The following is a 60,948-nucleotide window of genomic DNA, read 5'->3' on the forward strand; positions in this document are numbered from 1 at the left end:
TTTCATCCTAATCACATGTTTGGTGCCATTAAGAGTATTAAGATTAACTTATCCTCGGCCTATAGGATAATCTCAAATTTGTAAAGGAAGCTATCTCAAGAGGGGCCATGGGATTAGTTAAATTAAAATTATGTTGTAATTTATAAATATTAAAATTTTAAAATATGTTTTTGAATTTTTATTAAATGAGTTTTTATTTGTAATTAGATGTAAATATTTAAAAATCAATCATAAATTACAAAAAACAAACAAATAAATTTAAAAAAGATCTAAAATTATAAAATTTCAGATTTCAAAAATTTAACAAATAAACCCTCGTTTGTCAGCCAAATAAGTACAAGAGAATAACTCGTAGCAGTAGTACTATATTCTTTTATCTATGAAAGATATCAAATCAAATGCACTGAATAGTCAAATTTAGTTGACTAAGTGGCATGCACATATAACGATTGCCACCCGAATTAAGATGACTATTTTAAAATAAATTTTGAGATGTATTTTAGTATCATGCATAAAATTTTAGATGTGAAATAATACAAAAAAATTTATTTAATATTTATTTCAGTTTCAAATATATTTAATATTTGTTAATTAACAATGGACGGTATTACATTATTTTCTTTCAAAAAATTTTATATTATATTAAGTCTTAGAACTTGATTCACTTTTTAGCCAAAAGAATTATACAGAGCAGTGATAGAATCAAGATTAAAACGTTGCGAGGTTATCGTTAATTGGAAAATAATTAAAGAACACGTTAAAATCATGTGGGTTTACCATAAATTTAAAAAAATAAAGGAAAAAAACACATTAAAACCTTTGTAGCCCTTTTGGTTAAATATCTTCTTTTTTTTTCCTAAAATTATTTCTTTAAAAATATTGGTCCAATTGAAGCACGCATACGGGATCCCATTCCCACCACTCGCATCTCATTGGATGGAATTAGACATCATGAAGATCTTTTGATAAATCTTGGCAGCTGGCACTAAACCTATCAAATAACTACCTTTAACCAATAAGGCATCAGCTTCTTCTTCCTTTCCCGCCCTTGAACGTTCTTCTTCAAACCCTCAACAAATCGTAAACCAACTCTTCAATGGCTACTACCCTCTTCTTCTCTCTCATCATCTTCTCTCTCATCTCCATTGCTCTTGCAGTCTCTCCTGGAACCCTATCAAATGCTGTGGAAACACTCTCAAACTCAGGCTACTTATCGATGGCACTGACCCTTCAAATCACTTTCAAGACACTCAATCTTGAATCAAAAACACTCACCATTTTCTCCCCATCAGATTTTGCCTTTTCTCAATCAGGCCAGCTCTCTCTTTCTCAGCTTCAATATCACATATCACCTTCAAGACTCTCCCAAGATAGCCTCAAGACTCTTGCTTTTGGCTCAAGATTACCGACATTGTTGTCCAATCACTCACTGATCGTTACTGCTTCAGATTTTAACAATGCCCATTTGTCCATTAATGGGGTTTTGATTCAAGAATCACCCATGTTTGATCAAGAAGAACTGGTTGTGTATGGTATAGATGAGTTCTTTAATTCTTCATTTGGGGTCATGATTAGCCCCCCTCCTCACTCAGCTCCTGCACCGAGTCCTGTTCCTTCTCCAATTGAACCGATTGGCTTTGATGTTGATGTTTTTGGTGAGGCATCAGATTTGTTAAATTCAAGAGGCTATACCTTAATGGCCACCTTTCTTGATATGCAATTAGCGAGGTTTACAAATCAGACAAGATTGACTATCTTTGCACCAGTTGATGCAGCAATGGAGCCATATGTGAAGAACATTACTGATTGTGTTTCGATTTTTAAGCAACATGTGGTTCTCAGGTTGCTTCGTTGGCAGGATCTGATTAGGCTCGATGGAGGGACAACGTTGCCAACTTCTTCAGAAGGATTTAAGATTACTGTGGCTTACTCTGGTGATGTGATTTTGCTTAATGGTGTCCCAGTTGTCTTTCCAGATATGTATAGCAGCAATTGGCTTGTTGTGCATGGCCTCGACAGTTTGCTCGCGGTGTCTCCATTAGACGAAAAGATAATTGGAGACTCTTTCTCAGAACTTAATGGGGATGATTATCAGAGTCAAGCTGATTATGGAAGATGAATTTGGGTGGCCATCGGAAACTTTTGGTTCACTTCTCTGCAGCATTTCTTCAACTTTGTTTTCCCTGTATTAAACTTTGGATGGATGATTTGGCGATTGTATGCTAACAGCAATGCTTCTGTTTCTAAGTTGTACTTTTAATTCATTAGCCTAGTTGAGTTTGATTCAACCAATGCTATTAATAAAAAAGATCAGCTTCAGAGCAAGTTCTCATATCTGTTTTTAGGCTAATGATTACTTTATATTTGCAACATTTATAGAGGATACTGTAGTCTGAGTTCAATTTTATTTCAGTATCTGTTAGATATAGGGCTAGTTTACCTGTTTCCTACTAGGGAAACATGTGCTGGAATAACAAGGCAGCATTCTGGGAACTCTGAACATTCATAAATTTCAAAATTTCAGTTACTTTATCCAACTATAAGGAATCTGCATTTCCTATTTTCTGTAAGCGAAAAATTTATACAGAAGATCTATCTTACAGGTCATTTAAATACACAAACTAAAAAACAAAAAAAAATGGTTGAACCTTAGCGTCCCGTCCCTTTTGGTTAGCCTCATTGTGTTTAACATCATTGTTTGAATTTGGAAGTGGAGGCTTGAGAATTTTCCACAGAGGTTTCAGCAGAAACAGATTGCTGCCTAAATGCGTAACTGGTACTAGTTTCCTCACCCTTTGAATCCCCAGAAAAACTAGCTCTTGCCAACTCTCTTAGCTTCTTCAGGTCACTCTTTGGCTCCAACTTCAGTCCCTTTGCCTGCTTCCCTTCTCTGGCTCTCTGCTGGGCTAGGGTTAGGTCTGTAGGTGTTGAACGAGCTGCTTGAGCAACATTAAGGCCTGGGGAGCCAGGACTCGACACAGGGACTACTGTTGCTGTCATGGCACTAAAAGGGTCAGCATTAGATCCTCCTGGACCTCTTCTTCCACATTCAGTTTCCGGGCTTTGAGGAAGGACTGGAGCTAGGCCTGTTAGCGGTCGCGACGAACCAGGCATGACTCTTGACCAGTGCCTCCTTGGTAGCAAAGGCAACACAAGGCCTTTAGCAACAAACTTCAATCCGAGTCTGAAAGAATTTTTCTGGGGCTGAGAGAGTCCTAAAATGCCTTTTATCATAGCATACCACTCATTAATTATCTGAGCAACAAACATGAGGAACAGGAGAGCCAGCATTAAAAAACCCAGAGTTTTTGCTTCAGTTGGATTTGAGCCATTCAATCTGATGCATAGAGCAAAGATGCCCACCTCACATAGAAGAGAAACGCTTTCCACTGTGTGGACTCCTCTTTGGATGTATGGCTTGAGAGTAAATAAACTTATGAACTGTATAAGCGTGATGGCCAAAGCAAGAAGGCTTTGGCTTAACTTATTTGATGGGTATGCCCCAGATATTATCCCTATACTGACTCTTCTCAAAAGGTCAAGAATAATATAGGAGGACCTGGCACACCCCAATAGCTTAACGGATGTGCGAATTCTCACTTCTTCATTGCTGTCATCTGAGCTGATAGCTCTCATTCTTCCAATCCCACTTCTCCCACTTTCAGTCCACTTGGTTATGGTGTTAGGATCATTATCTTCAGCAAAAACTAACAATGGAGGCCCCTTTCGATTCTCAAACAGAATCCCAAAGATTGGGAAGAAAATTGAAGGCAGCCCTTCCCTGTAAAACCATTTTCCAGTAGCAGGCCTTCCCATGAAGAAAAACCATAGTTTTACATGCCACTTTTCACTCGTAGCCACATGGGTGATTTCTTTATATTGCACAAAACTGCCTAAAAAGATTGCAATTATGACAAATAGAAGCACTGACAAAATAAGTGCTGCAGGGATGGCCAACAATAAAGCCCCAGTGATTATTCCCTCTGTGGTGCCACCTGAAAAATTGATGTAGCCTTCAGTTCATAGAATCCAAGAGGATGTTTAATCGAAATGAAATCATTGTTCTGATTTTCTTACCTCTGATTACAAACGCTGAAGACTGAGAGATGCAAGGTAGCATAAGAATTACAAAAAGGAGCTCAAACCTTGGAACTGAAAGCATCCCCTTCACTGAAGTCCCCATCCTCCACCTTAAGAAGAGTAGTGTTAGAAAATGGACTATAAGTAAGCTGCCCCCTCCCACACCAAGCCAGAACAAGTTCATCTCCAAGTCTCGCCATCTGTCAAGGGAACAATTTTAATGAGAATTTCAAACCACTACCGATAAATAACTCTTACTTGTAGTGAACGCAAAATTTGAAATTATCCAAATGCTGATTATATTAGCAGCTGATTGTAAAGTTACCCGGTATAGTTATCCAATTTTTTGACCACATTGCTAGCAGATATTGGCTCTCCTCTCTGCATGACCATTTGTACAATAATTAACATACAAAATCAATGTACTCGTTAATGCAATGCTGTCTTTAAAGTACAAAATTTATAGAATTTAGTAATACTAACCAGGAAATAAGTGAAATATTCGCTGGAATTGAGAAATTGTCCATAAGGCGCATTTTTAATGCTTACGTTGTACCGTCCATCAGGCCAGCTAAACTTCTGGTTTGTCACAGTTGGAAAAGGTAGCTCACACCGAATGCAAGATGAGCTGGTTAAATTTAAGCCAATCTGATGATAAGATCCTTCATGAGAGGATCCAATTGGCAGATATCTGAACTGTTCTGTGAGTCTCTCTTTTGCCAAATAAACATGGTTAGGCCAAACTGAAGCACTATCATTTCTCCAGGGAAGTTTTTGACGAGGTATGAGCCACCTAAGACCTTTAGTTGTCTCAGAATATTCAATAGGTTGGTTAGCTAAGAACCAGTCTGAGAGAACAAAAACTTGTAGATGTCCAACCATTCCCTGTGATGAAAATGTTCGAGATTTTTAACCAAAGTAAAATTATTGCAAAGAGAATACATAATGTGTGATCAAGAATCTAAATTTTTAAAAGTTAATTGCATGGAAATTTTTTCATTATAACCTGCAGGTTCATTGATGGATTAGAGGCAACAAAATCAGTACTCCCGGAATTGAGAGTGCCTAGTATTCCAAGGTTTGCAGAGGAAATTGATAGAATAGCAGCGGCCAGTGATGTTGCTAACATACCCGCAGTCACAAACGAGTGTAGTGCAGTTGACATTGCAGGGGTTGAATCTGAGCAACTTCAAGTCTTAAGTAGAGAATAGTATTGAAAGCATAGATACCAAATATCTATAGAAAGAAAACGTGGTGTTTGAAAGAAAATTTTTCTCCAAAGACTTGGCTTGCTGCATTAAACAAAACTCCAAAGAATTTTCAATCCAAAAGATCTACATATCTCTGATTAAATGCAAAGTAACAAGCAGCATAGAAATATCAGGAGAGTTATTCTTACAATGCTTCACTTCAAGTACGTTAGAAGCCAAATTTAGGTTTCCTGATATGTCACGGACTTTATTCTCAGGAATAGAAATTCTAACTACATGCTGAGTTAATGCCTGAACAGTCAAAGAGTATAGAGCCCTTGAAAGTTCCTTAAAACTGCATGGAGCAAAAGGTAAAATGTCACATATTTTCCATTAACGTTCTATGTACTCCTAACTTAACAACATAAGTAGCTACGACATGATTCATTGTAAATACAGGAGATCAATAGTTTAGTAATCATTTTATGCACCTGCCTTTTAAGACTCCCACCGTCCACGTCTACCATGGAAGACTCAAATCCAAAAACTGGCTTAGAGAACTCAACTATCACTTTGATGTTCGGATCTTTTGTAATGCTCGGTGAGCTGGTACTCAGCCCTACCCCAGGTTTAGTGGAATCTTAGAGGAAAATCCATCATTTAGCTCCATGGTAAGCGACAAAAAAGGAATTACAGGAACTGTTCTGAAGAGGGAAAAGTGCTGACTAGCATACCATAGAGGAATATAAGCGAGGGAACAGGTGAGACAGGGGTTCCTGTTATGCCTAAAAGAAAGCTCGCTTGTAATGCAAGTGTGATAATTTCAGTTTGTGGTATATCTTTGAGCTACAAAACGAAAAGAATTTGTATTACATTATTCATTTGACTCAGAGAAAGTGGCACCCATAATAAAAATTACGCGTGTGTATATAAATATAAAAATGTTTCAATCTAAAATTTTAAAGTACGGTAAAGTCTTAAAAAACACATAAATCCTGCGTTTTAAGCGCTTTAAATTTTAAGACTTCAAAACTTTACGGTTTTAAATCTTTTCCGGACTTTTTTCTGCATTTTAAGATCCCAAATCAAAAAACTACCATATATATATATATATATATATAAGAAAATAATAATAATTAGCGCTTACTTTAAATACAAACCGGCGATTCACCCGCCTCCTACCGTGAACAGCTATCAAGTTACCAGAATTCAATCGAAAAATATCTAGGATCTGTTCTGTTGAATTCATGATGGGAATGCTGAAGTCCAAGAAAATTTTCACGTCCTCCAATTTATTAGAGGCAAGGACAGTTCTAGAGACACCATTGAATTCCAACTCGTATGCTGGAATGGACACCCATAAATCAACCAGCACGGGTCTTCTATCTATGTCAAAGATTCAGGCAAGAGTAATAGAATTAACCAAATGAAATATGATTTAATTAGGGGTGTTGTGGTTTGGATTTCAAGGATTCGTCGTAAATTCATATATGATCCACTATTTTATATATTATAAATTTTTAATTCAATTTAATCTAATTTTTGAATTGTTAAAATTTAATCCAAATTTAATTTATGGATGGGATATAAATTTGACCCATTTCATATTCAATTCACTAGTTTACATATTCAATTCACTAGTTTACAGGTTGGTTTAAAGATTAAAGTTTTTTTAATTCTATCTAATCCACAAACTATTAAATAAAGCAAATTTAATATGAAATAATTTTACTATCGATTAAATTCAAAATTAAATAAGATTAAAATAAATTAATTGTTTAAATAAAGGTAGAATAATACATTGTTTCAAAATATAACACATCGAATAAGACAAATCTCATTTATTAAAATCAGCACATGAAAATTAACTAAAATTATAAATTTAAATCTCTACAAAAGTTAAACATCTACAAGTTTTATTTTTTTAATTAAAGAAATAATTTTTATTTTTTTGGTTGATTTGCGGATTTTTATAAATTTACAAAAGTAAATCCGTGTTTCGATCCATCGATTGCGAATTTTCAAATTCTCAATCTAATCTAATTTACCAATTCAAATATTTGATTTTTACAAATTAATTTTTTACGAATCAAATGATTTGAGCGGATCAGATTTGATTATGAACATCCTAGATTTGATAAACTGATTTTGTATTCTCAATAGGTTAAAATGGTGTCCAATGCCTTACCAAAGCGAATGACTATGATGGAACCATTTGTCCTTGTAAAAGCATTCCCTGCTATATCTGTACAAAACTTATCTGCCATTCCAATTACCACACGCCCATATATACTTCCCGAGGAAAGAATTATATCAAGGCTATATCTGATATTTGGTTCAGTGATTCGAAGTGAAGATTCCTGTACATGTGCTGGGCCATCTATGATGACCTACGAAGGAAAATAGTTATATTAAAAATAAACATCAGAATTCATGTAATCTTCATGCTACACATAAGAACTCTTTCGTAGATACAGAGCATTCTGCTGGCAACTAGCATGATTTATTTTGAAGGGAAAATATCCACAGTTCACTTATTTTTTATAACTTTTTTAAAAATACACAATTCCTTCTTTTTTTAGATGGAATCTACCTAAAGTTACATTTTGTTTCACTTTTCCACTTCCGTTTGGAATCCGTTAAGAAAACTAACGGAAACTTAAAAAAATGATCATTTTACCCCCAAAACGAAAATTACAATTTCACCCTAAAAATGCCAAAAATAATCAGATTTAATAATGAATATCATTATTGGTACATTAATGAAGTACAAAAAAATCTTAACTACTAGAGATTATAACTTAATGAATAATAAAACTCTACTTATCTTAAATTCAATTGATGATTTGCGAGATTTAACTATTTTTAATACTACTGCTATAATTTAGCATTCTAATTACAGACATATTTAAAAAAAAAAACTTGTATTTGATGGTTGTGGAATTAATTTCTTTATTGACCTATGGGAAAAATAATTAGATTTAATCTGATTATTTTTGGTAATTTTTGAGGTGAAATAATAATTTTCGTTTTGAGAGGTAAAATGGTCATTTTTTTAAGTTTCCGTAAGTTTTCTTAACGGATTCCAAACGGAAGTGGAAAAATAAAATAAAATATAACTTTAGGTGGATTCCAACAAAAAAAAAATATATATATGTATTTTTGAAAAAGTTGCAAAAAACGGGTGCACGGTGAATATTTTCCCAATTGTGAAATACTAAGTTATGAGCACAAGAACTACTCACATTACAGTTTGACGAGTTCACACATGTGAAACCACCTTTTCCAGTGCAAGCTTCACTGAATTTAATGTCAATTGTTATTTTCTCCGCATTCGTGTAATTCTGTTTGCTTAAAATTGTTGCAGTCGGTGGAAGGGTATCTTGTAGAAAAATATGAACACCAACAAGAAGTAAGAACTTAAAACATAAAATTTTAGAATCAAAATTCTAAGTCTACATATAGTTCTCTTTCCATGCCCTGAGATTAATCACCTGCTGCATTAACAGACACATTGAAGTTGTTATATGAACCCAGAGAGAGTAAACTGGTCACCCAATGGAAAAAAAATGCACTGAGGACAGGTATACTTACCAATGAACCATGAATAAGATGATGAGTTTCTTTCTCCACTGCTGGTTGTCACATTGAGAAGAAAATCATGCTGACCATTTAGTGTTAAGTTTTTCAGCACGACAACATCAGTAGGACAAGGCCTCAAAATTTGGTCATCAAGCTGCACAATTTAGTTACATATCTGAAGTCAAAGCAGTAGACCTAAACGAAGTGAATATATCTCATAGCAGCCGATCATTACGTTGACATTTGCTGACCAAGGAATTTTTAGAGGACAATAAAGAACTTGATGGCAATTGTCTCAAAAAAAATTTTAGCTCCGGATTAATAAATAAAACACTGTCCCCAAGGGCATGGTCGGATTGGTAATAGCATAAAGTTTGTAGCTGCTCACCACCCGAGTTCAAGGTGAGGAGAAAATAAAAATTATTTGGGTTCATCTTACCCCTTTACCTTTTAAAAAAAAATAAAAAAATAAAACACTTTAAGATTACCCACATTGCTAAATATTGCAAAATTGAGCATGACAAGAAAAGGGAAAAGTTGAACGATGAAGAGAACTGATACCTGATAATGAACAGAACACTCGTTGTTTTGACAAGCATCAGAACCATCGGGCCTTTTAACTGAGAACTGAAAAACAGCAGTAGAGAACCTTGACCGTGCCGGGGGAGCTCGATCAAAATGAATTAAAACTGTTGAATCAGCCGAGTTTAATGCTCCAACCATCACCATCATTGCAAGGCAACCACTTAGTTTAAGAAACTTGAACCACCCCATTGCAGGAACTTGAAAGTACTTCACATTTAAGCAGAAACCAAGAAGATGAACTTTTAATAGCTTTGCTGGGAACCACGAGAAGTGAAGCTTGAAAGGGTTTGTATCTAGTATTGCTCTTCTCCATGGCTTTTAAGTCCAGCAACTACAAAAAGAGCTAATACCAACTACCGCCACGGCTATTGTTGTTTATAGTTGTCAGTGTCATAACTGCTTATTTAAAGTAGTTCACGTCCCTCATTAACCACCACTGGCCAGCTCTAGATCCTTATTATTTATTGTGATGTTTTCTTGTCTTTAATTATTTATTTATTGTGAAGTCTTGCTGTCGCTGCATTATTGCTCAACTTCTTGCGAAATTTTCCAAACAAGATGAATCCCCAGAGATGATTTCAGATTTAGGGTTTTGGCATTAAAGACTCGCTGTCAATGCCATGAACAAAGCATCAGACACCAAAATGTGTTAATTTTTTTGCTCCGAATGTAGCGATGACAGCAAGTAATTCAGTGTATAAAATGCAAGTTGATATGCCTTTGCCAAGATTATTCAGCAACATGCGGCCCTTACTGCTTAATTTCTTAATTTGTTATTTATGACTTTAATTGCTAAATCCCCGGCAACATAATTCTTACGGTTTAGGAAAATTTATTGCTTCCCACGTACTCCAGGGAACAGTCAATTTGATGAGGATTGAGGAGAGGAGAGAAATGGGAGTCCTGTGCCCTTTTGGTACTAAGGACCATCAGCTTTGAATAAATTTTATAATACATCAAAAATATCATATAAATAATACAAAAAACAAATATACTATAACATGTGTATATCAATTTTCCAAAACTATCACGTAAATTTTAATTGTAATAAATGTAATTATACATATTATACGTGCATTAATTAATTATATTACCCCTAATGTATTCTAAAATTCTTCTCTTTTACATTACCATTCGCCCTGAATCTGTAACAAGTGACAACCATGAAATCAATTTGATTATGGGTGAAACAAGCGGTCCTCTCAAGATTCGGTCTCTTTCCCGTGTTTCTATCTTCTAATTTATTACACGGATCTCCATCTGGACATGGCGTTGGTACTCGCAAGCTCATCGGAGAAAATAAAACAAGTTAGTTAATAACCACCAATGATATTCATCAACTTAACAAAAGCTTCACGGTCAAATTTGATTAGCTTCCAGGCCATTTTATCTAAGCGCCAGAGTATGCACAACATTTACTGTAAGTTCTAACTGGCCTACGTACTTTAGCTTTACCAAAACTTTCTCCAGTGTAGCTTTTCTTGACCAGACATTTACAAAACATGCATATTGGTATTCGGTATGCAGGGTCATGGTAGTTCTCCAACCCAAAACCGGAATGCCAATGTAGAAAAGTGGTAATTCAACCCTGAAAGCAGATGAACCATTATTATGTACAGGCTTATGTCAAGATGCATGGTATTTTTAGGTAGCCGAAGGGATTAGATCTTCAATTGCTGTTGAATTAGCATCTTCCTCTTCCATCCAGTATAGTTTAGGTCCCTGAATTCCCCAATTCACAGAGAAAACATAAGTATCAACATATTCCTTAGTATTGTTTTCCAATAATTCACAGAAGTTGACCCACATAGATCAAATGAAACAATGAATACCTTTCCTTGCCGTATGATTTTTGGAGAAGTCCCAGTCATGTCAACTACAGTGGAAGGTTCAGCCACTCTTACACCACCATCAACAACAAAATCAAGGCCCTAAAAGGAGAAAAATACACTATTAAAAGCAAGAACAAGACAGATAGACCCCCAGCATTGCATATAAGTTGGTCTTGAGTTAACTATAGTAAATATCCTTGAATAGAAATCTGGTCAATTTTTTATTTGAGAAATACAAATTTCTTCTCATTAATCAAAACCATACCTCTGGTCCATAGGTATCAGCTATCACAACTGGATCTACCATCCATTCATTATCCTTTAGCCACTTCACACTGGTACAAAAATCAAAAGTTCAGTTTAGGATCATAATTATAGCAAAGATACAAAAGCAGCATCTACAGTGTGTTTAACCAGCAAAGTTGTCACTTATGGGAAAGGACTTGTCTCATCAGAATTGTTTGCATCAGTAACTAAAAGAATGAGAAGAAGGGAGGGAGAAAAATATAAGGTAAACCCGTTTTCCTGTAACTGTTTCTTTTCTTATAGCAAAAGTTGGTATTTATAAACCAAACCAACCTTGTGGAGATTAATGGAGCATCCATCTTTTGTAGTATTGCTTGGCATATGGCATCATTAGGGATACGGACACCCACATGTTTTCTCAAAGAATATTTGGCTGTCGTAGTCCCATATCTTACACACTTTTTAGGCACTTCTTTGCTGGCAGTTAAAATAAAGGTATACTGTTCCATAGACACTTTGTCAGGATAAATTCCATCTAAACAGAAGGAGACCAAGGTACCCACAAAAGCACAGTACAAACGACTTTCAATTACAATAGGATCATAAATTTGACAAAAGATGTGAAGATAAGAAACTCTGAACAGAGTTAGCCGGGAAACAAAACTGTCCTTGGCCAAAAATTCTTAAGATGATCAATTGATAATAGAAATTCATTTTTTTTATACCTTTTTCCCCCTTTAAATATCCACTATGAAGTCTCAATCCATCAACATAATGTTATGATGAAAATATCACAAACATTAGAAGCAATGCATGCGAAAAGGCATTGTATGGTGGCTCCTGCTTCAGCCTCCCTTATATTCTCCACATACAATAATGCATAGCTGTTATACAAGCTCAACAATGACATTGATGGAGACCTTAGAGTTTGTTGCTAGCCATAACAATGGGTAAAGGAGATATTCTTACAGGCCCAGGTAAGCAATGCTTAACAGCTCGAAAGATATTTGCATGTCCTTGGCCATCACCACGAGGGAAACCAGTTGTATAGGTGTCTATATCACGGAGAGACCGGCATAAGATACTTAAAGGCTGCAAAAATTAGGAGACGGCATCAAAATTGCAAAGGATAGTTAAAAAATTGAATATAAAGGGGATTAGGGCAAACAAATTTCCCTTTTTTTTTATAGGAAACAGAGAAACTTTTATAGAATCTTAGAAGGGAATAAATATTACAAAAGTGAACCAGAGGTCCACAAACTAAAACCTTCTCTACAGAGTAGAACACCAAAAGCTATACAAAACTTTGAAAAAAGAAACTCTTGAAACCTGAGACACAGGAAAATCCAAGCTAACAAAATTAACCCAAAACTTCATCCCAATCAAACAAATTTCTCACACTATGCTTTCTGCATCAACCTCCAGATAATGAAAATTGAAAAAATATCTTAACATTCATAAAGGGAGTAGAGATTAAACTAATAAGGTAACGGACGAGAAGCAATCTTCCTTACCTTAGAAGGTTCTACATTTTTTATCCTGCAATTGGAAAAAATAAGAGAGGTTCACCAAGCAAGATAGAAATGAAGTTTGTACAAGAAAAACAACATCAATTACCTACGAAGACGTTCAATCGCTGAATGGCTCTTCAAATCGCAAACTATTGCATACCTGAGAACATAGGAACAATTGACATCCTTTCAGAGTTCAGGGAAAAAAATAAAAAAGGATCACAATTGAATATTTCAATCCAGTAATGTTATTGCACAGTGAAGGGCTGATTTAATATCTTAATTCACAACATATTGAAGTCGTGAGGGATGGCAATTCATTATTTTGAACCAAAGAACACAAAAAACCTCCAATCAAGCCAACCAACATAGGGATGTAAACTTGAAGAACTACTTTCTTTTATCTCCTTTCCTCTAATACACCCACTAAGCACCGGATAATGTAATTTCTGGTAGGAACCACAATGGTGATGAATTTATAACAGAAGTTTAAATAATTTCAGGATTCGAAAAAGTCAATTTTCAGTCTTTCTGACGGTGCGCGATCCTCTTTATAAATCAACAACTAGCCTACAAGCTCATCATGATGCATGTAACTTGCTCAAAAGTCAAAATAACCCACAATCGCAGCATGCGGAAATATAAATTTACAACTATAGCTTCCCAACCTTCACCAGTGACTACCCTGATATACAAAGTACAATGATATCAAACACAGCTTTAAAGTAACTAACAGAGCGGCTGAGGCAAATGGCAGTGGCATACAGAGTGTCAGTAGGAATGACCCCCACAGCTCCTTCTTTCAAAAGTTCAACAACTGGCTCCAATTTCCAACTGTCAGCTCCCGATGGGTCAGCTTCAACATACATCAATCCGCCTTCCTAATATTATTATGAAAGAAAAAGCATCATTCAACGCTCAAGTCAATAAAAAGTCATACTGAACTCCTATACAGAACCTATTAATTATGGAACCAGAAATAATTTCATTAATTCCGCCCAGTGTTCTGGCTGTAATCATTACCCACACAATAAATCATTACCTTAGTAACAAAAAGTTTTACAAGGATTGTACCATACAGGTGCATGTAATAAGGCAGTCTCTACTATTTCTCAGTAGACAGTACAACAACAACACACTAGGGTTTTAGTTTTACACGTTTATTCACTCATGCAAGCAATGACGCACATTGCAGTCCGCAAGCTAATTTTTAGACTAATAATGATAATCAATTAATAAAAGAAACTAAAAAGAGAAGAGCGAGAGAGAAGAGAGAGAAGACGACCTTGGTGAACTGTGGAGCGGAGTATTTAAGGCGCTTAGGGCTTCTTTTAACAGTCATGGCTAAGATTCGGTAACGAGAGGGTTTGGGATTGGGAGAGACGGAGGAGACTCGGCCTGGGAACGGCGCGGCTCGGCGTGTTGCTGCTTCAAGGAAGTGCGAGTGCGAGTGCGAGTGCGAGCGTAGCAGGAATGCTGTATCGCCACCGCACAACTTGGCTCCTGCCATTTTCTTCAGCTCAGAGTCTCAACGAAAGAGAGACTGCGAGAAAGAGCGAGCTCCCTTTGCTTTTCAGTTTTTCAGTTTTTTGTTTTTTGTGCCACGTCACCCTCACCCAGAGATCAACGTGAACCTTCGTGTTCTCTCTTCCTAGTCGCTGGACTCGCCACGCCAGTGTCACTTGTGACTTGTCAATGCCTAAACGACGTCGCATAGCAAGTTCATTTTTTAATAACTAGAAAAGCTTCCATCATTCATTTTTAATATTTTAAATCGATTAAAAAAAAACACAATTTTCTAGATGAAAATCCATCAAATGCATTTTTCTATTTTATTATTCTTCAAAAATAAATAATTGCATTCAAATGAAATAATAATAATACATAGGTAAACAATAACCTTTGAGTGTGTTTGGTGCATGATATTATAATATATTAAAATAGTGTTTACATTAAATTAATATTAGTATTATGTTTGGAAGAACATAGGAATGGGTTAAAGTAAATGTGCTAATGCAGAAACTGCCGCATTAGCTAAACCCAACTGTGAGTCGGGTTTAAGTAAAGTCGGGTTTAAGTAATGCAGCAGTTTACCGCATTAGCTTGTGTTTTTTTTTTTTTTCTTTTCCTTGTTTTGCGTTTGCAGCTTGCTTTTTTTTTTTTTCCTTTGCGTTTGCTTTTTGCTTTTATTTTTGTTTATAATAATAATAATAAATAATATAACTTTTTAATTTAATATGATATTATATAATATTTTATTTTATTTTTATATTATAATTTATTAATAAATTTATAATATAACATAACTAATAATAAATATTTATATATGAATAAATTTGAATAATATTAATTTAAAATTAATAATAATATAAATATTAATATAATAAAATATATAATTTAAATTAATCATAAAAAAATTAATACAATACAGTGTAGCACCAAGCATTGTACAATATTATTATAATACAGTGCTAATACAATACAACATAATACAATACAATGTGCCAAACACAGCCTTTAAGATTTTAACACTCAATATATTTGACGACGTGAGTCAGTGAGTGGATGGATGCCGAATAAAAAAATGCAGTCGATGCTTAAAACAAATACAGCTTTTCCGAAATAACTAAGAACATTTCAATGATTTCCATATAACAGATAGATATAGATATAGTAACACTTATTCATAACGGTTTACACAGAGAAAATAACTAAAATAATAACTAAAAGGATCGGTACAGGCATACAGCACGGAAAATTCTCAATTCTCCTAGAATCAGACGGCTCAATGGGACTGTGTGGATACTGAAATCTCAAAGTGCCTGAGGCACGAACAAAACCATGTTCCTCCCACTTATCGCATGTTCCTCCCACTTATCTCGGAGGGGTTGGGGGAGGGGTAGGCATATGGGATTTTGCAAATCCAACCCATGCAACAATGCCGACAGCCAGGATTACCCATCCAAATATGTCGTATTTGAGATCACTGCTTTTCTTCTTCTTTGAAGTCTGAGAGCAAGAAAAAAGAAGCAATCAACTTACTAAAGGACAAAGAATTCATTAAATGATCAAGCAACTGCTGAAGCAATAATCTTCATCTTTGATGACAACCACACTATGGAATACACTAACCGATACAAAACTGTCAATGCAGACCTTAATAAACAAAAACAGTAAAAGTAATTACAATTTGCATGTCCCTCACTAGGGTATAAATTTTAGGCCAAACATGCAATATCTCCCCACCCACATGTACACGCACAATGCACGGCTATACACACATCAGCATGTGCACTAGGCGTGGTGAAATGTAAAAGGGCAGGAAATAGTATAGTCAAGGCACCAATCCGAGCAATTACGATCATACAACATCCCATATTTTAAACCATGGTATTCCTACAACCCATTAATTATTGAATAACGTTGCATATACAACACAGAAGACACATGCATGTCAACAGAGATACAAGACAAAAACACATCTGACCTCTTTGTCCTCCAAAACGCCTGAGCAAAAGTTGTTATTAAGAAAATTTCTATTAATTTACAAATATATTGCTGAATAGATAAAATAGAAAGAATTGTGATAGAAGGACGCATTGCAACACACATCATTAATAGCAGGAAAAAAACCACAGCACAAGCATATTAGCTGCAAATAAAAAAATAAAATAAAAATAAAAACCTTTAGGTTATCACCTTTGCACCCGAAGAAGTAGAAGAAGGTCCAGTAGATGGCCCCATTGTTTGTTGACCTAAACCATGCTTGTGGATTTCCATGTGCAACTCCGGAGCCTTTGGACACAAACAAACGACAATAAGGTATCAATCTAGCTGAGAAAACTCAAAATTAATAAGTACTTACATATGGTACACAGAACGAATCTTTGCGGAGCCAATAGCATAAAGAGTTTTCAGCTGACATTTCTATGACAATGAACAAGCACATTGTAGATGTGATAAATAGACATGGCAAATGGCCATTTCTTTTGCAAAGAATATTGAAACACTCTAATTTAATACAAGCTTAAGTCAATTAGTTCTCAACCAGCAAACGTAATTGAAACTCAAACAACTCATAAAGGTGAAACAGCCACCTTAAGATGATCAAGTCCTTGGACCACCTGAGTGCATCCAGACACTTCTATCCAATAATTCCACATGATTGTGACACTGTCACTTCAATTCTTCCAACGGAACAAGCATTATAGGTTACTCATTTACAGCAAGAACTTGACAAAAGACAACAAATTACATGTTTTATTCAGACAAATCAAAACAATGGGAAATGCAGCTATAGTTATGTACCGCAAAGCAATGTCTAGCAGAATTCAAGAACCAATTCATTTGCAATCTCCTATCAGCATTTCAGACAACTCTAGTACCTATTTCTCACCTTACTCACCCAAAACTCATAAGGGAAAGATGCTGTATATTTCAATGGCAACCACCCATCCAATTCCACATAGCATACTGCAATTTGAAAAGACCTCCTTAGGATTTTCCTAGAAGACAAATTTATCCAACCTACATCCAATCAATATCTACAATCACTCCTGCTCTTGCCCAAGCAGCATTATTATCAGAATATGGGACCAGAATCCATATTTCCTCACTAAATGTAGAACCCAAAATCATAATTGAATTCTGTATTATATTTGAAAATTGAAGTCAGACCAAATTTATGAACAAAACATGCGAGAGAAACTAAAAGACCAACCACGTGAAACATAAGCATCTTGGGGCAAACATTAATTGACAAAAGAAATGATAAAGAAGTACCTTTGCAGCCACCTCTAAAGACTTCTGATAAAGCTCATTCGAGGGTTCCTACCAAAAAAAAGCCAAATCTATTATTTCACGCATATCATACTGTCTAATATTTATGTGTCACTGCAAATAGAAAAAACAATACCTCATCAACTGCTTGCTGAAAGTACAGAGTTGCCTTATTGAAATACTCCTTGGCCTCATCCTGGTCAGGAGTCAAAAAAGCATGAGAAGTATGAGCATTTCCCAAACACCACAATGTGTCGTGTCTGTTGGGGCTAACCATCAATGCCTCCTCCAGCTTTGAAATTGCATCTGGCACATCATTAAATTACAATTCCATATTAACAAATTTAGCATTCCAATAACCAGTAGCCCATTAATCAAATAGTTGCCAGTTATTCAAACAAAAATGGATGACCTAAAAAATATTAAATATAAACTTGTATAAGCACCTAATATCATCTTCTTTGAATCTGGAACAGTTTGAAACTGGGACAACTCCAGAAGAGCACCGCCCCATCTCGTTAAATTCTGCGCCAACAAGCCACAAAAACAATTTAAAAAAACAATTTAAACCAAACAAACCCAGATAATGAAACTAAAATAGAAGGCAAAAAACAAAGGGACGGATCAAAGAAAAGAATATGAACGAACATCGGCATCGAGAGGGTCCTTGGCGTAGGCAGCTTCGGCGGTTTTGCGAGCGTGTTCAAAGAAGAGCAATCTATCGAAGTCGCTTTGCATGTCCATGGCGTGTCTCTCTCTCTCTCGCGCCCTCTCTTTATTGCTTTGTACTGACAGATGAACGAGACTAGAGTCTCTCTGCGTGTGTGTTGAAAGTTCGCTGAAACCCTAACTCGGTGCAAAAGTGGTGCGACTTTAGTGAAGGCGAAGCTTGGGGCGGTTTGGGACTTTGGGTTTAATGGTCAAATTGACTCAAATTTCGGATCCATAATTGAAATTTCAACACTAGCTTTACTTCTTAAGAATGAATACTAGATTTTCAAATGTAAGCAATTTAATTATTTTCTTTTTAAGATGATATTATAATGATGATTTACAAAATGTGACAATTTTCTAATTTTTCTTATTTAACGTGTACATTTTGTCAAAAATGGTAGTAGGCGCAGATTTTGAACCTTAATTACTTATATATAAAAATTTACAATAATATATTATCACATTATTCAATACAATGATTATTACGGATTTATTGTAGCATATATATTTTATTTACATTACGATATTTATCATCAGAATTTTGGCAACCTTCCAAAAGAAATTTATGTTGGTGCAATTCATATAATTAGATTTAGAATGATCGGATCTACTTTCAAATTTTGTTTTTTAAAAAAAAAAATCAACCTCAATAATGTACATGAAAATACTCCAACTATTAACTTAAAAATTGAGATAAAAAGATGTCTAATGCCCACCGCTAAACCAAATAGTAGCATGTTTTTGTTCTTTCAGTTAAGACTGATGGTTTGGCTAAGGGTAGTCCGGGGGTTTCGGCAGGTGGAGCTATTTTTCGGGCCTTTAACGGTACATTTCAAGGCGGCTTTGCCATTTCTCTAGGCCATCAAACATCATTTTTTATGCTGTATATGCCATTATTACAACCATTGACGTTGCTTAATCCCATTAAGCGGCATTGGATTTGGATGAAGGCTGATTCAACTTCTGTTCTTGTTTGTTTTCAAAGTTCTCATTGCAAGCCACCATGGTAGCTACGTATTTAATGGTCGAACTATAAGAAGAAGAATGGTGGTATGAATCTTCATTGTCGTGAGTTTCCTGCTCATCATAAGTTTAGTGGGATACTCTGCTTGTAGATTCTTAAGGATTACCCAAATATCGTTTTACTTTGCCGTTTTGTAATTTAACATTATTCTTTCCCTTCTTTTCAATCAATTTCGCTATTATTCACTGAAAGGAAAAAAAAAAAAAAAACACTCAAACCCTATGTCTTGAAATAAAACGAGAATATACTCATCACTAAAATTAAAGGTACATGTGGAATTCTGTTCTAATTCTTAAATTTCTCCTCCCAAGTATATAATAGTGAAATGATAGACACCTCTCACAAAAATTTAGGTGAAGTTAATAAATATTTCAATATTAGAGAAAGTAGATATATCTAGGTCGTGACTCGTGCCATGAGAAAATTAATTTAAGTTAGTCTCAGAAACTTTAATTTTTATTGTAAATATTATTAAAATTCTAATCATAAATATTAGTATATAAAAAAAATAATGGAATTTTAGGAAGGTTACGTGAGGTATGTTACGTGTGTCGTAGCACCACCAAAATAATAAACAAACTTCGAGGTAAAAGCTTAGAAATTCTTTTTTTTTAGCACTATTTTAGTGTGATGATTTATTATGGCATTGAAAAAAAAAAAATAACAAAGAAAATTAGTGGTCCGTGGTACTGGCAACGTAATGGTTTTGATATGATTAAAGTCTTTAAATACCGTTTACTGACAAGTTATTATTGGTAGAGCGGATCGTTAGTAGTGAGATTCAACGATGCATAAATTCAATAGTTTTCAAATTTAATCGGTGAAGATATTGGAGGAAGCCATGTTTTTATAATATATATAATGATGCACGAGATAATATGTACGATTAGGGGTGGGTATGAAATACCATGACCCATACTTCAATCTATATCCAAGGCCCTGGTTTGAATTGGGTAAACAATAAAATTACTTTGGATTTGAATTTTATTATACAAAGCATTAAAATTTAATTTAAGTTTGGGTTAACGACCTTTCTATATTACAGATTTTGTTTGTAACATAACAAATTTAATTTAAGTTTGAGAGAGAAAAAACTGCTGATACAAAGTCATGCATGCATGCTTACCTTGCCGAAGACCCGCACATTGCCTCCTTCAAAAATCTATCCAAAACTCAAATTTTTAATTTCAATTTCACATATTTCCACGCAAAATTAAACAGTCATAGCCTCCTTTCTCCATCACCACACCAGTCCCAACTCCCAACTAGGGATGGCAAATATCCAATTATGGATGGATAATATCCATCCAAATGCAAATTCATAATTATCCATAATGGATATATCCATATCCATATCCAATATTTAATATTAGACATGAATATAGATTTTATCCATATAACCATGGAGATCCATGGATATTTTATTTTTATTATATAAAAATAATAATATAAAATAGTTAAAATTTCAATATTAAATTTAGTTATTAAACTATTTATATATGTAATATATATACACACATATATATAAAAAATAAAATGGCGGTCCGGTGGTCGGTGGCGGCGGTCCGGTAACTTTCCGGCGCGGTCCGACGACTTTCTGGCAAAGCCGACGGTGGTCCGGCGACAGTCCGGCGGTGATCCAGGGAGGTCCAGTGATGGTCCGGCGAGGTCCGGTGGTGGTCCGGCAAGGTCCGGTGGATATCCATTTATAATATTAAATTAATAAAATAAAATAATAATTATTAATAATATTAAATAAGTTAAAAAATTAAAGGATAATTTTAAAAATTTTAATTTTTAATATAAGAGGAATTTAAAATTTTCACTAGTTAATATAATAATTTTACATTTGTTTGTTTATTATATTTTTTATTTTTAATTTTATAAAATTAAAATTTTTTAAACTTGTGTTGGGTAAAAATAATTATCTATATCCATCCATATCCATCTGGATATAATTTTAAAATATTCATTTCAAAATCCAAAAATTTTTGGATGGATATTATCCGATCCAATTAGATGGATATTGTGGACAGTGGCGGATCTAAAAAAATAATTTACCGGGGGCTAAATTAGATAATAGTAAAATATAAAAAATTAAAATTTTGAATATATAAAATATTTATAATTAGTCTCTACGCATTTTTATATTTTAAAAATGTTATGCAATAAACTCATTATCAATATTATTAAATTTATTGTTTCTTATATAGACAACCAAACTATCATTTATCCCATCCGATTCCAAAGATGATTCTTCATGAGTTTTATTACTGAAAATGTTCGTTCTACTATTATTATATAAACTGGAAGAATTAATCATATTTTTTAGAATATAAAATATTTGAGTAGTGGACTATCATTATTTTTTATTAAAATATATGTTTTTATATTTTTTAAAAGTCAAAGTTTAAATTTTATGGGTTTTACATTTTATAGTGACTATTTTAATAAATTTAATGGGACTAATTAAAAAATTAAAATATTTTTTTCTTTTATTTTTAAAAAAAAATTTTTGGCCGGTGGGGGCTTGAGCCCCCACTAGTCATGTGCTGCATCCGCCTCTGATTGTGGATATCCATTATGGAGCGATCCAGTTGCCATCCCTACTCCCAACATCCTCCGCCGCACCAAGCCGCCATTCGTCCATTATGGATAACACTTGCTTCTCTTATTTGTTTTCTTAATTTGCAAAGGTCTCTAATCTGTGTATAATTTTAAACATGCCACTAATATATTGGCCTACTTAATTTATTTTACTATCTATCTACCAACCTGTTTTGCCACTATGGGATCTAAATCATTCTTTACATATATGATTATGCAATCTGTAGATTGGTATCTTGTAAACCTAAGAGTTGTCTCATAAGGTGATATTTTCAATGATATAGTGATATACGATGACTTACTGCTGAACTATTGGCACCGCTCTAAAATCCTCTTAAAACCTTCTTTCAATTATAATTCACTTAATTTCAAAAATACTTTTTTTTTCAAAATAAACACCCCTTTCATTTTAAATCATTCACACTCTTTGAAAAACTCAAAAACACTAATTTTTCCAGAAAATATAATAATCAATATGAATAAATAAGAGAAAAAAAAAGTTACTACAGAGATTTAAAAAAGTAAATATGGATCTCATATAAGTGAAGTTAATTCTATTGGAATTTATCCTTCAATGTCATTATAACATAATAAGAGTTTTATGAAATTAATAAAAGGGTGCCAATAGTCCCACTCTTTTATTTCTATAGTGTCAATAAAGTCTCAGCATAATTTTATTATTGATATTAATTTGATGGGTTTGGGATAGGTGCTGTGAAACGAGTCAGGTTGAAATCGTTAATACAATTGAGTTTCATGTGATTTATTTGATTGAATCCATCCATGAAAGGAGGAATTTTAATGGATTACAATAATTTAATTGAATCCATCCATTGAGTTTCAGCTATTTTAATGGATTACAATAATTTAAATACTCACCCATTAACTGACAGTTTTTGAGTTTGCAATTGATGTTTGAATATACTGATTTGGTCCCTTCTCACAAGTTGTCCATTCTCACAAAAAAATTGGAAATTATCAGCCATATACTCTTAAATAACACTCGTATCAAACGTGTGTGAACACTTTTCAAGTGTATCACTCGTATACCCTAAGTTGACAAAATACTTCTGCCATCCACCAATCCGTTAACTTTCGTTTGCAAGCGCTGACATCATAAGGGTAATATAGTCTTTTAAGATGAATGAAACTTTGGCTAACAAAAATGACATGTCATCCCATTTATCAGATAATTGTTAATAATTGCTAAAAAAAAACTTTACAACCGAATCTACTCCTCTAAAATTTAACCTAAATTTTTGAAGATCTACTCCTCCAAGCTCCAATTGGAATTTTTTATGGTATAATATATATAATTGTAAATAATATGTTGTTAATAATTTTTTATGGTATAATATAGATATTTTTTATGGATAATTGTTAATATTATGTACCATTAATAATTCATTTTTTAATCAAAAAATGTATTGTTAATAACAAAATTAAAAAATTATGTATTGAAAATTTACGTTAATTTTTGGGATAAATTTATCTTTTTACCTCATTTTGAGTTTCAAGGGTGAAATAGTCAATTTGCCACAATTATGTTAACTTTCTAACGGAAGTTAACAGATTGGTGGACGGCCGAAATATTTTGTCAACTTAGGGTATACGAGTGATACACTTGAAAAATGTTCACACACGTTTGATACGGGTGTTATTTAAGGGTATATGACTGATAATTTTCCAAAAAAAAAAAAAACTCGTTAGCTACATATGTTGACAAGATGCTTCGCAATAAAATTGTACAACAAAAGAAAAAGAATCAATTTTACTATTTCTTCTCGATTTTATATGACGTTAAATGTTTATATACATTTTTTTTTATTTGTATGGTTACAACTTACAACTAATGTAGCATACTTGGACCAAATTTATTTTGTTTATAACATTATAACAATATTCCTTTCCTTATGATTTCTTTAAATTTTGTAACTTGCCACTTTTTTGATCTAGTGAATCTAATTGTAGATTGCCCATTTAAATTGATGATGTGTTTACTAAATGAAAATGGAAATAGAAATTAAGGAATTAAAATAATTGATGAGTTTACTAGTTAAAATTAGGGGTGGGCAAATTCGGTTTGGATCGGTTTGAGACATATTCTCAAACCGATCCAAACTTATCGGTTTGAAATATTTTCAAACCGATATCAACCTAAAATTTTTTCAAACCGAACCGATCCAAACTGACTGGATCGGTTTGGATCCTCGGTTTGAGCTTATTAGCTAAAATCCCACTTCTTTTATATTATTTTACCTAAATTATTTGTTATTTTTTTGTGTCCGTAATCTAAATTGATACCTCTTTTATATTATTCATATCTACTTTGATATCTACATAACAATTCAAAGATACATCCACACAAATTTACAACATAATACATCCTAATAAAGAAGTTCTTAACATGTTCATTCAAAACAAACTCACAAAATTAAAATAAACTTGAACAACATTTGACAATTAAAATATTGTGCATCTTGTCCGTCAAAACTTATGGCCCAATTACTTTTGATTTGTCAAAGTCTGCATAAAATGGTAAATATAATTAGTTAGATTGTTTAGCTTAGAATATAATGTAATTACATAATATTTCTGGATTGGATCGGTTTGAATCGGTTTGGAAGGAAATCGGTTTGGAATCCTTCAAAACCGAAATCCAAACCGAGTGATGTCAGTTTGCAATCCAATAAACCGAAACCAGTTTTTTTACTAATGAAACCGATCCAAACCGATCCAAATGGTCGGTTTGGATCGGTTCGGTTAAAATATGCCCACCCTTAGTTAAAATACGGATAAAAATAAGAATCAAATTAGTAGAAATAGTGGGAGTATGATTGTGTATAGGGGTTAGGATTCAAATTCCCATTTTCTAAGACTAATGAAAATGTGCATCCCCAAATTCCTAAAATTTTAATTTGTCCTAATTAAATCACAAAATTTATAATAAACAAATAAAAGAAAAATCATCAAATCCCCTATTGAACTAGCAGTCATAGGGAGCAACACCCCAATGTGGGGTAGCCAAAAAAGCCCGACCCGACTCAAGCCCAACCCGCATAGGATGGGTTGGATATTGACGGAAAAATTCAAAACCTACATCTATTAGGCTTAGAAAAAAAGGCCCAAACTTTTTAATTTATAAATAAAAATAAATTATATTTATATAAAAAAAGAAAAAACCTAAAATATTAAATTAATATATTTTTTTATATAAGTATTTGTGAGGCTGACAAAAATACTTGCTCGGTTCACGACCCGTATGAAGCGGGGTCAATCTTAGGCATTACTTCATAAATCCGGAACCTGACTTGGAACTTGAATTTTATTAAAAAGATATCATAAAATATATATTATTTTAAATATTTATATTTATTTGACTCATCTATTACATCTATTATTTTGCCAACCCTAACCCCAAAATCGTTGAACCAGCACTAAAACACCTAACGTCGTCAATTGCTCAATAGCTGATAAGTCGCTAGTCGTCAATCTTGCACCATAGCAGCAATACTTTTCATTAACCTAGCACTAAAGCAGTAGCATGCTAGCACTTACAATCAATCTCACACGCGTTGATTGATGCAGCTACTCATCGGCACGCCATTTTTTTTGTTGTTATTATGTTTATTTTTAATTTTATCATTATTGTTATTTTGATTATTATTGTTCAACATGATGATGATGATAAATTAAGGACATTTTAGTAACATGTAATAATCTATTCTAATTTGAAGACAAAGTAAAATAGTTTATTCTTATTTCGATTGCTATAGTTTTTTTGAAAAGAGATTTCAATTAATTCAACGAGGAGAAAAGATACATCACTTGTGAAGGGTATGAACCCTTCCACACAACAGTTTCGCATTTCTCTAAAGCTAACTTAGCTAAAGAGTGGGCAATGACATTACAAGATCTAGGCGTATACTTGATACTAACACGCTCGAAGCTTTCCCTTAACTTCTGAATTTTCAAAACTACCCAAAAGATCTCAGATTTGCTGCTCTGCCTGTTGTTTACTAAGCTGACCACACCTTGAGAATCTGATTCCACAATTACAGCTTTCACTTGAGCTTCTCTCGCCACCTGCATGCCCCATTCCATAGTTTCTGCCTCAGCATAAGAAACATCTCCATGGAACTTGGAAATCTTGATTATTTCGATTGCTATAGTTAGAGTAAAATAATTATTCTCATTCTCATCCCTCATTTCGATTTCAATCCATTCCAATTATCATTTGGTAAACATAGCATTAAATTCTATTTATCCTAAATAGTAATGAATGTAATTTTTAAAAAATTCCCAATTATGTTATTTATAATATTACGATAGGATAATTCCTTATTTTATTAAAATAAGAGACAAACCCCCGATATAATTTATTTTATCTTAAAATTTGTTAAAATACATGTTTTTTTTAAATCTTTTAATTTATCTTTATTTTATTAAAGTAAAATAAATAATAAATAATCGTTCAAATCATCACATGTTCTAAAAAGTTGGCGGTCGGCTGCTCACGAGACATAACAAGGAGCCTGTGATATTTATTTATTAAAAAGACCAATTTGGATGACTAAAATTATTGGCTGGTGCCCTCATGAAACAGCGGATATAGACTCAATAGCTCATAAGAAAATGATTTGCCAGCTAAATTCACTAAGAGTGCGTGAATTTTGTTTTATTTAATATATAAATAAATGCGAGTACACTATTGCCCTAGAATGTTTCCAACAATGACAACTATGTTTCCTTTGTTTGTATAAACATTATTTATTCCTAATTGCCTGATTCATAAATATTCAAGATATTTTTTGAATAGTGCAGTTCAAGTTTATAATTTTATATTGATAATACAATAAATAATTTGAGACCAACATTAATTATCAGTTATCATGCATCGTTTCTTTTTCACTTACTCATTGTTATGTATATAGTATATACTTCAACTAAACATAATAATAGTCATACACAGATAGTCTCCCTAATAAAACTTCAGAAGCGCCAAAAACTCTCTCCAATTATAATGAATCTTAATTTATGAATTATGTTTAAATCTAATCTAAAAATGTTGGTTAAGATTATCAATTTATATGCACTATTTCACCAAAAATGATATAAGGATCATTATAAATTTATTATCCAATAATGATAGCATACATGTTTAGTGTATATTTCAAATTAACGTAATTCAAACAGAGTTTCTATTAATTATGTAGTTTTCAAAAATTTATTTCAAATTTGTGTAATTCAAATAAAGTTTCATAATATGATCCAAAACATGCATTTTCATAATACAAATATCAATATTATAGTCTATTATACATGGGCTTAACTCAATACCTATCTTGGCATATTAAAATTGAAGCCTAACCTAAAAATTTGAAACTTAATAACAAGTGTAATGAATCCTATTATTGGAATTTAAAATTAGGGATGGAAATAGAGAGGGGAGGGGATCAACATTCTCATACTCATCCTTAATACTCTATTTATATTCTCGTACTCTTCTTATTCTCACCATAGTTGTTTAAGATGATTGATAAGGTCACAAAATAGTAAAAGAGGGTCCCTTGAGGGTACTCAATTCCTAAATAATTTATAGGAAAAATATCCACCGTTCACCTGTTTTTTCTAACTTTTTTAAAAATACACAATTTTTTTTTTACTGGAATCCACCTAAAATTACATTTTATTTCACTTTTCTACTTGCGTTTGGAATCCGTTAAGAAAACTAATGGAAACTTAAAAAATGACCATTTTACCCCCAAAACGAAAATTATAATTTCACCCTAAAAATGCTAAAAATAATCAGATTTAATGATGAATATCATTATTGGTACGTTAATGAAGTACAAAAAAATCTTAACTACTAGAGATTATAACTCAATGAATAATAAAACTCTATTTATCTTAAATTCAATTGATGGTTTGCGAGATTGAGCTATTTTTAATACTACTGTTATAATTTAGTATTCTAATTACATACATATTTAAAAAAAACCTTGTATTTGATGGTTGTGGAATTAATTTCTTTATTGACCGATGGGGAAAATAATTAGATTTAATCTGATTATTTTTTATAATTTTTATGGTGAAATTATAATTTTCGTTTTGGGGGGTAAAATGACCATTTTTTTTTAAGTTTCTGTTAGTTTTCTTAACGGATTTCAAACGGAAGTGAAAAAGTGAAACAAAATATAACTTAAAAAAAAAAGAATTGTATATTTTTAAAAAAGATTGAAAAAACAGGTGGACGGTGGATATTTTTCTTAATTTATACTTTATTTTCTAAACTTCATCTATTTTAATCATATTAAAATGGAAGTATAAAATTGTATTACCAATGCAAAAATAGCAAAATAAACTAAAGTAATTAAAATCATTTCCATCAAACTAAATCAATTTTATCAACATTACAAGATAATCTATAAAATTAAGTAAAAGTAAAGCTTCAAATTTAAACATATCTACAATGGTGATAAGGATGCTGTTCCAGTCCCGGATTGGAACAGCATCAGGGAAGAAATTTGTGGCCGTTGGATTCAAGTCCAACGGCCCCAAATTCCTTTTTTTAATTTTTTTTGGGTTGGCTGCACATGATGGGCTCCACCATGTGCAGCCGCAGGTGGCCTTTGGATTTGAATCCAAAGGCCACCAGCCTCCCTCCAGGACGTTGTTCCAATCCGGGATCCGGGTTGGAACAGCACTCATGGCGATAATATCTCTTGCATTAGAGAAAAGAACATTTACACCTTCAAGGTTTGAGAAAATAGTCATATAGATTCGCAAGTTCTAAAAAATAGACACCAAAACTCATTTTTGATCATAATACCTTTTAAATATATTAACTAAAAGATTAGCTTTAAAATTTTAATAAATACAAATATTATATAAATAATATAATCTATGTAGTACACTAATAATTTTAAAATGCTTTAACATTTATATAAATTTAAATATGTAAATTATTATATTTATTTTAATAATATGTTTGTATTTATTGTAAAGACTTTAAATAAATATTTGCGTTGAATACATTTTACAATTAAAAAGAATCTCAGATACCAATAAAGTTAAAATTATTATTTTACATAATATTTAAAATAATTTAAATTTTAATACATTTATTTTAATATTTTGTTTCTGTTTATTATAAAATTTACTTTAATACAATGAAATATATCTAATAGATTGTAAAATATTAAAATATTTTTAAATATTGAAATTATTTTAAAATGTATATATTGTTACATTTATTTTATTATTATATTTCTATTTATTATAAAACATTGGAGTCAATTTTTTTAGAATAATAGAGAAAAAAGGATATTATAGTCAAAGAGGGTCTCAATATCTATTTTTCAAAATTGGGGGTATTGGTGACCATTTTCCTAATCTTTAAGAGTATAAATGTCTTTTTCCCCTTGCTTTAACATTAATCTATCACACAAATTGAATTATCTCTTGTTTATGAATAAAATAATTATGGCATATCACATTTATATTTAAGTCTTAGTTCCAATTCTTATCTATATTATTTTTTTTATAAATAATATGATATTTTTTTATTTACATTCACAATTTAAATTTTAAATATATTCGCTAAAAATTTTTTAAAAATAAAATAAAAATAAAAATAAAAATAGAAAAGAGAAATGGGGAGGATGAAATGACGATTTCAACAAATCCCATCTTTTTCCAAATAAAATGTTAAATTACCCATGTTTCTTTCTCTCAAATAAAAAATTAGAAATAAATTTCTCTCGAAAATTGTACCCTCTCCAAATACAAAAAATTCCTAATAAGGGCATCTCCAATACTTAACACCATTTTAATGTAACACTAACACAAAAAATGTACATTTTTCACACCAAATTATTATTTCATCTCCAACCCATTTATACCAAAAAGAATATTCTTCTTTTTATTCTTTTAATTCTCAAGAATTAATTCAATTAACACAATAAATATTACTATTAATATAGATAATTAAGTAATAAGTAATTTTATGTCAATTAACAAAAAAATATAGAAAATTATTAAATTTGCATTTAATTAACTAAATTAGTACATTATGAAAATTAATGATCTCCCAGATTATTAAATAATGGTTCTAATTTATGCTAGTAGTAGTAGCTTTTTTAATTTGTGTTAATTTAATTTTGTATTTTTAATTTTGTAATATGTAATCTAGTAATTAATGTTATTGGCATTTTATTATTATTATTAATTTTTGTGTTAAATATTTTTTATTTAAAATATTAGTATAATATTCAAAAATTAAAAATGAAATAAAAATAATAATAATAACTTAAAATATTATATAAAATAGGACATATATGTAAATAATAAAAAATAATAAGAATATTTGAGACTTTTTTTTCCTAACACTAAATGAATAGTGTTGTACTAAATATGGTGTAATACTATTCATAACACCATTTTAGTATTGATTTTGGTGTTACATTGAAGAAATATTTTATATTAAAAATAATATAAAAGATAATTTGATGTTAGTTTTAGTGTCACGATGACCTAAGAACCCTCGTTAGTGAAAATTTCTGCCATTCCCGTTTGAAACTTGAAAGTGGATTTGTAAATTAATGGCACACACCACAACACACATTTCGATTTTTGAACTTGAAAACTGTTCTGTCGCCACAAAAAATAAAAACCCAGAAACAAAAATTCAAAATTCAAAATTCAAAGAAACCCAAAAAATAGTGGGCCTTATCGGTTATCGCCAAAAAAAAAAGAAAAAGAAAATTAGTGGTCAAAAACCGAAAAACACATAACCACGAGGGGTATTTTCGTCATATAGAAATATAAGTACAATAAAAATCCTTAGCCCACCTCTCACAAACACACACACACTCACTCTATCCGTCTCGTGCGAATAGCAATAGCAGGGAGGTATCATCACAGACTTGACAGTATTGGCTGGCAAAGAAAAAAGGTACACTTACTGTTCTTTTATGGATCCCCAAATCTAGGGTTCCTTTTCCATTTTGACTTCAATTCCCATCTCAAATCTGTCCTCAATTTTGGCATTTAAGCCCAAAAATCGAAGCTTCCAACTGTTTACTTGGTACTGGGGTTTTTTTTTTCTTTACTGAATCTTTGCTAGATTTTCTTGATTTTATTTTTTCAATTTGTTCTGTTTTGTAGCTTAAATGTGCTTGTTGGGTGTTGATTTTAGCATCCTGTGGTATTTTTTTTTGAGTTTATTAGTTCATAGTAGAGCTAAATTTGCTGAAATGTTGATTTGGAGTCAAAAGGGGTTGACCATGAGTTTCAGTTTTTGTTTTTTTAGAATTTGTTGTTGTGTTGTGTATTTATCACGACATGTGAAGCGTATTGCCCTGAATTGTGTTTTTTTTTCCCGATTTGGTTGATTTGCATTTGGATTTAAATGATGATCTTTCGTATTTAAGTTGCTTTGTTTTGTAGGAAATTGAATAAACTAATTTGGGTCTGTTTGGCTCTGTTAATAACAAGCTGAAATCTCTTGTTGAAGTATTTGTCTGGTATTACTTTTTCTACATGCCTTCCCACTATAAATTTGTTTCTGAAAGTTTCTGTTTTGTTTACGGCTATTTGATATTTGCTTTATCAAATTTCTGAGATTTTGGGTTTCTTTTACTCTTTAAATTGTTGGAAATTGCTTTCAACTATAATTGTGAGTACATCTAGTATTTTCTTTCCCTCTCTCCTTATTTTGCGGTGTGGACAAATGTTCAAGGTTAAGAATTGTTTTTTATGTCAAATACTGAGTTTAAGTACTGAGTTGTTCATTACCGCTATTTTGTTATTTTGTAGAATTGCTTCTCTTGTTTTCTTCCTCCATTTTCTTGAGATGGTTTACCCCATTTGTAGAACATTTGGTCTGTCGTACGCCCGCATAAGTCCAATTTACATATTATGTTATGCTTAATGATAGGAATTTTTTTTTGGGGGTTTGTGGTTGTGATTGGGTTGTTGGGGTTGACATGCTATGTTTCCTTCCATGCTTACTCTGTGCTATAATTTTTTGCATGGATCTATTTATTTGTCTACTAATTATGATCACTTTGCTTCTTTATCAATGCTCTTTAACTTTTCTAAAGGAAAAAAATTAAATAAGATTTGTTCCGTGTTACCATATTAGGATTTGCAAGATGGACAACATGCATAGCTTTTGGCAATTAGGTGATGAACTTCGAGGGCAATCAAGAACCTCTGAAGATCAATCATGGCTACGGGCTGCCTCAAGGTTGGCTGAGCAGACAAGGTTTAAGGGCGAACGCATGAACAATCTTGATCTTTCAAAGGGTATGACAGAAATAAGGCCGAGGGATAAAATCATGTATCATGAAGATAATAATTTTGAGAGCTTTAACTTCAACTTCAACATGATGAATCTGGACAACAAAGTTGTTGAAAATGTTACAAAAAGCTCCTTGAGGAATGGTATTTACAATATGAATTCAGTGTACCAGAAAAACAGTGGGCACAATATGGGAAACCTGATGGTTAATAAGTATGGGGGTAATAATCTCAGTGTTAAGGAGGCTGAAAACAACAACAATAACAACAACAACAACAATGATAGCAACGCAAACAGTGCGCTTGACAAAAGGTTCAAGACTTTGCCTGCAACAGAGACACTTCCGAGAAATGAGGTGCTAGGAGGGTACATCTTTGTCTGCAACAACGACACAATGCAGGAAGATTTAAAACGCCAGCTTTTTGGTAATTGTTGTTTTCTCATTTTCTTTTGGTCATAACTTGAGGAATGTACCCCTATAAAGACATTTATCAATTTTGCAGTATTTCTCAGATGTAAATTCATAATTAAGGTCATATGACTCATTCGTGATGGGCAAATTATTTATTGATTTTATTGTGTATCAAGTTGTGAATGCCATAGTCATTGCGTTGATATCTTTAGCAATATAGTTTTTTTATAACCAGTTTGCATGTGTTTTGTCTAAGAATTTAGCTTACTTTGTTGACAGTATTAATATGATTCTTATGTGCTGATTGTTGTATTATTTTGATAGGTTTACCTCCAAGATATAGGGATTCCGTCCGTGCTATAACACCAGGCTTACCTCTTTTTCTCTACAACTATACTACTCACCAACTGCATGGAATATTTGAGGTTTGTTCTTAACTTTAAGCCTTTTTAATATATTAACAGCCATTAATTCAGAAAACCTTGATTACATCAGGGATTAAATGGAACTATGATTCTTTTCTTATGCTGATGTTTTTGACCAGTGGTTTCTACTTTGCCCCTACCTTGTACACATTTAATTTTTGTGAAACACTTGAGCTTCACAAATTGATTTAATACAGGCAACTGGTTTTGGAGGCTCCAACATTGACCCAACAGCCTGGGAGGACAAAAAGTGTAAAGGGGAATCAAGGTTTCCTGCTCAGGTAAAATCTGCATTGATGACATTTGGACTTTGTTTTATTCAATGCATCTCACAGTTTTTTACTTAGCACAAATCTTTTTTACTCACTGCTTTCTGAAATCATAAACAGGTAAGGATCCGGGTAAGAAAACTGTGCAAGGCATTGGAAGAAGATGCTTTTAGGCCTGTCTTGCATCACTACGATGGTCCTAAATTTCGTCTTGAGCTCTCTGTTCCTGAGGTATCATAACCATGCATTTCCTTTCCAGTTATTGCTCTCACTTTTTTATTTCCTGCAGGTTTCTATATGTACTGGCATTTTAACCAATATTGTGAATTTTATGGTGGTAATGCAGACTCTTGATCTAATGGATCTTTGTGAACAAGCGGGCTCTGCTGCATAAGCATAATATTTTAGCGGAATTGGCAAATGTGGTAGGATGTGAGCTGCCTGCTTTTCACCGATTTTCCTCAAGAGCGCAAGCTATGGTAAAAGTCTGGTTGTATGAATCTTCCTGTGAAAAGTAGGAAATGTTGTGTGAGTCAACTAAATAAAATATTTTCGTCTCATGAAGCTACTTCTTGAGCATTTGCAGTATGTATTACATTTGATAGTAATGCAGTCTTAAAGACAGACTTGCAAGATGTGAAAGAGAAAGAATGTGCGCGCCTTTAAACATGAAGGCTTTAATATCTCTGTCCTGTGTATGTAATATGAGTTTCTGATGATTGTCTTGTGTTTTATGATGTTTGGATAATTTGAAAGGATTGAGACCTTGTTTAACTCTCTGGAAACTTGAGTGTTCTGCTTTCTAGCCATATACGTTACAATCGGCCAAACTTGGAATCGACTACCATGGTTTCCTTAAATACATATGGATAAATACCGCATGTTTGGAAGACTAGGCGAGTTGAACGCTTGATTGTTAAGCGTGCTCTTCGTTGCTGTGTGTGGAAAGCTACGCCCAAGTTACACTATCCGTTCTGTAGTGGTGCCCTTTTTTTTTATCACATCATAGGCACAGGGCTGCCCAAAACCCATACATCCAAATGAAAACATTGCCTTTCTTTAGACGTGAATAGTTGAGCAAATGCTACACCTGGATTGAGCTTTAGTATTGACTCAAAAGACTGTTACTAACTCTGTCTGTAGTTCTCGACTCAAAAGCATTGGACGGGTCACGGGTGTACAGACCTCTTGCCCAAAACAAATTGGTTGTCTTTTCCTGCAAACTTTGAACTTTGAATATAAAAATTAAATGAAAGAAAATTTTGCATGAACCAGAACACTTGTTCAATTATCGAACTTAAATTATTCAGAAGACTACAGCCCACGGGTTCATTTCAAACCTGGCAACTTAGTACTACAAAATCAACAATCCACAGCCAGACATTCGAACATTAAGTATGAAAACATCAAAACATTTGTTACAAAGTGTGAAAACAACAAATTGATTTTCAGACCCTATGCTAACATCATTGTATGATAAAACCTTCTCTTGCTTCGTTGCGTAATATTGTATTTCCTCAATTTTGCGGCATTCTGCTATTCCTAAGCGAATCATAGCAGCCTCCACCACACAGAAATTATAAGTATCTAAATATGAAAGCTACACAGAATTTTTCCCAAAACCACTGGACAATAGCTTCATGACTTCACACAAGTCAAACCATTCTGGTGCATTTAAAGTGCAGCCGATGCAAGAAAAGCACGAATTCTCAGCAACAGCTCAGTCTTTATGGAATCAGGAATTGAAGCTGCATGGTAAAAAGTGACAAGATTAACATCTGATATACCAATTCTTTACACCCAAAAAGAGGGGGGAAAAAATGAAGGGAAAATATATCAGTATAATTAAATTACAAAATTAAAAGATTGCATTGATTTTTCTTAAAGCGTGATAGTTCATCGATGCTAGTAAGGATTTACCAAATTAACTTGGGGAAACCACATTCCTCTTCCTTTATTATTGGTTATTAAAACCCTAAATTGATAACTAGCCTTAAGCAACATATGGATGTGCTAAACACTGCAAGTAGTAGAGAAAATTTCCAAGCAGATGATCATAAATTTTTATTTTTTTTAAAAAGAAATTTGGAAAAGAAAGAAATCCTTACCTCTGCCCTTTGGGGTGATTACATGTACAAGATCATCCACAGTGACATTATTTGTACCTTTCTTCTTTATATATGCCCTAATGAGTCAAAAGAGATTTTCAAATGTTGAAACAAAACACACTAGAATCAGAATCATGCAAAGCTTCATCTAATAAACTTATAGGACAAGAAAATGCTATTGGCTGTTTCTTTTCAGCAAGTCATATCTCGTGGACACAATAAGGAGAAAAATGTCCATGTTTGTGGGAAGTATTATAGTCAACAAAACTGGTAGTTCTAAACTGTCTTAAGAAAAGGCAAATGATCAACCACAATTAACACCTTCCTAAATCCTAAGCATGATTCGAGAGCTACCACATAAAGCATATGTTTTCACAACATTGGATTTAAACTTTTTGCATTGAGCAATCGAAGACACTGCATTAATGGAAATTCACTATCATTCATTACACATCATCCTTCACTGCATCCTAGCAGTCCTCATCCCCATGTGGCTCCCTCACTTGCATCTTAATCCTAATCCATGCCTGAACCAAATATGTATTATACTGTGCGTTTTTGGTTGAATTTGACTTGGTGTCCCAAAATTTTTTCTCCTCCTAAGATGTATTAGAATTGCATAGGCTTCTAACACATCTTATTCAAATCATCCACTCTCATTGGCTACACTAACTACCATTATCACTTCCCACCAATCAACCACGCCTTATCTTGGACACTACTCCTTTAAAACTATCAAATTTTCCATTTACATTTTCGTATTAAAACACCCCACAAACCAGCCTAAGAGTTGCCAACAAACAAGAAACCAGGGCAATCATTAGACTTGATACAAACAAAAGTCATGTAAAGAATAAATAATTAATAGCTAAATGAAGTAGCTAAAACCTGCAAAGTGCTTTCATTTCATCTTTCCATCCGCACTCAACAAGCCTTTCCCGCAAAAGCTCCATTAACTTCTCCTTTTCTCCACTCTCAATCATCTATCAATAAAAACAAATGATACCCATTTAAAAAAGAAATTCCACCAAAAAACAATCAAAATATCCATTGTAATACCAATAATTACTGCTAAGTAACATAATATTAAATAGAAAAAAAGTTTTAAAAAAAAAACCTTGATGTTGATAATTTCTTGAAGAGTAGGTTCTTTTTCTTGGTCTTCTACTGCATCAGGCGTTGGGGGCCGATTCACCGAATTTCTCCTTTTACCCACAACATAAAAAGACATCAAATACAAAAGAAACGACACTTGTTATTTGTAAATCCGTTAATTTTCATTTTCACGATTGTAAAAAAAAAAAAAAAAAAATCCCTGAAAAAGCTGAAAGTTTTTATTTTTCAGACATTAGGAATTGAAGAATATTAGAGAATTACTTACATTCGTTAATGGCTAAAGGCAAAGACCCAAATTTTAGAAATCTAGAACTCTCTTGAGATTTTGCCCAACTTCAGAAGAAGAGATGAGAGGCGGAATTTGTGCCCGATTAGACACTAAACGTACCGTTTTTATACCTCTGCTCTGCCGAACTGTTTCTCTGCTGTGTTATTTTTATAATTTTATGAATAAGGATTTGCACAAACTCATTTTTTACAAATTGATATCGTATAAACAATACTTATAATGGAGCTAGAAATAATTTTATACAAATTAATTATGTAAATCGATGTGTGATAGAAAAATTCATTAAAAATAATAACAGTTATTTTTTTAAATTATGTGAGCCTATAGTAATTTTATAACAATGATCTCCTCATATTATATTAATTTATACATACTTATTCATATAAAATGGTTGTAACTCTATCATTACTCTTATATAAATGCGTTTGTTAAAACAAATTATGTGTGTCATGAAGTATTTTTATCTAATAAATATAGTTGTGATATTTAATTTTTTATACAATAAATTTATATAAGAATTTGTGACTCAAAATTATTATTTTTATTTTCCAAGGATGAATCAAGTATTTGTACCAAACATAAATATAATTGTGACAGATAACATACCAAGACACCCTATGCCCACAGTACGGAAATCGTCAAATGATAAGATTTTATTAATTTTTATTAATATATAGGAAGGAGTATGGTAAACCCTAGAAAGGTGCAGTTGTATAGTAGTCATATTACATGTATCTAGTTGAAATTAATAACATGTAATATAAATGATGTTACATTTGTGGTGCGTTTACTTCACTGAAATTAGAATGGACAGAAATCAAAATGGGTGAAAATTGCAATAAAGAATGAAAATCAGAATCATTGTTTACTTGAGTTGCACGGATCGAAATCACAATGAGTTGTATTTCTATTGATATATATATTTTGTTTTCTAATTGGAATGAATTATTACAAATTATTAAAATACCCTTAGTTACAATTATGTATTTGTTCACTAGTAAAATGTCAATTCATTTTTTTTTGTATATTAAATCATATGGTATCCGAAGATCGCATTGGGTCTCGACTAAACCAAATTCGAGTCGGGTAGAACCACTAGAACGACAAAGTTCTCCCAATAAGCATTTAACGTAACTGCATTCCCAAGACTTGAACCGAGAATTTTGGTTAAGACAGAACAGTTGATGAGCATATAATATATACATATTTTACCCTTAATTACATAATTGCTAGTTATTTTTAAGTAAGTAAATTATTTTGTTGAATAGGGAATTAATTGGAAAATATGGATAAAAAGGGCATGAGAAAGTTCAATTTGAGAGCATTAAAGATTAATTGATTTTGGAAGTAATTAGACATACATGCATGTGGAAGTGAAACTGAGGAAACCAAAGCTAGTAAATTAGGGCCTGTTTGGTACCCTTTTTCACCCCTTGTTTTTGTTTTCGTTTTCAGAATCCACAAAGATACATGTTTGGTGCATTAATTTCATAGAACAAATTACAAAATAAGGAATCCAGATTACACTTTTATAACTACAATTGTGAAAACATGTTAAACATGTTCTCTAAATATTACAAGTCTAAACTCAAAAATAAATTAAAAAACAAAATCATGAGCTCATGGCTATATCTCCTCATCTGTTTCTCTTCGTCAACAGCTCTCTCTCCCCCCCACCCCCATTCTTTCTCGATCTTACAGCAGATCTTTGTCCTCTCTCTCCTTATCTTCATCCAACAACACACACTCTCTCCTTATCTCTCCCGATCTACTCTCTCACGGTGTGCCAACTGTTGTCCTTCGTCTCTGCTACCGCTGCAACTTTATCTCAGCCACTATTGCAGCTCCGTCTCCGCTGTGGTCGCTGCTGCTCCGTCTCCACGTAGCTACTGTTGTTCTGTCTCAGTCTAGCTGCTGCTGCTCTGTCTTGATCGCCTGGACTGCCGTTGCTCTCTCAGCCTTTTCTCTTGCTGGTATTTGTTTTATTTAAGCAAATTTTGAGTAATTATTTGACTAATTATTTGAATAATTTTGAGAAATTGTTTTTTAAAGCATGTTATATTGTGGATTCCCTTAGTTTATGCCAAAATTTTGGAATTGATTATTTGTTCATACTTTCGTAGCATGGACAAGGACATGAAGTTTGTTCTCAATCAATTTTAAAAATGGCAGGGGACAAGAAGATCGGAGTGGCACTGGACTTTTCGCTGAGCAGCAAATTTGCTCTATCATGGGCTGTTAATAACTTGCGTCTTGCCCTGTGACCATCGTCAAGAATCCAAGCTTCGCCAAGCACTGATCAAATATAAATAGGGCTTTAATTTACACCCAATCTTATGTTATCCTGGGTGAATTCGGGTTTCTTGTTTAGATTTGAGTATATTTAATTCACTTGGGTTGTAAAGAATTTGGGTGAATAAAGGATGATAATTCTAAAAATAGTGCAATGGCAGATAAATAGTTGAAGGTTGAAATAGAGTTGTCTGGGGATAGAAAGAATGACTTCTGTCAAATAGGCTTGATTAATTCAAATGGCAGATACTTAGTTGAAATTACTGCAAAATGGTTGTGATTGGATATGAAATACACTGGGCACCTATGTATACATATACCATATATTATTTTCAGTTCTGTGTTTTGGACAATTTGGTTTTGTGTTGGCTTTATGTTATGTTTGGAACTACTGTGCTTTTGCATCTTCTTTGCTAAACAAGCACTTTTTACTTGATGGCTGATGTCTACCAACCACCCTCACTTCATAGGTAGTTATTGCATTCGACAAAGCACCTGAAACCCAAACGAAGTCACAATGGCAAGTGAGACTGAAGCAAGGCCTTCCATCGCAGCAAGCAATACTAAGGGCATGGTCCCAAGCTCTGGATTTGTAAATAACTTAAATTGTTACTGTATTCGCCATTGATTAAATGTGAATATTGTAAATTACATATTGTTGTATTTTAATTCTTTTAATGAATGATTTGATATGAAATCTGAATTGCAGAGATGAATGGTATAGGAAATAGAATTTCAATATGGCATGAGTATACATGTAATGCATGACGTCCATTATGTAATTTTTTATAATTATTATGTTTAAATCATGTGTTATAATATCTTAATTAGTGTAAAAAAAATGACAATATAAACATTTTTTAATTAATGCTGATACTCAAATTTTATTATCGTGTAATTTTTTATAATTATTTTGTTTAAACTATTTGTGGAATAGTTGTGTATGTATTAGTTAAACAATTACTTTTTATTCATAAATATGACTTAAATATTTAATAAAAACTGTTTTTGAAAATGATATTACCAAACACATATTCACTGTTTTTATCCTCTTAAATGTGTCCACCAAACGCATATTACTGTTTTCAATTTTAAAATACAGGATATAAAAAATTATACCAAACGCATATTTAAATTTGAAATACAGCACTGCAAAACACCATTTTCATTTTCATTTTTATTTTTATAAAATATAAATTCAAAAACAATACCAAACGAGCCCTTAATTTCGACACCGTTCATCTATCATTCTCACTCACCACCATTTGAGCTCCACTAGAACTCCTCATTGACTGCCATTGTTGAAGACTTCACTCTTTTTGTTAGAAATCCTAATTTTTGTTGACAATTATCAATAATTATTTCTTGTTATTCATTTTGTCTTCTTTGTTAATGATTTTATAATGTCAATATTAATTTGAAGAATCTAATTAATTTGTGGATTTTGAAATTTTAAATATTAAAATAAATTATAGGTTTTTTTAAATTATACTGATTATAGTTTTGTGATAAAAAAATCATTCATTACAAATAATGGTTCTAATTAGATTTCGTACTAAAATTAGCAGTCAATTTTCTTACTAACATATGTGATTTTCCAATTCATTGTAAAAAATATTTTTGTTAATTATAAATTTCATTTTCACATATTTAAAATTTCCCACCAAAATTTCAAAAAAAAGAAGTATGAAATTAAAAAAAAAGAGTCACATTCAAAATTGTTCTACTTTACTCCAAAAAATGTTATAAGTGTGATTGGTAATATCTATTACAAACCTTAGAAAGATATTATTTAGTCATCTTTTCTTGATGCTAGCTAAAATAATAGTAAGGACAATTGTCATTCACTTCCTAGTAAGTCTTTTTTCTTATAGTGTGAAAACATCAAGTTGGCACAAAGTGATTGCCCACTTCGTCCAAACCCACTTAAGCAAAACCTTCAAATCCGACTGCAGCTACCTTCACTTTTGACATTGATTTTGTGTGATTTACACATTTGACAACTTTCTTTCTTCGATGACAGTTGAACTTTCTTTGACATTTTTGTTCAGCTTCATTTCGTGATCACATAAATCAAATCAAATATGTCCTCTTTCTATGGCAACTTCCTTTATTTGATGGTCGCTTTACTTTCTTTAAGAGTTTTGTGCAACTTCAAATCATGGTTTTTCTCCTCTTAATTTAAGATCTTGCTTAGCTTCATTTCGCGATGTTATTTTGTTTCCATTAGTTTTGTTCATTAAACATTGTTTAAGTTGTTTATTGAATTAATATTGGTGATAGTTAAGCATTAGGACATGTATCAGACATGAAAATGGAAATCTTCTTAACATTAAGGTTTGTAAAATGCCTTTAAGAAATTTTTACTTAAAATGTCTGTTAAAATGAGTTTGAAGAGAAGATTGATATGCCAATCTTTCAAGATATAGTCATATGGCTTATGTTACCCAAAAACGGTGTGCGCATTTGCCCATGCCAAGCTTCGACAATGTGAGTAGAATGTCTGCATTAACTATTTGTTATGTGCATTTTGCTCATGCCAAGCTTTGATGGCTTAGGTACTTTGCGCAATCCTAACTTGGGCAATGTGGGCATGATGTCAGTGTTGCCCAAATGGCCTATTTGCCCATAGGCGATCGCATGCCAACGCCTATTGCAATATAGGCGACAACATGCCGTCTACCATTACTTTCGAACTTTTTAGAATTATAAAATTAAAAAAGATATAGTAAAAATAGAAGAGTGGTAGTAAAAATGAATCGAATTTCAAAATCAAGTGAGATGACAACTTGCCAAAAATTGAGCGATAAGGACATTGCTCAAGAATTTCCTGGTCATAATATCTTTCTTCCTGCTTATAATATCTTTCACTTGCAAGATATTGCGCAGGAAAAAAATGAGACGAGATGCCCGTTACTTAAAATACTTGTTGTCACTATGGATGGCAATTTTTCCCGATGGGATGGGATCCTGCGGGATCCCATCCCATTTGGGACTGGATTGAGACATATTTTTGTCCTATAAAAAAATTTGGGACGGGAGTGGAATATTTTTTTATCCGAATTACATATGTGGGACGGGAGTGGGATTGACAAATTCCGTCTCATCCCGTCTCATTACCGATTAATAATGAAATTTTTTCCAATTGGGATGGGATCCCGCAGGATCCCATCTCTTTTGGGACGGGATTGAGACATATTTTTGTCCTAAAAAAAATATAAGGACGGGACTAGGACGTTTTTTCATCCCATTTGCATATACGGGATGGGTCTGGGATTGGTAAATCCCATCTCATCCCGTCCCATTGCCAACCCTAGTTGTCACCCGAGCAATAGGCATTAGTCACCTAGATCACAAGGGCTTGTAAGTCTGGCTGACGCATTTATTACTCGGATTGTGGGTTTTGTCTTTTAAGATTGTGAAACACCTGATTTGGTCAGAGTTTTACATAATTTTACTTATTTATAAATCTATCAACTCACATTAACCATTTAATGTGGAAAGAAAAGTTTAAAATTACTTAATGGCTTATGTGTGGAAACAAAGAAAATGATAAAAATTTCTTTTTCAGATCTGAAAAATATTATTCAACTAATAAAATATCTAATACAGGCGCTATTTATCATTTTAGTTCTACATAAAATAAAATCTGCTATTGACTAAATCTTATTAAAGCATGTGATGGAAATGCATAACAGAATGTCTTGAGTTAGCAAGGTTGAGCTATCACTGCTAGGAAGCTGAGCTTCCACATTTGACTGCTCCTGACTTTCCTTATTTGGTTGCACTCTCTTAACTGCCCCCTCAAACTTAATAGGTAAGGTTGCACATTAAGTTTGGCTTTAAAAAAAATTAAATTGGATGAATAAAAGTAGTTTGCTTAAGATGTTTGGAATTTGCTCTTCACTTGGTATATAGTTGATTTCAAGCCCTTTTGCAAGTACTTTGTCTCTAAGAAAGTGTATATACAACTTAATGTGTTTAGTTCTTGAGTGATAGATTGGATTTTCGGCTAACTTAATGGCACTCTTATTACCACACCAAATATGTGAAACTGATATACAATGTACTCCCATTTCACTGAACAATTATTGCAGCCATGTCAACTACTCACTCTCTGCATTAGATCTAATTGCTACAAATTGCTTCTTTGATGACCAGGAGATTAAATTATTTCCTAAATATATACATTAGGCCCAATAGATTTTTTCGTCATTTAAGTCACATGGCTAGTATTCATTTGTGAATCAGTCAGTTTCATTTCTCATTTTGAACTAAACTTCGAGCCATAATCTTATGTCTCCTTTAAGTATCTTAATACTCGCTTGTAAGTCATTAGATGCTAAAGTGTAGGACTACCCACATATTGACTTAGCTTATGTATAACAAATGATATTTTTGGTCTGGTTAAAATGAGATATTGCAAGCCACCATCTATGCTTCTATAGCATCTTGCATCAATGTATCGTCCTAATAGTCCCTTTACTTCTCTTTAAAGCTTAAACCTTGTGCTTATAAGTGTTTCAATTCTTTTACAATTTAACATTTTGCCTTAGTGAGTAAGTCTATGATATATTTCTTTTAAGACAAATAAATTTCTCAATCTGCATACAAAACTTCTATACCAAAAAAATAAGATAGAATACCCAAATCTTTCAACACAAATATAGTGCTAAACTTTGATATAAACTCTTCAAAAACAACTTATGAGTGCTTGTAATAAGAATATCATCAACATATATCAATACCCTGATCATGGAGTCTTTGCCTATTATAAGCCCTTGAGTTTTGAATGCCCCCTGTATTAAATAACTCTTGAGTTTTTCATACCAATCTCTAGGGACTTATTTCAAGTCATAGAGAGCCTTTTGCAACTTGCAAACATATTCAGGATATTGTGACTTTTCAAACCCTTTAGGCTGATGCATATAAATTTCATCAGCAAGCTCTCCATTTAAAAAGACATTATTAACATCTATTTGTCTTATCTTCTAGTCGTATATCACTATTAAACTCAAAACAACTCTCATTGTTGATGGTTTAACTACAGGGCTAAATATTTCAAAGTAATTTACTATAACTTGTTGGAACCCTTATGCAACTAGTCATGCTTTGTATTTAGTTACATTGCCGTATGTGTTGTACTTAATTATGAACACCTATTTGTTATCAACAATTCAATAAGGAGAAGTATTGGGAACCATGATCCATGTACCATTCTTTATCAAAGCATCATATTCATCTTTCATGGCTTGAAACCATTTTTTATCAGCCATTGCTTATTTCACTTTATTTGGTCATTTGTTCACAAGGACAACTGTATAAACCTTTGGTTTGAATACACTTATTTTGTTTTAGGCAATCATTTTACGTGTGTTTTGGGAATGATTTAGTTGAGTAGTGTTTAAAAGAAGTGAATCATTTGTTGGTTCTTGGTTAAGTGGATTAAGTAATCAGTGTTGGATTATGTTTCTTGTGATTGATGTATATGTGAAGATTGTTGCTGATTTCCTTGATTATTTGTATGTGTAGTTCTTACTGAGTTTTTGATATCTCTACTATTAGAACTTGCTAATGGACTAAGATTAAAGCTATCATTAAAATAATATTGAAGAGTATACAAGTTATTAACTTGCTGTTATGTATATATGTAAGATGAAGAAGATATGAGAATATGTGATGACTGAAAAATAGTATCAGTAATAAAAAGAAACATATTCTCATAAGAAATGACATGCCTAGCAATATAAACTTGACCTAAGGGATGTAAACACTTGTATCTTTTGTGGGAAGGGTTGTAACCAATAAAGATACATTTACTGGAATGATAATCAAATTTATGTTTATTGTAGTCTTTCATATACGGATAACAAATAGAATCAAGACATTTTAGCATAGTGTATTTAGGTTTGTGTTTAAAAAGCTTCACATATGATGACAAGTATTTAAGTATAAGAGTGGATAGCCTATTTACATGATAAATAGCTATATGGAAAGCATCCCACCAAAACTTGAATGGTAATTTGGCTTGAGCAAGTAAAATAGGCCAAATTTAACTATATGCCTATATTTTTTTTTCAACTAGGCCATTTTAGTGGTGTATGTAGGGATAAAAGTGTTGGAATATATCATTTTGTTTTAAAAAGTTATTGAACACTCTATACTCCCTCCTCCAATTAGATTGTAGCATCTTAATGGTTTTATTGAACTGATTCTCAACCAGCAATTTAAACAGCTTGAATACTTTTAAAGCTTCATATTTATGTCTTCAGGGTAAATTCAAGTGTATTGACCAAAGTCATCTAAAAAACTAATATAATATCTATAGTTATTTTCGAACAAAGCAAGAGAGGGTCCCCATAATTTGTATTTATAAGTTCAAACTCTTGAGTAGTTATTGTTTCGATAGTAAGAAAGTGAAGCTTATGATCTTTACCTAACTAACATGTTGCACAAAAAAATAGTAAATAACAACTTGAGATCCTTTTGAGATGATAGTGCAAGTTTTCAACAAATGCATCAATATTTGATTGCTTTAATAACCAAATCTCATATATAGAAGAGTTATTTCATTAAAAATTTGATAATAAGGAGTTGTAGTGGTATGAAAGCAATGTTTAAAGGACTGAGCACTTTTATCGACAATAGTTTTAACAAAATTCAAAACAGAATAATAAAGAGACTTAACATCAAAATGAAAATTGACAAATGACGGCATGGACAAAGGTGTACTAGATTGAACTTGAGAAAGACAGGATTAAGGAATTGCAGTAGATAATGAATTAGAATGATGTAATAGTCTATAAAGTCCCTTATTAGGAAGACCTTGTAGAAGAACATGCCCCCTTAGTTTGTCCTTCGGAAAATAAATATTACAAAGAAATTTAATAATAAGTTTTACATGAGTTGTACGTTTTGAAATATTCAAAGGTTCTTTGTAGTAAAAGGAATAAGCAATATATCTTTTAGTGTAATATGTGTGTGATTTCGATATTGTAGTGAACCTTTACAATATAGACATGTATTTCAAATACGAGTAATAGACAAACATTGTCCATTTCTTGTAGCTGATCTTCAACTTTTAAACTCTTCTCACGAATTTATATATTAGCAATACCATTAGTAAGATGGTAAGTACTACTATCAAAATACTATCTATTATCAGCAACTCTTTTAAAATTTACAACAAAAACAACTTTAACTTCAGGCATGTATGTTGAGTCTAGTTTGTAGGTACATCGAGGCATATAAGCATAAGGTTTTGGTGTGTAAGCATAACAACTAGGATAGAATTAAGGACTATTTTTATAGTTGGCTATAACGTAGTCAGGAGAAGAACCCCTAAAATTAAAACCAAGATCATAGCTGGTCATATCTCACACTTTTACCTTTTTTAAAATGTTTTGATGGTGCATGTACAAAGTTCTCATGATATCAATTTCAGAAAGCATCAGCTGTATGATTTAACTTAAAACCAAATCTAACATTGTAATAGCCAATGATTCATCAGAAGCTTCATGGAAACATAGCTGCACCAATTGACATATTAGAAAAGGAACACATAGTTTAGATTTTGTTGGCATATTGTTGCGGACCGCTCAAACACTCATCCAGTGACAATATGTTGTCCTCTATTAAAACTATTACCAAATAGACCATGATTAGAAGGGAAGCCTCTGAGGTAAATATTGTGAAACATTCCCCTGTTATCAACATTGCCCTGGCCACCAAAAATACGATAAAAATGGTCCTAGTATCTACCCTATACCCTTTTCTTTTGGCATTTCCTCTTATATGAGCATAATTGGCATTAAACACACTATTAACATTTTGATCTTTTTGAGCTTGTTCTAATTTAGATTCATGTATTAACAATAATGTGCATGCATCATCGAAGCCCATAGTAGTACTAGTAATTAAGGTAGCAACATCAAGATAACGAGGCCCTCAACCATTTAAGATACGTGACATCAAATCTTTCTATGATAATGGACTGCCAACGATAGGCTAATCTATCAACCATAACTTTCATTTTTAAGCAATAATCCTCTAGACTTAGTAAATCGTTCCTAAATAAACTCACCTCATATTTTTGTTAAAGGACTTTAGCATGTGATTGAACTCCAAACTTCTTTTCAATTGTTTTCCAAACAACAAATGAAGAATCTAAATTAAGAACAAGGCTAATAATACCTTCACTAAGAGAAGAGGGTAATAAGCTAAGAAGCTCTTGATCTTGTGCTTGCCAATTCAAATATGCAGGGTTGTCAGTTTGCTGAGTAGATCTATTAGCTTCATGACGAGAAATAAATCATTTTGGTGCTGATGTATCTGTATTGATGTATCACTCAAGCCGATTATCTCTATGGAAGAAAGAGCTTGAGATTTCCAAATCATATAATTCGATTGATCAAGGTTCATTCGAGTGATAAAAGAAAAAATGATTTGTGAAGGTTGACTTGCATTTTGTGTGTTTTGATTACTTGAGCTGGCCATGCCTAGCTCTGATACCATGAAAGAAAAGTTTAAAATTATTTATAGACTTTTGTTTCGAAACAAAGAAAATGATATAATTTTTTTTTTCAGATCTAGAAAATATTATTCAACTAACAAATATATAATACAATCACTATTTATAGTATTAGTTTTACATAAAACAAAACGAGTTATTAACTAAGTCTTATTAAAGCCGTGATGAGAATGCATAATAGAATGTGCTGAGCTGGCACTATTGAGCTATCATTGCTGGGCAGTTGTGCTTCCATGTTGACTGCTGCTGACTTTCCTCCTTTGGCTATAGTATGACCTCAACAAATACACTTGTATTGTATTCCAATGAACTTCCCTTTATATTAAACTCACTCAAAAAATTAAAAATTGAACTATAATCTTAACTTTTTTATAGCTTTTTAAATCAGTTGATAATTTTATTGTCATGCTCAAATAAAAATTATTATTTGATGAATATGAAGGGGTAAAATGGAGAGTGCTTCTTTAGAGTGTGAAGATTGGATTTAGCTATTGCATAGAGGTTTGGTGTTGTTTATTTTAAAGTTTTAGGAGTATCTTGGTCCAAAAGACTTGTAAGTAGTTGATATTATTAAAAAAAAAAAAAAGGGTTGAGGCTATTTGCATGCATAAGTTTCCTTTCTAAACCCTTTATTTACATTACGTTTTTTATTTTAAAATAATTGTTAATAAAATTACTTAATTAACCTTATTTCTTTTTCTTTTCTAATTTTCAATTTTCCAATAAGTAATTCAAACTTTTTTTCAATTTAAAATAAACATTTATGTTTGATTTTTAACTTCTCAAAATCAATTTCACAGTGGTTATTACAAACTATTTTTAAAACTATCATAATAAAAAAATGTCAATCAATTTTTACTAGTCATGAAGATTATAAAAGTTTCTTCATATTTCATATTTATACTTAAAATAATAAATTTAAGATAAATAAGGAAAAGAATGGTAATAGGAAGAAGAAATAGAGTTTGATTTATTAAGAAAGAAAAGAATAAATGGAAAAATGAATGAAACTGAGATCTTAAGATGTAATAATACATAGTAAAAAGTATAAATAGTAAAGTAGAGAGAGAAAATGAGTGTTTTGAGATTTTTAATTTTAATTATTATATATTTATTTTTTTAAATAGGTGTCTAGGGAAATTTAATGGGTTCGTTTAGAAAAAAACATCATCGCGTGCGCACGGCTAATGACTAACGGCTTTCATTCGTGCGGCGTAAGTCAACCAACGGAAAACGAAATGGCGCCAAGCAGTCGCCATAGGTCTGGCTGTGGACACAAAGCTACATACGCACAAAAATATCCAAACAAAATAAAAATCATTAGCATTATTTAGCAAAATTAAACAAACACCAACAAATTAAAACTCTTCTTGGATTGATCATCAAATCCCTAATCTCACTTCCTGGGTCTTTTTATCAATTCTTCCATGGCCACCGTAACTCTATCGTCCTCTCTTTTCTCGACTCAAAAGCCCAGGACTCTCAGTTTCAGCTATGGGGTCTCATCTGATAAACTAAACCATACCTCGTTTAGTGGGAATTTCAAGTTCGGTTCAATGAAGCAGAGTCGAAGAATAAGATTGGTTCCTGTTTGTAGAGCTGCTGCTTCTGTTGTGTTTCGTGATCTTGATGCTGATGATTTTCGGCACCCACTTGACAAGCAGGTTTAATTTTATTAAAATTCCTCTTCTTTGAGCTACATTTGGTGATGGGTTGTATTTATTTCTTGAGAAAAATCTTTTAATTACTACCATCATGTTGTGTGTTTTTGGATGGTATTTTCTTTTCTTGAAAATCAAAAGCATAATGGCGCTAGGAATTAAAGAGTTTATTTTTTATTTTCTTCATTTGTGATTTCTTTTATTTTCTTTTTCTTTGGCCAGAACACGCTACTATTGAGGGCAATTCCTGGATTAAACGATTTGGGACGGGCTCTACTTGGTAATTATCTTTTAACTATTTAATCAATGCCATGTTTTACTATTATGTTGTCGTAATGTAATGGCATCATTGTCTCATGGTTTACAATTATTTATCTATGATAGTGCTCTTCATTCACTAGTCAGAAGTTGAAGTTTCAAAACTAGCAATGTAACATGACTATGATACTGCTCTTCTTGTCAGTTCTATGTAAATTTGATGCACTTTATTTGCCCTTTTACTTGAATTTGATGTTATTGGGTTCTTATATGGTCACATAGACATATGAAGACATTAATTTTTGGAATGTTAGAATAATTTGTCATGTAGAGCAGTTCAACTCATTTATCCATGTTAAAAAGGCCTTTTACTACACCTCCTTGCCTTAGAGGAATAAGGGCTGGACGATGACTGTTATTCTGGTGACATTTCAATATTAAGCAGTTTCTTTGAATTTGTTATTGCAGGAACTGTGACGGAGCAAATCATGCTTCTAGAGAATATAGGAACTTCAGTTCTTGTTTCGAAAAATCAGGTTTACACTCAATGAACAACATCCTAGAGTCAGATGGATATATTGGTTGATATATTTATCTTTATTAGTTACCTACATGAACTTTCGGTGAAGTTTCAGATCTTGAACTGGGTTTCTATTATTTTTCCCTTTATAGTAAGTTATTTTGAGATGTGACTATAGAAAAGACAATCTTATTTGTAAGGTTCTGAACTTATGTTATCCAATCAAGTATTTCTACAATCAAGTATTTCTAATATCAAACCCTTATGTCAAATGGTGCCTTATTATGAATTCTTACTTTCACTCATGGAAAAATATACAGCAATTATACTTGGGCCTTTTCCTATGTAGCAAGGACTGGTGGAACTGAAGCAGTTCTTGCATGAATATCCACAAGAAATTCACAATTTCCTGGGTCTTTAGACAACTTTTATTGTTACTTTTAGGTCTTTAGAGAGTGGCTTACAACAGATTTGATAGACTAAAGTAGCTAATCTCTTCTGGGAACATGCATGCTGTATTTATATCAACTAGAATTCAGAAGCCATGGCTTAGCATCCTGTAACCACGTATTTATTTGTGATGTCATGTCAAACATGGTTACTTCACATGTTTTGCGTTGTCCTAGCAGATTGCATACAATTTCTTTTTGTAGATGTTTGTACATTCATTGTTTAATTTTTTATTGTGATAGTATTGATTTACTCTGATATTCTTACTAAACTTTTAATTGTCCTTTAGTTGATTTTTATTGTGATAGTATTGATTTACTCTGATATTATTAATAAAATTTTAGTCGTCCTTTAGTTAATTTTTCAGATTATGTTAGTCAAATGAGCCAGAAAATTCACATGAATTAGCCCATACAACTGATTTAAATTGTTATTATTTGTATTAGCTTCCTGAACTTCATCAGTTAATGACTGAGGCTGCTGAAATTCTGAACCTTGAGGCACCTGATCTGTATGTCCGTCAAAGTCCTGTTCCAAATGCATATACGTTGGCTATAAGTGGTAAAAAGCCATTTGTTGTTGTTCATACAAGCCTTGTGGAGCTACTGACAAGAAAAGAGTTGCAGGTTTTTTCTTGTTTCTTGTTACAATTATACATATAATTTCGTAACTTTAACTTTCTGGTTTTAATCACCTTTTCTGCACCTTAGATATTCCTTGCTATATTTTCTGACTGGTCTCATAATAAATCTTCTTTGGACATTTGACTCCAAGAAATATCTGTTAACTGACTTAATTTCTGTTTGTAATCTTGTTTTACCAAAAGTGAACATATAATATGTACATGATTACAGAAAGGCAGACTAACATTTTTATACTTCTTATTACTTTGAAATTATTCCATCTTTCAAATGAAGAAATGCAACTGACTTTCTGCTTTTTGATTTTCAAAAATAGGCTGTTCTGGCTCATGAGCTGGGCCATCTGAAATGCGACCATGGTGTATGGCTCACATTTGCAAATATTCTTACCCTTGGGGCCTATACTATACCTGGTAGGTTTTTATTTTTCAGTTTCTTTGTTTGGTTGACATTACATGGCTTCATCTGTCATCTTCTTGTTGTTCCATAAAAATCGTGTTAAACATATTGTGACAAGGGTAACTGAAACATTTAATTGGGCTTCAGCAAAAATCTTACATTCTAGGGTTAAGCGGTTTGTAATTAACTGAGAAGAACTCTTTTCCCTTGTTTTAATAGATATTATAAAAGTTATAATATGCCATTTGTTTGAAACATTATAAATGGAGCATTGTTCATACAATATCTGTATGGCTTCATTTGTGATGACATTGTATGTACAAATAATTTGTTGTTTTCATGGCATTTTCCCCATTTGGTAAGGGTAGTTATTTAGTGAAGAGACAAGAGTAGTTTCTACCTTCAGGAGTTTTATCACCACCAGTTGCAAACTAAAATTAAAAATTCCAATCCTTTGTGACAGTTAGTAATAATTTGACCCGAGGCTTTTAATTACTGGTATGCATGCATGTGGATCCTTATTCTGCACTTCAGTTAAAGTTCATTGTTACATAATTATGGTTGGATTGTAGATCCAATGATCAACATGCATTATTAGTGGTATGAATACCTGTGTTTTGCTCAGGAATTGGAGGAATGATAGCTCAGTCTTTAGAAGAACAGTTATTTCGTTGGTTGCGAGCAGCAGAACTAACGTGTGATCGTGCAGCCCTTCTTGTTTCCCAAGACCCTAAGGTATATAAAACAGACATCTTAAATCCAAAAAATATATAATCTCTTCTGCCTTTCAGTCATTTTTGTATCTGATTCTATTTTATATTCCTACAAGAGGTGGTCATATCTGTTTTAATGAAATTAGCTGGGGGCTGTCCATCTTTGGCTGATCAATTGAATGTGGATGCATTTTTGGAGCAAGCTCGCTCTTATGACAAAGCTTCTTCAAGTCCAGTCGGGTGGTACATAAGGTGTGCAACAACATGAGTGGACCTCCAATAAGTTGTGTTAATCTGTTTTTTCTTGGTTGTCTAACTTTTTGTTGTTCAGAAATGCTCAAACAAGGCAACTCTCACATCCACTGCTGGTTTTACGTGCCCGAGAAATTGATGCATGGTCAAGAAGTCAGGACTACGCATCTCTCCTGAAACGTGCGATGAAGATGAACACTGTACACACTTTTTAGCATTGCCCTGGAGATAGTATAGTAGGCTTTGAGTTACATGGTTAGTTGCCCCTTCTTATTTGCCTTTTGATTCCAAAAACATCAGCATTCTGTTAGATGAAAAGATATAAAATACTTAGCTTTGAATTATATTATTAGTTAAGAAAAAAAAAATTATATTATTAGTTAACAATCAATAGTTTGTTTTAGCTTGATTTCCAAAAGCATTTACATCCACAAATTGTGTTGTCCTATTCAAAATATGTTGGTTATGAAGTCATTAAATAAAACCTTTTAAGTTGTCTATATGGCACAACTAGATTGATGCAATTAAATTACACCTTGGAGCTATAATCCAAATATCTATGCTTCAAAATTCAACCATTTTTATCTAATTAATACTTCTATGCATATTCTGCTGGCATAAATTGGTAGGATAGGTTGCTCATAAATCATAACTAATTTATAGCTCTTCTATTGGCCAGCCCATGAAATGACACATCCTGACACAACATCTATATATGCACACGATCTATATTGCTTTTTTACTTTGATTTTCTTCAGATGCTTATTCAGGCTCTCTCTTTCGCTTGCATGATATGGTTCCTCACATTGCTACCTATGGGAGAGCGGATTTCATTGGCGATTTAGAAAGTATTAGCTAAACATCTTCACTTAGATACTGTAAATTTACAATTAGGAAATCTTATACTGGCTTGCAAGTATAGCAAATGCATATGTATGAAAAGTCATTATCATACTTGATGTTCCATAGAAGCAGATTGTTCTTCAATTTCTGTTTACACCATAAAAAATATTGTGCATTTTAATTTTAAACTTCTAGGCTTTGATGGGATAAAAATGTTAAGTATTATTGTAATACTTATGAAGTTTTACTGTATGTTGAGTGTTATTTCAGCTAGCTGCACACATTATCATTTTGTTTTTTAATGTCAAATACAAAAAAATAATTGGCAGCTGAATAAGTGCTATTTCAACAATGTGATTATGGAAGGGCAAATATCATAACATACTGTCAAATTTTTGGTTCTTAACCGTTACCTAGATTCTTTGCTGCAAAAGAGCAAAATGTTCTAACATAGTAATCATCTGGGAGAATTTTAGAGGCTAACCAGGTTTCCATCATATGGCAAAAAATGCTTGCAATAAAGCATATTATCCGCAAATTCAGCATATCACTGAGCATGTTGCTTAATAAAAAGAGTTGTTAACAGCCACACTGATTGTTGTGATTTTTTCAAAATAATGAAAAAGCTGTAGATATATCTACTGAAAGTAGTAGAAATCTGAACAATAGTAGGATTTAATGAATGATGCTAAAACAAATGGCTGCTAAACTTATAAATTACAAATGTTTAATAGTATCAATCTTATCACAGAATTGCTACCAGAACTAAAGCATAAATCAGAATTTCTAGCCTCAATTGTAATTTAAATCCATGAGAGGCACGCAGAACCACATCATCAATCAGAGGACCACAAAACACACCATCTTTTGTTTGGTTTATGTTGTAGCTTATAAAACTTATTGGTGTTGAACCTGAACCTGCCTTGAATGTAACTGAATGTTTGATGGCAGATCCTGTCCCTAAACTTTGCACTGTAAAGTTTTGAACTAATGATCCTGCTTGAACCCTTACCACAAACATTCCCTCACATGCATCCTTGGCATCTCCAAGTGTAAAATCCAAATTGTATGCAGAACCCTCGGTGAGCATTGTAGTAGCTGTCTGTATGCCAGCTGAAACTGAGACAATCTCTATTGCAGCATTGCCTTTCGGGACATAAAAATGCTTAGAGTCGATATATTTGACTGTTCCTATCACGGACCACTGTTGCAACGCAGATTGAATAGGACTTGGTGCTGACTCTAGTAGAACTCCCTCAGTAGAATTACTCAGGAAATCTGGTCCAAATTCAAATCCTCCATTCAGCAATAAGTTATCTGTGTGTCCACGCCAAAATTAGAAAACATAACTTCAGTATTACTGCATATATAAACCAAATATACAATTGAATGCCATTACTGTATATATGCAATAAGTTATCTGTGTGTCCACGCCAAAATTAGAAAACATAACTTCAGTATGACTGCATATATAAACCAAATATACAATTTAATGCCATTACATATACGCAAAATATACAATTGAATGCCTCAAGACTGTAAGTGTTCAAAAAATTTGGCGCCTTGTTTCTAAATAAGACATCCATTTCAAGGGACTCAAACAATAAGGCGTTAAATGGTATACCATATCAAAACAATGGAAGCTGTGTTATCAACTGGAATAAGTGAAAGCACTAATTCGCTTTCCTTGGTAGGTTTTTGGAGATAATCTTCGCAGTCAGAACCCATCCAATATATAATCAAGATTTAAGATTTTGAATAATAATAAATAATGAAGCGGGGCCTATGGCTATATGTTTAGTAGATATATAAATGCCCTTACCATTGCCTTGAACAAGTGTTTTGCTGGATTTGAGGAGCAGCATGTCAATCACTGGCCAACATGTAGAATTGTCGTCCGATTCTGTTGATTGGCTTTGGATCACAAGGTTAATGGGCTCATCCTGACCCCAGCTACCCAAGTAATGACCATAGCTCTCCCAAGTTTCCTTCCCATAATGCTGCTTCAAAGAGTAGACTCCGTGGCTGTCCGGTGCTGACGCCACAAGATTTGCATTAGCTGAACAATTCTGACCGCCTGGGGCAAGGGTCAATGTAAGTATATAAATCAGGTCATCGCCATTGGCAGCGAAAGTCTGATTGATTCTGCCATCTTGAGCCAGTTGTATGGCATGTCCATTATCTGGAAGTCTTATGGTTTGACTAGCTGTAACATATTGAACGGTCCCTTCAAAAGTCCATCCTGGAATCGTATTGTTTCCGTTCAACAGCACAAATGGGGTGCTGCGATTTGGTGTTAAGTTTGTTGGTGGAGATTCAAAATCTGGGTTCTGCAAAATATCTGTGGATAAACGAAAAGGAAAAGAATTAAAAAAATAAAGAATGGGTGGTCTTTATGTGAACTTGAAGTGTATTACTGCTTTTACCTGCTGCAGATGCTAATCCTGCAAAGAGAACCTGGACAAGAAGTATTTCAAGCTGCATTTTCATGCTTAGAGAAGAAGAGAAACGCCTATGTGTTACATATGTCGATTCTTCTAATTTGGAACAGACTATGCAACATGTGCTCAAGGAGTTGACTTTGAATTACAGTCTTCCATATGTAGTTATATTCTGGGTTTCAGACAGCACATCGGAACTTTTCGTATGAGTTGCAACTTGCAATGTGGGCCTTCATTATTGAATATTTATAATAATTTCGTTATTATTATTTTTAAAAGGACGCATTGTTGTAATTTGGTACGGACTTTAGGCCCTCCCACTATGTATGGCATAGGATGGCTCTGGGGTCTGGTAAGTTAAAACTGTCCAAGATTGGTATTAATTAATACATGGGAAAAGCTAGAAATAAGAGCTTTTTCTATTGCTAATAGGGAATAATCTTTTGGCTCCTCATCTTTTGATGAATAACAACAAAAAATCACAGTGCTTCAAAGCCAACATCCTTGTTGCCCTGACCGTTCACTGGTCAGCCCAACAAAGAGGCCCTAAGCAGGTCCCATAACCCGATCAACGGAACACCCCATCGGAGAGATCCGATCAGTGATGATCATCACCTGTAACTAGCAGATAATGATCCTGGGCAACAAAAATCAGTGGCCTAATGGTGCTGTCTGATGCATATGTTCCCAAAAATTTTAGGGATCATTTATCACCATCCACAAGACTCCACCCAGGTGTTTTCTTCAACTTGCCTTGTTTCATCACACTCCTTAGCCTTGTAACATCTTCCCACCTCTCAGCCTCTGCATACATATTAGACAAAACGACATAAACGCCATGATTGTTGGGTTCCAAAGCAATAATCTCTTTCACTACTCTTTCAGCAACCTCTATATTCCCTTGATTTTTGCAAGCTGCCAACAAAGCTCCCCACATCACAACATCAGGTTTCCACACCATCCGTTTTATCAATTCCTCAGCCTCTAATACCTTCCCACCTCGACCTAGCAGATCAACCATACACCCGTAATGTTCAATCTTGGGCTCAATGCCGTATACTCTCTTCATTGAACCAAAAATCTGGCGACCGACATCAATGAAGCCAGCGTGGCAACAAGCAGATAGAACCCCGACAAATGTTATATCATTTGGCACAATTTGCTCCTTCTCTAGCTTCCTAAAAAGATCAAGTGCTTCCTCGGCATGTCCATGACTAGCCAGCCCAGAAATCATTGCATTCCACGTGGCAATGTTTCTCTCAGGCATGGAATCGAACAATGCTTTGGCCTTTGCAAGTGCTCCATTCTTTGTGTACATATGCACCAATGCAGTGCCAAGAATCGCTCCCATTTCAAACCCTCTCATTTTAACGAAAACATGAACTTTTTCACCTAATTCCAAACAACCAGACTGCGCACAAGCAGACAAAACAGAAGCCAAAGTCACACTATTGGGCTCAAACCCTTCCATAAGCATTTGATCAAACAGCATCAACGCTTCATTAGCACGAAAACTTTGCGCGTACCCAGAAATCATCGTAGTCCATACATTCAAAGTCCTGTTCCTAATTTCATCAAACACCTGACGTGCATTATTTAGATCACTGGAGACAGAGTAACACCTGACCAAACAATTAACAACGTGCAAATCTAAATCCAACCCAGATTTTGAAACGTGGGTATGAATCTGTTTACAGCAATTCAAAGAGCGGACGTTCGAACAAGCCTTGAGAACAAATGTAAAAGTATGTTGATTCGGTGCAAAACCAGTCCTTCTCATGTTCATGTAAAGGAATATTGCTTTGTCTGGGTTTAGGCTACTAGCTTGAGCTCTAATGAGAGTGTTCCACATGAAATGATTTGGGCTTTGAATGCTGTTGAAGAGTCTTGTGGCGTATGAGAGATCGCCGGAGGAAGATAGAGCACAAAAGGCAAGTAACCGACTGGCGGCGAAGTGGTCCTGAATGCGAGAAGAGATTATCATTTGAGCGTGTATTTGTTTGAGCTGGTGCATTGACTTGCATTTGTCGGCGAGAAGAGAAAGCGGTGGTATCGGTAGTGGTGGTTGGCGAAGAGACGAACATTTGAGAGACATGGCTACGATAGTGATGAGCTAGACTTGCAAGTCTCATTTTGCATTTTCGTGGGAAACACAAAGTGACATCAACAACAGGAACACACACACAAAAACAATATTTCAGTGTGTTATTTTGGTGTGCTAAATTAGAGAATCTGAAGGGGAAGATCAACTAATAATATTTACACGTGTTAATAAAAATTTTAAAATTATTAAACTTAGAACAAAAGACCTCTCTAAGTTACGTATACAGCCAGTGATATGACCATTTGGCCAACAAGCATATGCCAGGTGAACATAATAGCAATAAAATGAATCTTGTTTAAGTGATTGAAATCGGTCACAAAAAAAAAAAAAAAAAATCAACGAAAGAGACGCCCTTCTATAACTAGTCATGACAAGCTCAATGACGTCGTTTTAACTATCAAAATTAAGAACACACTCAAAAAGAGTTCTATCTCTTTCAACACAATCGTCCTCAAAATTCACTGCCGACCTCCACCACTAAATTCTAACCACAGGGATTTCAATGATTCAAATCCAACTTCAAAGTCGGAGTTTTTATTCGATTCCAAACAAAACCCAGATGGAAAACTCTCCCTCCTTGGAGACTGCAAAATCATTTTGTAGTTGTGATTCTTCTCCTCCTTCGACCATTTCTTGGAGTCCAAATAGAACCTAGATCGAGAAATTGATTATAAAGAAAATTCTAGATATGGGTTTGTTTATGCTTTTGTTCCTGCCATTGCTGTTTCCTCGAAATCAAAGCTGAAGTTGAAATCCAAGTCATTTTCTTCGCCGTTGAGTTCTCCGAGTTCATGGATGGATTCGCCTTCTTCTCTGCCATCTTCGCCATAAAGAAATGACCTTATCTGGTGTTCTCCGAAGAATGCTTCAAAGAAAAAGAGTAGGGAAAGTCCAATTCTTGGTGATGATCTTAATTGGGGTATAAAGAACGATGAGTTCTTGTCGGATTTGAGTACTTTTTTGGTTAAAGAGTAGGAAAAGATATTGCAAAAGGCAATGAAGGAACAAGAAAAGGTTAGTCCAAAGGCAAAGAAGATTGTCAAATGGGAAAAGCAAGTGTCGATGAGGATTAGTGAACATTATCGCGGTGCCTTAGATGATGAGCTGAGAGATGATTAAAGCTCAATCAAGTATAATTTCCATGGTTCTTTATTTTGCTTATTTTCATACTTAGATAATAGATATATCACATAGTATGTGCTCTTGCTTTACAATAAAAATTTTCTCGCTATTATATGTCTGTTTCTTGTTAATATGTAATGTAGAGTTTTATAGTTTTTTCAATATGCTTATATATGGCTGTTTTACAATGAAAATTTTCTTTTATTATATATTTGTTTTGTCAATGTGGTTGTATGTTGAGTTATATAATGTATGAGTATAAATCATAAAGAAAATTTAAACTAATTTGATCATAAAGAAAATTTAAACTAATTTGGTTCTTATAAGAATGCCAGTTGAAAACCTTTAATTATTTGATTCAACATTCTCAAATGCAATTTGGATTTCATTTAGTCAGATTGTATCTTTCTAATTATCGGTATGATATGTTGCTTGAATTTTTTAAAGATCCAAATTCTAGATACATAAACCTCTGTTTGGATAAGAAAAGTACATAATGATAGCAATGTGTAACAAGTTTTTGGCGTGCGGTACTTCAACATCTATTTTTTTTTTATCTTATTCCCTGTTATAGCTTGGTTTGTGTGTCTATTAATTGTGGTATGGTGAACCATTTGGGCCAATGAGTGGTTGACTAAGAAAGATGGTATGTGAATCTATAAAATTGATTACTTATCTATTGTAGAACAACCATGAAGTCATGAATCACAACAAGAAGAAAGATAAATTTATGGGAAATGTATATTTACTTTATGGAAATTTGGAGGAGTATATATTACATATATTAGTCGATATATTGTAGGCAGTTATCATTAAGAAGATTGTCTCTATTTTTATGTTGTCAAAGCAATTTTTATTTTGATATTCGCAGTCAATTTTACTAACTATGTTGTTAAAAAATTTTCTTCATCCACAACCGCTTCTTATTCTGAGCTTCAAGAATACTTTTCCAGTTTTACTTTAAAACCTCATATATCATTTAAGTTTTAAATTACTTTGTCAACATACTGGCATTTTCATTTATGGACTTGATTGAAGTAATTTGGAGTTCCTGTAATGGCACTACAGAATAACATGCACGAACATTATATCATGATTGATTTGGCATATGATATGTAACATATGAGTTTTCTTAGATTCATTTTGTTTTCAATAATCATTATGAGGGTGAGCTTTTTAGAATAACTCGTTCTCTATCATTTTGTGTTCTTTTATGTGAAAATTATAGCATGATTGATTAGCCAACATGTATACTTGCCTGTGTCTTTTTTTATGTTAGAGGTGTCTATGAATTAGGCTTGGCTTTCATAGCCTAGTGGAGAATGAACTACTCCTTATGAATTGATATGACTGATATTTTCTAAATTATAATGGATTGCTGTATGCAATATGAATACAATTTTCCCTTTAATGGACAAGATCTAGACAATGCATGGTCCTAATTTATGAATAAATTGGAGGGATGGTTGTATTGGTGGTTACGGTTGGAATTACAGTAGAGTTTTCTTCAATTTCTACCTAGCGAGTCGCTAGGTATGCCAATTTTTGAAGCCAAGGTTAAACACCAGAGTTAATATTATGGTACTTGATGTGCTTTCTGGAACTTTAGTTGCTATCTCCATTATGGTTCTCTTATATCTTTTTTGT

At 33.0% G+C, this 60,948-nt stretch overlaps 9 protein-coding genes and 1 long non-coding RNA gene across 17 annotated transcripts; 4 read left to right on the top strand and 6 right to left on the bottom strand.

Annotated features, from left to right (window-relative positions):
- The first annotated feature begins 1,096 nt into the window (after positions 1-1,096).
- Positions 1,097-2,119, top strand: LOC102611046 (putative fasciclin-like arabinogalactan protein 20). The gene has a single exon (XM_006470010.4). The coding sequence runs from the start codon at positions 1,097-1,099 to the stop codon at positions 2,117-2,119; it is 1,023 nt and encodes a 340-aa protein (XP_006470073.1).
- Positions 2,120-2,538: 419 nt separating this feature from the next.
- On the bottom strand, positions 2,539-9,899 carry LOC102610234 (uncharacterized). The gene is made up of 13 exons (XM_006470008.4): positions 9,414-9,899; positions 8,865-9,006; positions 8,516-8,652; positions 7,459-7,660; positions 6,418-6,656; positions 6,005-6,116; positions 5,766-5,910; positions 5,480-5,625; positions 5,087-5,259; positions 4,564-4,965; positions 4,406-4,461; positions 4,078-4,280; positions 2,539-3,995 (listed from the first exon to the last, which is right to left on the bottom strand). Exons 1-13 carry the CDS (start codon positions 9,624-9,626, stop codon positions 2,692-2,694), a joined length of 3,474 nt encoding a protein of 1,157 aa, XP_006470071.3. The 5' UTR covers positions 9,627-9,899; the 3' UTR covers positions 2,539-2,691.
- An 851-nt stretch (positions 9,900-10,750) lies between these two features.
- LOC102609719 (uncharacterized) lies at positions 10,751-14,754 on the bottom strand. 3 transcript variants are annotated; one of them, XM_006470005.4, is made up of 9 exons: positions 14,312-14,754; positions 13,792-13,907; positions 13,133-13,186; positions 13,030-13,054; positions 12,485-12,607; positions 11,849-12,015; positions 11,535-11,604; positions 11,270-11,368; positions 10,751-11,159 (listed from the first exon to the last, which is right to left on the bottom strand). In XM_006470005.4, the coding sequence occupies exons 1-9, from the start codon at positions 14,534-14,536 to the stop codon at positions 11,082-11,084; spliced, it is 957 nt and encodes a 318-aa protein (XP_006470068.1). In that variant the 5' UTR covers positions 14,537-14,754; the 3' UTR covers positions 10,751-11,081. The 3 variants fall into 3 exon arrangements, with proteins under 3 accessions (XP_006470068.1, XP_052290596.1, XP_024951203.1); XM_052434636.1 differs by lacking the exon at positions 14,312-14,754 and adding an exon at positions 14,101-14,257; XM_025095435.2 differs by lacking the exon at positions 14,312-14,754 and having other exon boundaries at positions 13,761-13,903.
- Positions 14,755-15,649: 895 nt separating this feature from the next.
- Positions 15,650-18,778, bottom strand: LOC102609447 (mitochondrial import receptor subunit TOM20). Its single transcript, XM_006470004.4, has 6 exons — positions 18,454-18,778; positions 18,252-18,330; positions 17,942-18,111; positions 17,809-17,856; positions 16,726-16,821; positions 15,650-16,035 (listed from the first exon to the last, which is right to left on the bottom strand). The coding sequence occupies exons 1-6, from the start codon at positions 18,547-18,549 to the stop codon at positions 15,901-15,903; spliced, it is 624 nt and encodes a 207-aa protein (XP_006470067.1). The 5' UTR covers positions 18,550-18,778; the 3' UTR covers positions 15,650-15,900.
- Positions 18,779-30,948: 12,170 nt separating this feature from the next.
- On the top strand, positions 30,949-34,336 carry LOC102608975 (B2 protein). Of its 2 annotated transcripts, none has more exons than XM_006470002.4 (6): positions 30,949-31,106; positions 32,298-32,881; positions 33,193-33,293; positions 33,491-33,574; positions 33,683-33,793; positions 33,909-34,336. In XM_006470002.4, exons 2-6 carry the CDS (start codon positions 32,308-32,310, stop codon positions 33,954-33,956), a joined length of 918 nt encoding a protein of 305 aa, XP_006470065.1. In that variant the 5' UTR covers positions 30,949-31,106; positions 32,298-32,307; the 3' UTR covers positions 33,957-34,336. The 2 variants fall into 2 exon arrangements, with proteins under 2 accessions (XP_006470065.1, XP_006470066.1); XM_006470003.4 differs by having other exon boundaries at positions 31,090-31,238.
- Positions 34,337-34,822: 486 nt separating this feature from the next.
- On the bottom strand, positions 34,823-37,220 carry LOC102608482 (transcription and mRNA export factor ENY2). The gene is made up of 5 exons (XM_006470000.3): positions 37,052-37,220; positions 36,788-36,875; positions 36,559-36,653; positions 35,671-35,747; positions 34,823-35,310 (listed from the first exon to the last, which is right to left on the bottom strand). Coding segments are annotated over exons 1-5 (336 nt in total). The 5' UTR covers positions 37,054-37,220; the 3' UTR covers positions 34,823-35,236.
- A 1,293-nt stretch (positions 37,221-38,513) lies between these two features.
- Positions 38,514-39,702, top strand: LOC107175860 (uncharacterized). Its single transcript, XR_001507305.3, has 2 exons — positions 38,514-39,048; positions 39,199-39,702. It is a non-coding gene; the product is annotated as an uncharacterized LOC107175860 (long non-coding RNA).
- A 9,469-nt stretch (positions 39,703-49,171) lies between these two features.
- On the top strand, positions 49,172-53,920 carry LOC102607506 (plastoglobule-localized metallopeptidase 48, chloroplastic). Of its 5 annotated transcripts, none has more exons than XM_025095511.2 (9): positions 49,177-49,561; positions 49,781-49,838; positions 50,285-50,352; positions 51,233-51,412; positions 51,744-51,840; positions 52,452-52,561; positions 52,658-52,791; positions 52,871-53,046; positions 53,562-53,920. In XM_025095511.2, the coding sequence occupies exons 1-8, from the start codon at positions 49,325-49,327 to the stop codon at positions 53,004-53,006; spliced, it is 1,020 nt and encodes a 339-aa protein (XP_024951279.1). In that variant the 5' UTR covers positions 49,177-49,324; the 3' UTR covers positions 53,007-53,046; positions 53,562-53,920. The 5 variants fall into 5 exon arrangements, 3 of the variants coding, with proteins under 3 accessions (XP_024951279.1, XP_006470062.1, XP_006470059.1); XM_006469999.4 differs by having other exon boundaries at positions 53,637-53,920; XM_006469996.4 differs by having other exon boundaries at positions 49,178-49,561; positions 53,550-53,920.
- Positions 53,921-54,308: 388 nt separating this feature from the next.
- Positions 54,309-56,322, bottom strand: LOC102606719 (protein DUF642 L-GALACTONO-1,4-LACTONE-RESPONSIVE GENE 2). The gene is made up of 3 exons (XM_006469993.4): positions 56,061-56,322; positions 55,457-55,975; positions 54,309-54,951 (listed from the first exon to the last, which is right to left on the bottom strand). The coding sequence occupies exons 1-3, from the start codon at positions 56,122-56,124 to the stop codon at positions 54,380-54,382; spliced, it is 1,155 nt and encodes a 384-aa protein (XP_006470056.1). The 5' UTR covers positions 56,125-56,322; the 3' UTR covers positions 54,309-54,379.
- A 154-nt stretch (positions 56,323-56,476) lies between these two features.
- LOC112497281 (pentatricopeptide repeat-containing protein At5g56310-like) lies at positions 56,477-58,718 on the bottom strand. The gene has a single exon (XM_025095466.2). It carries the CDS (start codon positions 58,168-58,170, stop codon positions 56,779-56,781), a length of 1,392 nt encoding a protein of 463 aa, XP_024951234.1. The 5' UTR covers positions 58,171-58,718; the 3' UTR covers positions 56,477-56,778.
- Between the last annotated feature and the right edge of the window lie 2,230 nt (positions 58,719-60,948).

This window comes from Citrus sinensis, chromosome 2 (genome assembly GCF_022201045.2).
Source record: "Citrus sinensis cultivar Valencia sweet orange chromosome 2, DVS_A1.0, whole genome shotgun sequence".
Lineage (NCBI taxonomy): Eukaryota > Viridiplantae > Streptophyta > Magnoliopsida > Sapindales > Rutaceae > Citrus > Citrus sinensis.

Coding starts and splice junctions, on each gene's coding strand:
- LOC102611046 (XM_006470010.4), top strand. CDS start 1,097: ATGGCTACTACCCTCTTCTTCTCTCTCATCATCTTCTCTCTCATCTCC.
- LOC102610234 (XM_006470008.4), bottom strand. CDS start 9,626: ATGGGGTGGTTCAAGTTTCTTAAACTAAGTGGTTGCCTTGCAATGATG. Junction 6,117..6,417: donor ATCGCCGGTTTGTATTTAAA/GTAAGCGCTAAT, acceptor TTCGTTTTGTAG/CTCAAAGATATACCACAAAC. Junction 4,966..5,086: donor ATCCATCAATGAACCTGCAG/GTTATAATGAAA, acceptor TTTTCATCACAG/GGAATGGTTGGACATCTACA.
- LOC102609719 (XM_006470005.4), bottom strand. CDS start 14,536: ATGGCAGGAGCCAAGTTGTGCGGTGGCGATACAGCATTCCTGCTACGC. Junction 13,908..14,311: donor CCGCTCCACAGTTCACCAAG/GTCGTCTTCTCT, acceptor TAATAATATTAG/GAAGGCGGATTGATGTATGT. Junction 11,369..11,534: donor CTGATACCTATGGACCAGAG/GTATGGTTTTGA, acceptor TTCTCCTTTTAG/GGCCTTGATTTTGTTGTTGA.
- LOC102609447 (XM_006470004.4), bottom strand. CDS start 18,549: ATGGACATGCAAAGCGACTTCGATAGATTGCTCTTCTTTGAACACGCT. Junction 16,822..17,808: donor CTTTAGAGGTGGCTGCAAAG/GTACTTCTTTAT, acceptor TTGTGTCCAAAG/GCTCCGGAGTTGCACATGGA. Junction 16,036..16,725: donor CTACTTCTTCGGGTGCAAAG/GTGATAACCTAA, acceptor TCTTGCTCTCAG/ACTTCAAAGAAGAAGAAAAG.
- LOC102608975 (XM_006470002.4), top strand. CDS start 32,308: ATGGACAACATGCATAGCTTTTGGCAATTAGGTGATGAACTTCGAGGG. Junction 33,294..33,490: donor AACTGCATGGAATATTTGAG/GTTTGTTCTTAA, acceptor GATTTAATACAG/GCAACTGGTTTTGGAGGCTC. Junction 33,575..33,682: donor AATCAAGGTTTCCTGCTCAG/GTAAAATCTGCA, acceptor AATCATAAACAG/GTAAGGATCCGGGTAAGAAA.
- LOC102608482 (XM_006470000.3), bottom strand. Junction 36,654..36,787: donor AAGAAATTATCAACATCAAG/GTTTTTTTTTTA, acceptor TTTTATTGATAG/ATGATTGAGAGTGGAGAAAA. Junction 35,311..35,670: donor AATCACCCCAAAGGGCAGAG/GTAAGGATTTCT, acceptor TTTACCATGCAG/CTTCAATTCCTGATTCCATA.
- LOC102607506 (XM_025095511.2), top strand. CDS start 49,325: ATGGCCACCGTAACTCTATCGTCCTCTCTTTTCTCGACTCAAAAGCCC. Junction 51,413..51,743: donor TGACAAGAAAAGAGTTGCAG/GTTTTTTCTTGT, acceptor TTTCAAAAATAG/GCTGTTCTGGCTCATGAGCT. Junction 51,841..52,451: donor TGGGGCCTATACTATACCTG/GTAGGTTTTTAT, acceptor TGTTTTGCTCAG/GAATTGGAGGAATGATAGCT.
- LOC102606719 (XM_006469993.4), bottom strand. CDS start 56,124: ATGAAAATGCAGCTTGAAATACTTCTTGTCCAGGTTCTCTTTGCAGGA. Junction 55,976..56,060: donor AGGATTAGCATCTGCAGCAG/GTAAAAGCAGTA, acceptor GTTTATCCACAG/ATATTTTGCAGAACCCAGAT. Junction 54,952..55,456: donor AACACTTGTTCAAGGCAATG/GTAAGGGCATTT, acceptor GTGGACACACAG/ATAACTTATTGCTGAATGGA.
- LOC112497281 (XM_025095466.2), bottom strand. CDS start 58,170: ATGTCTCTCAAATGTTCGTCTCTTCGCCAACCACCACTACCGATACCA.